General features: G+C 42.4%; 5 protein-coding genes across 6 annotated transcripts; all 5 read left to right on the top strand.

The window, feature by feature from the left end:
* Nucleotides 1–1255: 1255 nt before the first annotated feature.
* LOC104640356 (keratin, type I cytoskeletal 19) lies at nucleotides 1256–9469 on the top strand. 2 transcript variants are annotated; one of them, XM_010308687.2, is made up of 9 exons: nucleotides 3266–3961; nucleotides 4571–4653; nucleotides 5194–5350; nucleotides 5734–5895; nucleotides 6221–6346; nucleotides 6553–6779; nucleotides 7354–7679; nucleotides 8188–8289; nucleotides 9153–9469. In XM_010308687.2, exons 1-9 carry the CDS (start codon nucleotides 3266–3268, stop codon nucleotides 9176–9178), a joined length of 1905 nt encoding a protein of 634 aa, XP_010306989.2. In that variant the 3' UTR covers nucleotides 9179–9469. The 2 variants fall into 2 exon arrangements, with proteins under 2 accessions (XP_075630996.1, XP_010306989.2); XM_075774881.1 differs by lacking the exons at nucleotides 7354–7679; nucleotides 8188–8289; nucleotides 9153–9469 and adding an exon at nucleotides 1256–1272 and having other exon boundaries at nucleotides 3409–3961; nucleotides 6553–6938.
* An 8392-nt stretch (nucleotides 9470–17861) lies between these two features.
* Nucleotides 17862–23464, top strand: LOC104640346 (uncharacterized). Its single transcript, XM_010308679.2, has 8 exons — nucleotides 17862–18666; nucleotides 19435–19517; nucleotides 19980–20136; nucleotides 20786–20947; nucleotides 21311–21436; nucleotides 21667–21893; nucleotides 22670–23001; nucleotides 23442–23464. Exons 1-8 carry the CDS (start codon nucleotides 17926–17928, stop codon nucleotides 23462–23464), a joined length of 1851 nt encoding a protein of 616 aa, XP_010306981.2. The 5' UTR covers nucleotides 17862–17925.
* A 3772-nt stretch (nucleotides 23465–27236) lies between these two features.
* Nucleotides 27237–31530, top strand: LOC142605052 (keratin, type I cytoskeletal 19-like). Its single transcript, XM_075775136.1, has 8 exons — nucleotides 27237–27707; nucleotides 28474–28556; nucleotides 29306–29462; nucleotides 29658–29819; nucleotides 30183–30308; nucleotides 30404–30630; nucleotides 30782–30873; nucleotides 31303–31530. The coding sequence occupies exons 1-8, from the start codon at nucleotides 27237–27239 to the stop codon at nucleotides 31320–31322; spliced, it is 1338 nt and encodes a 445-aa protein (XP_075631251.1). The 3' UTR covers nucleotides 31323–31530.
* A 5310-nt stretch (nucleotides 31531–36840) lies between these two features.
* On the top strand, nucleotides 36841–40577 carry LOC104630842 (keratin, type I cytoskeletal 19). Its single transcript, XM_075774873.1, has 8 exons — nucleotides 36841–37311; nucleotides 37872–37954; nucleotides 38107–38263; nucleotides 38459–38620; nucleotides 38984–39109; nucleotides 39205–39431; nucleotides 39973–40064; nucleotides 40388–40577. Exons 1-8 carry the CDS (start codon nucleotides 36841–36843, stop codon nucleotides 40405–40407), a joined length of 1338 nt encoding a protein of 445 aa, XP_075630988.1. The 3' UTR covers nucleotides 40408–40577.
* A 9059-nt stretch (nucleotides 40578–49636) lies between these two features.
* LOC104634476 (keratin, type I cytoskeletal 19) lies at nucleotides 49637–55119 on the top strand. Its single transcript, XM_010301004.2, has 8 exons — nucleotides 49637–50226; nucleotides 51881–51963; nucleotides 52301–52457; nucleotides 52712–52873; nucleotides 53012–53137; nucleotides 53264–53484; nucleotides 54261–54289; nucleotides 54821–55119. Exons 1-8 carry the CDS (start codon nucleotides 49777–49779, stop codon nucleotides 54850–54852), a joined length of 1260 nt encoding a protein of 419 aa, XP_010299306.2. The 5' UTR covers nucleotides 49637–49776; the 3' UTR covers nucleotides 54853–55119.
* Nucleotides 55120–60221: the final 5102 nt, after the last annotated feature.

Here is a 60221-nt window from a genome sequence, read left to right on the forward strand (position 1 = left end):
CCGCCCCCAAGGCACCTTCCTCCTCCTTCTCCACCCCCTCCGATGTTGGCTGTGACCTGAAGCATGTCAGTTTGTGTGCAAGGGCAGGTTTTCCTGGGTGCCATTAAACTCTCAGCTTTGGGGATACACTGTGACTGTACGTTCTCTCCATTTTGCACTCCACTAGTGCAAAAAAACCCAACCATCTGATTCAAAACAAGTCTTGTATTTTCAATCTCACCTTGCAGTTCAATTCACCCTTCTTTTTTTTATGCCAGTGTGAGAGGCACAGATGATCACAGCTTCTCTGGAGAAGCCTCTCAGAGGTCTCTCAAGCAGAAATGAACCCAAAGAGCTTTTTAACATCATAACCAACACACCTGAGCCTCTGCCTCAGCACCTGTGAGCAGCCAGGGCTGAGGGTGCGCAGCACGGAGTCTGTAAGAGACTGTCACTGGTTACAAATGAGGTGTCCTGCCTTGTCCGGCTGCTCCCCGCTCCCTAAGCGCAGCCACAGGTGCCTCCCGGCCCTGCTCGTTGCAGGAACTGAAGTTTTCTCAGCTTTATTCATCTGCCTGTGGCTGATAACTGTCCTCAGTCTGGTTCCAGTAAGCCCACCGAGATGGGCAAGTAGAGGAAAGTGAATTCAGCTGCTCAGCTGGTTATCAGGGTGGCATCATGGAGTGATCCCAGGCAGTTCTGAGCCTGGGCAATGCCCGTGCGGTTCCTTGTGCTCTACTCCCTGCACCGCAGGGTGTGACAGCAAAGGGCACACCAACTTAGGGAGGATGTGCCTTGATATGTTTGTGGAGCAGCACCTTGATGCTCCAATAAGCAGCACCAGCCCGTGATTTCATAACGTTTCACTGTCCCATTTTGCAGGTACTACTGGGGTTCCTTACTGTTCCTGTGGATTTTATTGAAATCTCTCTTTTGTTACGGTTTTCCCAGGCCTCCAGGTTTTCTTCTGCAGCACTATATCTAGATTTTGCTGGAAACATTATCCAGGATCACCTAGTTAGTTCAGTATGCTGGCAAATGCCTGGACAATCCTATGAGACATAACTGCAGAGAAAACTACTATCTCATAAAACAGCTTCCACCTTACAGCAAGCTTTGAAATAAAACATTCCTTCCAGGAAACATTTGTTCCGTAATTCTATCTCTGATTCTGGGCAGTCATTTCCAGATACACTGAATCTATCAGGCTTCTTCAGTTGTAAGGAGCTAATCTTCACTCTTGAGGTATGTTGCCTGCATGAATTCTAGGGAAAAAATGGCATTCAATTTTCTGTTCATGTATTAAACATGAAGCTGTGAAGTATGTTGCACACAAACATCCTCACTGATATTCGAACTATCCAAACATGCTCTTTTTGTGAACAGGAGCTTAGTCTACCTAGAAGGAATGACTCACACAAAAGATGTAACAAACATCTTTCTAGAAAAAAACAAACCAGAACCTTACCCTTCTGCAGAATTACACAGAACGACATAGAAACGTATCCATGTCCTTGTAACATGGGTGTCAGCAATTGGAAGCCAACAGTCAAAGAGAACATAACCCAATAGTTTCGCGAGCCAAAGTAGCTGTTAATATAGAAGAGAATTTTGTGCACTTCAAGAGAAAAGGATTTCTCACTGGAACAAGCTAAAATTATGACTTAGACCCTGTAACTTCTGTAGTGCACATTTAAATTTCTACAAGCCCGAGAAGGCCTCGCTTCCTCGGACATTTCAGAAATGAAGTCTAGGAGAAGATGAAACTTTAGGTGTGTCCTACCATGTGGGCGAGGGTGTGCTGGGAGGGGTGTTTATAAAAAGATGTTTCCACAAACACTAGCTATAAGCCATAACAAACAAACCTCTGAATTAGCAACAACCAACATCACAAAGGCGGAGCGAGAAAAGAATAATATACCAAATCAATACAGGAAGTTGGATACCACACAAGTATTTCAACCTGCAAAGAACAGGAGCTAACAGACTGCTCTTTGCTAAAGATCACCTGCCTGGGCAGGAGGGGTCAGGAAAGGAAGACTCAGGGTGCTGTAAGAGCTCAGGAGGAGGATGCTCAGCTGAACTGTCCACTGCCATGGATTTGAACAAGAGACAATCTTGAAAGAAGATGCAAATATTTCCTACTTTTGGTTGTGCTCTGTCCATGAATGGAAAACAAAACTGAAGGGAAAATGCTGTTTTGATGTACAGCTTATTGATTTAATCCCAAAGCCAGGAACTTAACCTTTTTCCTCTGAGAATGTTTGTAATTGCACTGTGGAAGTAAAACATCCTGACTGAAATTTTGAAATCCCTTCAGGAGTGAGAACATTGCCTCTCCTACCCACAGACTTGCCGAGAGGGACTAGCCCAGAGCCAGGATACCTTCTCAGGTCCCTCGACCACCCTGTAAGTGCTGTTGGGCCGAGCACATGAAGAGTTATTCCCTGCAAGAACCTGACACGCTTCCTTCCCTTACAGTCTTACACAGAGCTGTTTTCCAGTCGTTGTCATACATTTTTTCATAATTAAATTGTTATTTATGGAACATAATTGTAGCTGTACGTTTGGAGTCAATTGCTGACATGTCTGATATTTGCCAATGTTCACTAAGTTTTTATGAGAAATTATGAAGATGTCAGAGGGTGGTTCAGTGTACCTCCAAAATACATCCTGCCATGTGTTTTCAAAAGGCATAAAACAATAAAGGACTAAAAATAAGGAGCATATAGCATAACCATAAACCAGAATCTATTAAAATATCACTTAAGTATTAAAAAATCATCTGGGATTCCTTGACAAATATCTGAAAGGGGAAAGAGCATGAGGAATGACTGCACTAAAAGAGAGACAGTAACATTCATTATTGTCCCATATTGTGACAGTTTATTGTTGTGCTGAAAGAGATGTGAACAGGATGAGGTGAGTGGGATGAGTTTAATTCAGATGACAGTAAGTCAGTGGACTAGATCACAGAAAAGATCTACCTAATTTAGAGCCACCCAACAGAAATTACATGTTTTGTATTAATAAACAAACGGTTATGGAACACTTTGAGTATGGGGTAAGCTTCCTGACACTGTCAAACATTTCCCTTTGGCAAATTACCCTTGGCGTAAAAACTACGGCTTGCAAATGCACGTGGAAAGAAGGTACTCCCTTTGATGGTGACACCCACTATCTCAGGTATAAATGCAGTCCAGGCAGGGTGGAAGCTGGAGCTATGATTCCAGAACAACTGTAAGACCAGCGTTGATTTTAACCTGAACCATTCCCTGCTGCCACTATGAGCTGTGGCTCCAAGCAGACCTCTAAAAGCTGCCTGCGAGGGAGTAGTGGTGGCAGTGCTAGCAGCGGTGGTGGAGGGGGCAGTAAGTATTCCTCTGTCTCCTCAAGAAGAATCACTTCCAGGACAAGTGGTGGTAGCAGGACTTCTGGCAGCAGTTGTGGTGGAGGAAGTTCCAGGAGCAGCTACAGTGGGGGAGCCAGTGGTGGCAGTTATGGGAAGATCAGGCGCAGTAGTTACGGAGGAGGAATGAGCTGCGGTAGTTGCGGAGGAGGAATGAGTGGTGGTGGTTATGGAGGAGGAATGAGCAGTGGTGGTTATGGAGGGGGAATGAGCGGTGGTGGTTATGGAGGGGGAATGGGCTGCGGCAGCATGGGAGTAGGCTTTGGATCAGGTGGAAGTGGGTTTGGTGGTGGCTATGGAGGAAGCTTTGGTCGCGGTGGTGGTTTCAGCAGTGGCAGCTTTGGCAGTGGTGGCTTTCATGGAGGGAATGTGGGAATTCTTTCCAACGACGAGAAGCTGACCATGCAGAGCCTTAATGAACGCCTGGCTTCTTACCTGCATACGGTCAGAAATTTGGAAATGGAAAATGCTCAGCTTGAACAATTAATCAGGGAGTGGTACCAGAAGCAAGGTCCTACTGGTACAAAGGACTACAGCCACTACTATGGAACAATTGAAGATCTTCAAAATCAGGTAGGATGTCCTTTGTCAGAGAAGCACAGACAGACTTTTTGTGATTGAGTAAATTATTTCAGGCACGGATACTTCTAAACTCACTAAATGCCTCTCTGAAAGTGCCTCTTGCATTTGAAATTCTGCTTTCTGTGCACACATCCAAATACCTCCAACTAGAGGTGGAGAAAAAACGCACACCTCCTATAGCACATCCCACAGACCGTTTGTTGGCAGTGCCTGCAGACTCTCAGAGTGCCTGTAGTGGATTTTAGAGCATCGGAAAAATGGTAACGATTCCCCTCTGGGATGTGCAGTGTCTGAGATTGGAGTACAGCCCTTGCCCCGCAGCATGGAAGGTGAGAGAGCGCCACGGTGGTGACACCAAACCTCTTGGCAGGACTCTTGTACTCACAAAACAGTTTTTGCCATTCTGATGCTATTTGCAGACAGGCATCTCTCTGTTTTGCACTGTAGGTGACCTTTCCAGGCCTCTGTATGTAGGAAATGGTGTTCCCCTCAGACACCTGGGAATTATAACCAGAAGATCACGTTCATATTTCTGTCTCTTGTGCAAACCTGACAGATTCACAGAGAAAATTTTCCTCAGCATATTGTCTTCTCTTCCAGCTTGTGACTGCGACTGTGGAAACCAACAGGGTACTTTTGGACCTGGATAACACAAGGATGACTGCAGAAGACTTCAGGATAAAGTAAATGTATATTCCTCTTTTCCAGGCACTGATTTCCTTTCTCCTGCTTTCCTCAACTTAGTGTCATAAATTAATTCCATAAGCAAATATCAACCCACAGAGACTAGAGTTCCTCCTGGTTACATGGCAGCACAACTGAAATAATTTGTAAGACTTCAAAATTCCTCATTGTTTCTGTAATGATCTTCAGTGGGAATACTGCCTATGGCTATGGAGTCAAACCTTAGAAAAGCTTTATTTTTAAGGAAAGAAAAATTATGATTATCTCTCACTGAAAAGTCAGATGAAACAGATAGATGAAACCTGCACAAAGTCTACAGTAAGAAAAGACCACAGAATACATTTTAATATTAAAGTTTAAGTACTGGCTGCTGATTTCATAATTCTGCTGGTTGAGAGATGCTCTGTGCTATGAAGTATAGACACAAAAGCAGACACTGAGATACTGAAATACATGAACTTTATCATAAATGAAGTCAGCAGGAGAAGGACTGAGAACCCAAGACCAGGGCTGACCTTTCTGCACTGTCCTTGGCGCAGGTATGAGACGGAATACGGTCTCCGGCAGAATGTGGAGGCTGACATTAATAGCTTGCGACCCTTGTTGGATAATCTGACTCTGAGCAGGTCTGATCTGGAAATGCAATTTGAGTCTCTAAAGGAGGAGATGATTGACCTCAAGAAGAACCATGAGGAGGTAAGAGCCAGCTTCTCAAAATGCAAACTGCGGTGGAAAACAAAAACACTTCCAGTATCGGAAATCTGGGGAGGTTTCGCAGGTAACATCCTCTGCTCTAAATAGTCTTCCCTGCTCTCCAATGTGTGGCAGCTCAGCACAGGGCCACCTGAGACAGGCCGACGGCCCGGTGTCCCTGAGCGCAGTCCCCCTCAACAAGCCATGGCTGGGAAGTCAAGGCCAAATCATTGCAACAAGAAAAAAACCCAACATACATATATATGTTGTTGAAAGGATCCAGTATGATTTATGACTTCAGAGCAAGTTAGCTGACTTCAAAAGTCTTTCGCAAAGTAATTTCACCATTTTTGTTTATTTGCCTTGGGCCTGGGTTTTCTCTGCAGGAAATGAAATTGCTGCAAACACAGTCCAATGGTGATGTGAATGTGGAGGTGAATGCTGCTCCAGGAGAGGATCTGCTGAAAAAACTGAATGATATGAGACAAGAATATGAAAATATTATTCAGAAAAACCGTGAAGAGGTTGAAAGGTGGTATGAAAGCAAGGTAAATGGTTACAATTTGAATGTTCACATTACAAAAAGAAAACCAATACCAACTTTTGGTAAGAACTTCCTGTAGATGAATGACACTTTACATGACAACATCCATTGGTCTTAGGATATAATAGTAGAATGCCTTTGATTAAAATAAAGGAAATCACAAGTGCACTTGAACTGCACTAGCAGAGCCATAGCAGCAAGTTTAACCAGCCCCCATTTTACAAGGGGCCCGGCTTCAACTTGTATTGCCGAATGCTTCCATGATAAACTGCCATGTGACATTGTAAGTAAAACTAAAAACCCTCCAATTCTGTATATTACTTCTTCAGATGGAGGAAGTGAGTCAACAAGTCCACTCAAGTGGCCAGGAAGTGGAATCAAGCAACCAACAGATCTCTGTGCTGAGACGTGACTATCAGAGCCTGGAAATTGAGCTGCAGTCGCAAATCAGCATGGTAGGTAACGATTGCTTCTGATCCTCTGATTTGCAAAGAACACATGAGTTGCTGGAGTGACAGGAGATCAGCTATAGCTAGCACGCCATTTAATGAAGATGCTTGGTACATCTGACACCATGTAAGATTTTTCTCATTTTGGGCACAAGAATGATCTAATCTTGTCATGTTCCCCTAAATACTATATTTTTTTCTTTCATTCTCAGTTACAGTCTTTGCAATCCAACTTGGAAGACACAGAGCGTCGCTACAACATGCAGCTGCAGCAGATCCAGGGTATGATCAGCCCCTTGGAGGAGGAGCTGGCCAGCATCCGCTGTGAGATGGAGAGTCAGAACGAAGAGTACAAGATGCTCCTGGGCATCAAGACCCGCCTGGAGCAGGAGATTGCTCAGTACCGGGCGCTGCTGGAGGAGGGACAGCATGATATTAGGTATGTGCATTCAGATTAATTAACATGTCATCTATGCAAACAGGTGAAGATGAAGTAGCAAAATTTGTATTAGGAACTACTGCAATTGATTCATCATCAACATATTCACGACAATCACAAGAATTCATACGGAATGTAAATCTTAGCTGGCAGTGTACAAAGCTGTATTATTCTATACTTACTACGAACTGGACAAAAACATTTAAAAAAGTATTTAGAACTATAATATGCCATTTCTTCTCCTAAGTACAACCAGGAGGTATAGTTATATATGAAAATGAAAGGTAAGCAAGAAAATAAGTGTCTTTTATAAATACTCAAGGTACGTATTTTGAAAGACATCTAAAGCCATTCATTATCTTTCTTTTTCTTCTTCTGTGCAGATCAGTTAATTTGTCCTTAATTAGGGTAGTTTAAAATCAGTTCTCCAGAACACATTTCACACAATAGTATTCTCAGTCATACGAAGAGCTCAGACGGAGTCAGGAAAGGGGCCGTGACACAGCCGATAGGATGCCAGACACTGGTCCTGTTGCTGTAAGTCTTATGCACGCATGTCCTTTCCTCCTTACAGCACCTCACAGGGAGGAGCTGGTGGTGGATCTTCAGGAGGAGGAGGTCATGGAGGAACTAGCTGGTCTTCTGGAAGAGGAAGCAGCAGAGGAGGAAGTAGCTGGTCCTCAGGTGGAGGAAGCAGTGGAGGAAGAACTGGAGGATCCTACGGAAGAACTTCCTCTTCTGGAGGTGGAGGAGGAGGGAGCGGAGGAAGAATGGGAGGTGGATCCTGTGGTAAAACTTCAGGTGGAGGTGGTGGCTGTGGTGGAGGAGGAGGGGGCAAATCCTGCCTCTCCCACTCTTCATCTTCCCACTCCCAGTCTGGCAGCTCTTGTGAAAGCCAAGGTAAAAATTGGAATAAAAGAATATATCCTTCCAGTAACTTACTTCTCTGAATAGCAGCAAAGGATGTGACAACTTCCTTCCTGATTTGGAAATCTGGAGAGATTTTTGCTATTTTTTCCCAGTCATGTTTTAAGTCCATGCTGACGTTTGTTCTTGCATAGACACATATCAACATGGTATTATTTCACAAGTGACTCGAATGAAGGGGCTGTTATGAAGAGTTGTATCAGAGGATGTGTAGAAAGAGGAAATGAAGGGGGAAAAGGAAAAATAATCCCCAATCCAAAGGATACAGGGAACCAGAGAAGTCAACAGTTTCGGAATGAAGCGAAATGTTAGAAATGTAGCTGGGATTAAGGGGGAAAATTGGTTAAAGCATGGTAAAGTAGTTGGAGCACTCATGACATTTAAAATATAAAGGGTAATAGCTGCAAAATCCTGAAGTAGCAAAAGATGAGGAGTGACCAGAAGGTCTTTTCCATGTCTGATTTCACGGCTGTGGTTCCAGGAGGTGCTGAAAACCTGAAGCTCTGCCTGGACGGGAATAAAACATTGGAGAGAGGAGCAACAATGGAGGAAGTGTCCGAAGCCATAAAAACAATGAGATTGGGTAAGGCTCCAGGTCCTGACAGCATCTCAGACAAATGCCTGAAAATGTTGAAAATGAACAGGAAGTTATATTTTTAGAAAGATTCTCTTCCACTTCTGATTTGAGGCTTTCATTTATTCCTTCTTATCAAGGAAGTAACAGGGATATTAATCTTACTTATAAATGCAGTGTATCTCACAAACATGCTGTTTTCCATCACAGACTAACAGTTGGGCATGAAAGTATTGGCTATAGACCAAAAGGCCTGAAGCCATTAATATCAATAGTAAGAATCCTGTACACAGACTGTCTTGATGTGGAAAACAAAGGCAGTGAATTCAGAAGGCTTCTGTGTAACGAGTAAGATTTTTTGGTAAGATTTGGTGTAGATGAGATCTAGTTTTTTTTAAAATAATAGGGTTTGCAAACTCCTCCGTAAAAATGCACTCCTTTGATCAAACATCCTATCTGACTTGCAACAGGTCTACGTATACTGTTCAGTAGGCAAGATTAAAATATATTATGTGCCATCCTACTTTAACTTTAAAAATTTACTGTAAATACCCACACACACATAAATACTCTAAGTTCACGTGTATTTGTTTTATACTGCTACAGTCACTCTAAATTTAAAGAGTGATTTATACTTACTCAGTTGAGTATAGAAGCAGGTCTGTGTATTTAATACGATAAAGCTGCAAGTGCACATGCTTGCACAAATATTAAGTCTGACACTGTTCAAACCTTTCCGGAATGCTGGGAAAAAAATCTAGTCCACTGAGAACCGCACAGTCTATAATTAATGCAGTAACAAAAAGATTTAAAATGCTGAATGAAACAACACTTCTTCAAAGAAATTCTTCCTTCCCTTCATCTTTCCACAGGGAGTTCTAGAAAGCCTGAGGACTGATTGGCAAAACCAGCATCTTCCACTGCAGGACCTCACCAGTGGGCCTTTGGACCAAGCAAGAATATACCGAGCATGTCTGATCACGCCTCTGCAAAGAGCAAGAGGCAAACACTTGTTCAAGTTACTCAACACTGTTCACTCCAGGGGCTCATCAGACTCTTTGGATGGCCTGCCTGCTGCTTCCCTCTGAATTTCTGTGCCTAATCACTGTTACCTGAGTTAATCTCTACTGTGATTGGTATTCCTGTGAAAAAAAAAACAAACAAAAAAATAAACACTAATAAATCTTTGCTTCTCTCTGATGCAACCAGAAAGCCATGTCTATGAGAGATTTCCTTTAGCAGACATTTTTGTTATAATCAGTTACAAATATCAAGCCCTACCTGTGGAATACACAACAACATGTCAGATTATGTGCAAGACCCAAAAGTTTGCAGTGACATATTCACCATTTAAGACTAACTGGGCAATACTGTAAATACACTGCCAGGTACAATGCTCTGGTAGTGCCAGCAATGGGAAAACTAACAGCCAAAAACCCTACTCATTTCTGCTATTAACTTCTATCGGGAAAGAGAGGGTGGGTTTAAGGAACTGACTATTCCCTAGAAAGCCTCTTAAAAAAGATCTTCCTAAGGAGTCACTAAAATGCATTATGAAACTTTTTTATCATTGAATTTAAAGATGGACATTTTCAGTTCCCAGTGCCAAAACACCCCTCAGTGCAGAACGCAATTCATGTACAATTAATTATCCAAAAAAGAACACAGTTTGAGTGCTACCTGCTTGGTAGAGAAAAGTTCTGTAAGAGCATATCCCTACTTAGTGACAGTAGTTATCTGTACTGTAAAATAAACTCATAACGCTGGAGTAGGAACCAAACTACACGCATATGGCCTTGCAGAAGAAGGAATTCACAGGGTAGTTTTAGTGATCAGAGCCACATCTTGCTGTCTGGTAGCTGTACAACACCTGGCCTCTGCTATGCATTGTCACTTCAGGGCATTTCTCATGTCTAAGTATGGACATTTTACAAAGAAGATTGGCAAATTATTCATATTTAGAATGTGATTTTACAAAACCCAGTGGTAGGTTGAGAGAAAAAAAAAAGAAGATATACAAAAGAAAAGATTCCCAAACCAATTTTAACAGTTGCCTACAGATCACACAGTAGAGGGACTGCTCACAGCGATAAGGGTGTAAATGCCCTAAAGCATAGAGATTGAACTTTTTTCTTTTTTAATTATAGCCACATTTCCCTCCTTTATGCCCTGGGACGGGTGCTAATGGTACAGAGGGTCCTCTCTGCCCGTCCCCCCATGCTGTATCCCTTGCAGCGCTTTGCAGTCCTGCTCAGGCTAATTAAAGGGTCAGGTCTATGCAAGGTCAGAATCGCTGAAATTAACTCCATGGGGAATTTTACTTGAAAATAATTCAGAGGGCTTCTCATGGACACCTGTTCATTAATTGTTTTTTTATCCCTTGCATTTCTCAACTCATCTCCTTAGACATAAACAAAGGGAACCAGGTAGGAGCATCACTGCTGGAAGCTTTTCTCTCTCAGTTTTACCGTCATGAGTTTTGTTTTTTTCACTCCGGGGAAGGCATCACCCACTGGAGAAGGTTGAGAAACACAGACTGAGTGGGAGACCGTGGGAACGGGAATCCTGAACGCCCGAGTTCCAGGCAGATCTGTGCCAGTGATTCACTGCATTGCCTTATGTCAGGCTCTTGGCCAATGTGATTAGTACTGAAAAGAAAAAAATTTAAGACGAAAATGTTTTTCTGAGCAGTGGCTTCGTAGGGTCTGAGGAACGGGCTAATCTTTGTGAAGGACTACTTCACATGTAAACATGCACTGATATTCCTGACCTGCCATGCAAAGAGTCAGTGCTGATTATGGACCATTAAGGACACCCCCATCTCCCTCCTATTGCAAAATCACCTACTTCATTTTTAATCCCTTTGCAGCATCAAGTCATACTTGTCTCTGTATTGCTAGCTGTCCCCTAAACGTTCCTCTGACTGCTCTGCTAGTTTTACACCTCTTGCAGGCTGTGACTGTTCTTTCTTAGACCTGTCTATTCAGGTTACTAAACTAACAGCCCAAATTGAAGAATAGTCAAATACATCCCGCTTCTCATACCTCCTCCAAGAGCCTGCCAAGTTAATCTCAACAACGTTTCTGCTGAGTGCATGCTTCCTGGCTTCTATAGGGTGATTGATGTACAGGCCATCGCCTCTCCTCAGCCTTATAGCAACACCAGGAAAGCTCTTGAGGAGGTCAGATACATTTTGCTTGGAGGAGCTTGCTGGTCTGCACCATTGCAGCAGCTCTGAGGACTACTGATACCTCTCACTCCTTGATTCTGTACTTTCCAAAACTATAACTTACCTTTAGGATTTTTACTGTCAGTTATCTAAGTATCTAGCACATATGCACTTAACCTTGCAGAAGAAATCCCACTGAAACAAGTCCTGTGAGAGCAAAGCAGAATGGAACTTGGGAAGGAGAATCCACACGGCAGTGAGGGGGTTCAGTACTGTCCCGGAAGACCAGCGCCACGGTACCAACACGCCAATATTAGGATGCAATGTGTTGCAATATGCTATGTGATTCTGCTGCTGATTTAAATGCTTATATTGCTATGTTATAATCACGCACAGAAATAAGTAAAAATTTCTGAGTAATTAGGGTAAATAATATAATATTACTGTTACTACTTTTGCTACTCAGCATTGGTCTTACTGTCTTCTTCCTTACCTAAAATCTGTACCTTAACAAAGTGTTCTTATAATGTTCTTTGCATGTAATGAGCCTGCATCCGTAACGCAAATCAGCTTAATAATAAAGTTTATTTGCTACACATTACAGTATGTGACAAAAAAAATACAAACCACCAATAAACTTAAAAAAATACCGACTTAATCATGGCATCAGTGCTTATTGCATACAAAAAGAAGACTGATTTTAAATAGTTTCTTACCATACCCTGGAAGAAAGTGCCAGCTTAAGTATTCTTGCCTTTTTCCATTTTGTATATACAAAATCTGCATCTAGTTATCACTAGCACTTGCTTACTAGAGAGAGAACAGGCTTGTGATAATAACAATGATGCAAAAACACTTCAGTGAAGGAATAGAGCTAGAATACCAAAACTATTGCAAAGCAGGAGTAAGAAATACAAATGTAGTAGTGTCAGGTGTCAAAGCACACTGAAAATGGGACTCCAGCGATATTGAGAGTAGTGAGGAGAACCTTGCGCCTTTTATTTGCATGCATTTTGTTAGGCATTAATCAGCATAATAAGCTTTAATTTTATGAGCACGAAGTGTTGCAATTCGGATACTTATCTGGTGTTCCTATTAGTGCTCTGAGAAGAAAATTGCGGTATGTGTTGGAACAAGACCATCAGAACAGCCTTAGGCAAAAATAAATGTGCACACACACTCCTATATGTTTGGCTTTAGTACTCCCGGAGCACTTCATTTGTCCATTTGAAGGCATAGATGTAATTTCAAAATTGCCTATGCATATATTCTGCTGATCTCTCTTTTGTTTAGCATTAATTGTCAGCCCAATTAATTGTCAAATGCTACATGGGCTACATTCTGTTCAGCATTAGTACAGCAAAGTATGCCATTTCTCTGCACTGTTGGGGGGAAGAAAGAAACTAGCAGATCTTTCTAGAGCCCATGCATCTCAACATGAATGCCCTAGTGGGTTTTCTTCACTTTTATGAGGGGGTAACACAGGTTGCTTAGGTAGTCATTTGGTTAAAGTGTTGGGGATTTTTTTTTTTTTTTTTGTGATAGTAATTCTTTATACAGACAATCAAGCAGGGGCCTGATCCAGCAGCAAGCCCAGCAGCATGCCTCCCCAAGGCCAGCATGACCTTCCTCCCTGTAAAACACTCAAGGAAGAGCGGGTGCTTTCTGTCACACAGCACGGCAGCTGTAGTAACAGAAGTACAGTATGCGGAGTAGTGCCTTTGCAGGCTGGGAGTCAAATCGCTGTGTTCCATCTTGCAGAATGCTGCAGTAATCAGAGCCATTAAGGTGACAGTAGAGCTGCAGGTGCCCACAGCCTGGAGAGGAGCTGAGGCCACTTAAACCAAACGGACTGAGGCACACAGCTCCAGAAAGCCAGACCTTGTTGGCAGATGTTCTTACCATGCCCTCCAGCTCCTCTAGGCAACATGAAAAACACTGTTCCATTTTGGTACCAAAAAATATTATTCCAATCAAATTGACTTCACTCTGTAGGAGACTGGGATAATCACAGGGACAGCGCTTCAATTCCGGCTCAGGAAGTGAGAGAAAAGGTAACTGGCAGCTCAGAGGCAGTAACTAGAGGTAGTAAACTCTAGCCAGTTAGCTGGAGGGCACCATGGCCTCGACCCATGGCTCTCACATCCAAGTGACAGAAACGGTGTGTACATCTTCATCTGAGCAACAGGCATTCTTCCCATCAGTCTACTGGCCTGGAAGATCCAAGTTATCCTGCACAATAGTGTTTGCTAGGAGAGTGCTAGAGGTTTTAAACTTCACGGGCAAGCTCACTGCTGCCTTAATAGTCCTCATTTCCTTTGCTGGGTCTAATCTACATTTCTTTGGAAATTATTGTGATTTCACTGGAATATTATTAGATGAAGTAGGAATGAAGAGTAAGCACAGACTCCTAGGTGAAAACAGATCCTCTTTTCTTACAAAAATTTCTATTAAGAGTGTTGGGAAGAGATTATTAAACAGATCAGGAGAAGAAACTGTAGCACTTGCCTGAGGTATGGCATCAGAATGACATTGAATTAGGGGAAATGTTTTAATTTTTCAGTGCACAGAGACAAAAGTGAGAACACATTTTCTCTAGGCCTGTTTTGAATGCAGCAGCTCCAGTTTGTTGTAAAAGTCTCCCAGTTTTGCTAAAATATACATCAGTGTGGGCTGCTCACAGAGTTTTGTCTTCATTCTGATGCTAGGCAGTCACTTCTCTGATATATATCACAGAGGCCTGATTAAAAGGAAAACAATAACAGAGAGAGTGAAAGAATGTCGGCTGTACTTGAAACGTGGCATGTGCTGAGGTAACAAGAAGCAGTAAGCAGTGTCAAAACATTCGGCTCCTCTGCCGCCTGGGTAATGCCAGTAGCTGTGGCAATGAATGTCCTTACTCTGGTCTGATTTGGAAATGGCAATGTCATATAGCATACAGGATGCTGTACCAGCACAGTAACATTAATGATTAAACCGTGCATCATATATAGGAAAAAGATGAGAAAAGGTCTTAAAATTGCTGGTTCCTTTCAGGTAATTCCGTAAATTATAAACTTTACATCATCCATAAAACACATTAGCGGAAAGCATCAGAGAACAAAACTTTTTGAAGGTTCTTTAAATGAGCTCGAAAAGGAAAAATTCATCCTGTCAGAATGGATCTTCTCTGGTTTGTAAATATTTTCACAGTTAAATATTTAATAATCAATAAATTAAAATTTGTCAGGACGGAATTCAATGTATGCAACTTTACAAGAGGATGGAGAACTCGTAGTTCACCTGTATTTTTCAGGTACATTGGTATTATAGTCCAAAGACACATACTACATTTTTGAGAACATAGTGACTGTGAAAGAAACAATCATTAGAGAAAATTTTTAGCTGTTAAGAATACAGCATATCCTAACATCCAGGAGGATTTATATAAAAAGCACTAATATTAAATAATAGCAACGGTAAAGACAAAAAAGCAACATCCTATGAGCATACGACTTAAAGGCTACCAAAGGTCTAAAGGCAAAATCTTCGGTTTGTGTTCCTCCTTTATATATAAGTAGTGGTAATAATAGAGAACTAAAATGAAACTTTAAGGCTATCTAAAGTTCTCCACGCTCAATGGCTTGACTCCTTCTTTTCTTTCATTGATTTTATTTTTTAAAGTATTTTCCAAGCATACAATAAGATATGCCCTTATTGGAACCTTCCAGTATGGACAAGTTCCTGCTGTGAACAAGTACATATAGCAAATGATAACCTATAAATAAAACAGGAAACAATGTAGGTTCTCAGAAAGTACGTAAACAGATTAAGAGATTCTTCTAGCAAATGTTTTTACTCTTGTTTTAAAAATTCCAGAGAATTTTTTGCTCCTTATCACTAACAAACACATAGATCATTCTAGCTTGTCTAAGAAAAGCATCTATAAGGAGTATCACTGGAGTCGCTGATGGAAATCTGAATGTGATAATCAATTTTACTTACCATAGCAGAATTTGTGAAAAAGGGCCCCCACTGACCAAAACGACATTACCCAGACACAAAGACAAAACAACACTAAAAAGAAAACACATTTTGCATACAGTAAACTGCACCTTTCAGCACAAAAACAGAATGTGTGGAAGCCCAGAAACCGTGTTTACGCTGCACAGGTGACACTACCGTCCTCCAGCTGTGAATCAAAGAGAAATTATCACATCATCAAGCTACTTGACATCTTTCATCATCTTTAAGCCATTGAGTATATCAAATAGCAAGATAAAATCAGAGAGCTTTTGAAAGAGATTGCATAAGCAGCAATAAAGCAATGCTGGCAAAACCACAGGGCAAAGGACAGGATGATGGATTCAGCCAGAAAAATGGTAAATAATCCTTAATTTAACATAAAAAAGACCAGAAGTTAAGAGGCAGAAATATAGTTTGTAGAAGACTCATGCACATGGAGACTGATAGCAGAGTGTAAAAGACAGCAGCAAGATACAAAGAACTTCGATGTCAAGGTGACCCTTGGAAAGCAAGGGCTGTGCTGTGCTGCCCTCCACAAGGGTGTTTTGGAAGATGCTGAGAAAAAGCAGCAGACAGCAATGCCAGTTCCTCGCACGTGCCCATCTCTGTTCCCTCCACCGGAGGTTTAGGGGCACGTTGCTACGTTTCATAAACCCCTCACAGCCATTAGGGGATCAGTAACCAAACAGAGAGGAAGAAAGGCAAGGGAGACATTTCAGTAACACAGAACAAAACTGTCACTGGAAAACATATGCTTTCTTCCAGGCAAACCATAACAGCTTGGGGTCCATCTACAGCAGGATCCCAAGTGCTGCTGGTTTTGCTGTGGTTTGCAATGTGGTTTGGCTGTTTGCATGAATGAAGTCTCCCCTGCATTCAAACAGAAGATGTACATTTCTCATAACAGCATGCAGTGTAAGAACAGAGCTCAGTGGATGCTGAGGAACCAAGATTCTGCAGTCGAATCAGGATAGTTAGTTTTCACCCCAGACAAAGATGAAACATTACAGCACGAGCGCGGTTTTGTAGATGATGATAGTCATCTGGAATCAAAGAGTCCATCAGCACTGTTTGCCCAAACTCAGACCACTTTTATATATTTTTCAGAAACACACAATTCTGTCTTCAGATACCTGCTTTAGCATCAGATCTAACAAGTGATGACAAAAACCATTTACATGTCCATCCTGGGTGAACTCCTGGGGATCAGTGCAAGACTGAATATGGTGTAATTTCTGTTGTGGTCTCAACAGTCTGATTCCAACCAATTTATGTAAAAAGCTTTCTGGCTTTTCTCTCAGGATGCTATTTTAGAGTCACGAGGACTGCATTAAGTCTCAAGTCAGCATTAAGAGCAATATATTTAATAACTCTGTTACCTGTAATATATGACACCATAACAATAGAGAGAATGAGCAGTTTTATATTAAACCTTAAAAGATCTTCCCACACAGTAGTTTATAGGTCATTGTCTGCATTGAATACAGCTTCTAATTGTGCTACAGTTGACTTTATAATACAATTAAAGCATCCTTAATCCTCTTACTATTTTAGATCAACAGCTCTTTGGATGAAAAAAAAAATCCAATAGTATTTTCCCTTTGATTTCTAGGGCTTAGCAATCTAGTGTGTATTATCACCAATAGCTGTATTATCACTTTTTTCATAAAGGAAGGATTTTTATTTTTAAATAAGAATCCCACTGCATTGCTTGAGATAGACTTCTTGTATAATTAAATATGTTCTCTAAGTGATGGCAGGGACACACAAGTTGGACAATCTAAATAGACAAGTTATACAGTCCTATTAATAAAACTCTTGCACTATCATGTATAGTGAGAAAAAGAATATAAGCAGTATAGAAGATATTAAATGCACAAAATATGAAAAAGCAAAAGAGAACAATAGTCCTTGACAGTAGCAGCTACAAAAATCTTAGCAAAGAAAGTAGATTAATAATTGAACAAATAAATGCACAGTCTAACATGAAAGATTTAGGCTTCACGTTCTTTCTTTTAGGGAAGAGCTGGGAACAAAAATTCTTTCTTTATAGTTCCACTGGGTACACATTATCTCAACTTGAGCTTCAAAAGGATCCTGTGTGAAGTGGCTTTTCCACTGTAAACAGATCCAGGCTGCATGAGGCAAAAGACTATCTATTCCAGAAAAAAGCTAAATGAAAAGAATGCTACCCAAAAGAAATGAAATGTTCAGTCTTAAACAAACACCATAAACCCAGCAATGGGCTTGATTGCCTGAGATATCAGCACAAAAATATTGTTCAGCAAATTATTCTTGGCACAAACAACAAGGTTGGCAAATGCCCTGGGAGAAGGATACACCCTGATGGTGACACCCACTGTCAAAAGTATAAATAGAGAGAGCTGGGGGATGAAAATTTGCAGTCCTGAATCCTATCAGGCTGTGCACCTAGATTTGGGGTTGTGGTTAGACTCTCACCTGCTGTCACCATGAGCTGTGGCACTAAATCTTCGACTAGTACCATCAGAATTAGCAGCGGAGGTGGTGGTAGTGGTGGTGGAGGATGCAGTGGTGGAGGTGGTGGAGGGGGTAGCAGCTGTGGAGTACGTAAGTCTGGTGGATACTCCTCAGTGTCCAGTAGGAGGTACACCTCTTCCGGAGGAAGCGGAGGGTTTTCTGGGAGAAGCTTTGGTGGAGGAGTTTCCAGGAACAGCTATGGAGGGGGCTTCAGCAGTGGCAGTTGTGGAAGGATTAGCCGCAGCAGCTATGGTGGGAGAATGAGTGGTGGTAGCTATGGAGGAGGAATGGGCTGTGGAAGTATGGGAGGAGGATTTGGATCAGGTGGCGGTGGTTTTGGAGGAATGGGAGGTGGTTATGGAGGTTGTGGAGGTAGTTTTGGTGGTGGTGGATATAGTGGAGGTGGATTTAGTGGCTTCGGGGGCAGTAGTGGCTTTGGTGGTGGCAGCTTTGGTGGTGGTGGTGGCTATGGTGGAGGCAGTTTTGGTGGAGCGGGGTTTGGTGAAGATTCCGGCTTGCTTTCCACAAATGAAAAGCTGACCATGCAGAACCTGAACGACCGCCTGGCTTCTTACTTGGATAAAGTACGACGCTTGGAGGACGAAAATACTCAACTTGAACAACTGATCAGGGAGTGGTATAAAAATCAAGGTCCCACTGGCACCAGGGACTACAGCCAATATTACAGAACAATTGAAGAACTGCAGAACCAGGTATGATGTAATTTGATTAACTTTGAACAGATTCTCATTAGAACAGCACTTGCCTCCTGCAGCACAATATCCCGATTTGGGGCGATATGTTCCCTCCTTTGTTTTAGCCAGGAGGCAGGCAGGTGAGGTGACAAAGCCTGACTACCAGTTTTTCTCTGCTGTGGGTGATACGCGTGTTCTGGCACACTTGTGCTTGGCGCAGGTAGCGTTGTCTGGTGCAATGGCAGATCAGTGCACCCATGATGGGGCCTATCCAGCACTCCCTTCAACACTGTGCCCTTGCTTGTTAGTTCTTCACTCTCTTGAACAGGAGGTATAATCATTGCTTGCTTACATTGTGCTACTAGTGCCCATATTAATTGCATCTTTTTGTGAATATACAGGATGAGCCAACATGTGCATTGTCTAATTCTAGCCCTCGGCCATTTAATATTCCCATATCTCCTACATGAATATGGTTGTTGCTAAATGCAATGGGAATTATGTTTTCCCACTGTTTTTAGAATATGAGGAGTTTATTTAGTTACTCTTTCCAACAAGGTATTAAGTTTTTGATGCATATTTGTGAATGAAAATTGACAGCAAAGGCACTTTCTTTTAACTGGAAGCAACAAACTCTTCTCTGTCCATATAGCTCCTGCAGCAGTAGTCAGGCTTGCCATTACCATAAAGATATTCTGAGATGTGTTTCTGCACAGGTATTCCTTCCCTCTGTGTGTCAGACTGAAAAGACAACTAACCCAATAACACCTGCCCTCTCCCTTTCAGATCGTTGGTGCAAATGTGGACCTTAACAAGATCCTTCTTGACATTGACAACACCAGAATGACTGTGGATGACTTCAGACTGAAGTGAGTCCTTCCCTTCTTGTTGCATTCCATCTTGCCTCCCTGTACCCTCATGAGTTCATATTGTCAATTAATCTTTGTAGATGCTGTAGCCTCTTGGCTCCAGTGACAGAATATACAGCTGTTGGGAAAAGCACCCTAAGAATGACTTTTTGTTAGTTTTTCATTATTGTTTTTCTCCAGACAAGTTACTGAAGAGTGCCATTTAAAGGACTACAGTCTAAGTTTCTCCATCCTTGCACGTAGATTTATAAGTATAATCCTCATCATATAAATTTCAGAGAGAGAAATTCTACTGAAATCAAACAAACCTATTGGAGATGGAAAGAGAATTAGGTCCTTTCTTTTAAGAATTGAGCACTGGGATTAAAGACCAAAGACATACTGATGGGAACTGTTCATAATCAAGATAACAAAGAAAGAGGTCTGGCAGCACTTTTACTGTCTATCTTGTCTGTCCTTTAGGTATGAAACTGAATATACTCTCCACCAGAGTGTGGCAAGTGACATTAATGGATTACGTCCACTTTTGGATCAACTGACTCTAGCCAGATCTGACTTGGAGACACAGTTTGAATCCCTAAAAGAGGAATTGATCTATCTTAAGAAGAACCATGAAGAGGTAAGTTTCTCCACACTTTAAAATAATAACTAATGAAAACTCAACACTCAGAGAATTTCCTGTGGATTTCTTCCACTAGCAGTAACAGGATTTTGGCCGCTGGCTTTGATCACCCAATGTGACACAATCTGGCTTTGATTTTCAGGAGTATGCAGCATCCATAGTTGCCCACAGCTGATAAGACACCTAGGTCAGCATGTGGCATGTGGCAAAATGAGATCAGGGAAATGAACAGTGTTCAGTACAAAGTACAATTTCATTGCTGAACTCAGAGAAGGAAAACCATATAGAATATACAGAGGAGTCAAAAGAAAATATTTGTACTATCTGCAATTATATTTCCTATTGAGAAGAACAATGCAAAAAAGGATTTTCACAAAAAGCACACTGCATAGAATTCCTTATGACCCTGAGGAGAAAATGTCAGGGTTGCTGTGCATGTGGTGCTGGGCTATAGTTCACTGTAAAGTTTGGCTTGGGAATGGCAGAATTGTTCCCTTTCACAACAAGGACAGATGAGGGGCCCTTTGCAGGAGCGACACGGCTGTGTGCGGATTTGTGTCCCTTTCTTTGCTTCTATTTGAAACTGATATTTCTCCTTACCTTCACCCTTTGAGAACCTGGTGGGGTTTTTTGTGCTTTTTTTTAGGAAATGAAAGGACTGCAAACACAATCTGGTGGTGATGTCAATGTGGAGGTCAATGCTACTCCTGGCATTAATTTGATGGAAAAATTAAATGAAATGCGATCTGAATACGAACGGCTTATTGAGAACAACCGGAGAGAGGTGGAAAGCTGGTATGAAACCAAGGTAAAGCACAGTAGTTTTTCAGTTACTAAATTTCTCACAAAGAACTGGACCTATTTACATCCAGCAGAGGAAAGGCAACTTATCATGATTATTTAAGGGACATTAACTTTAAATGACTAAGCAGTTTACTGTAAGAGGTCAGTTCCTGAGTATTAAGATTATGTAGTAAAGCATGTAGAATCTCTGTTCCAGTAGCAAGGTGATTTACACAGAGTGAGTTAGCCGAGTGGTGTGTGGGAAATGTACAGTCAGTCTGCATTACATCTTTATTCTTATTAATTGCTTTCTCAATGCTTTTATGATAACCCCACAATGTTTTCTTATTATCAAAAAATGCCTCAATTTTCTATGTGAATTTTTCAGATGGAAGAAGTTAATCAACAAGTCCATTCGAGTGGCCAGGAGATACAATCAAGCAACCAACAGATCTCTGAGCTGAGACGTGAATATCAGAGCCTGGAAATTGAGCTGCAGTCACAAATCAGCATGGTAAGTAAAGATATTTGCTTCTATTGCACCTCTGATGCAGGCTGTACATGTCACTAGAATGAGAGAATAGTTACACGGAGAAAGTACTCCATCTGTAGAGAATGGGATACTGGATTATTACCTTCAAAGATATGGTTTTTTCTGGTTTGTGAAGATCTCAAATTTTTCCACAAAAATGAGTTAAACTTGCCACATTCCCATAAACACTGTATTTTGTTTTCCATTTACAGGTAGACTCTTTGCAATCCAACTTGGAAGACACAGAGCGTCGCTACAACATGCAGCTGCAGCAGATCCAGGGTATGATCAGCCCCTTGGAGGAGGAGCTGGCCAGCATCCGCTGTGAGATGGAGAGTCAGAACGAAGAGTACAAGATGCTCCTGGGCATCAAGACCCGCCTGGAGCAGGAGATTGCTCAGTACCGGGCGCTGCTGGAGGAGGGACAGCAAGACCTTGTGTATGTAAACTGACAAAAGAACAGAGCATTGTGTGAAACCTGGGGTTGCTAGATTAGTCACAAAGACAGGAAATTAAGAGTCTAGATTTGCAGAACAGACTTTGTACTGAAATGAGGCTAATTCAGCTATCTTCAGCAATCACCTCCCAGGTCTGAAGTACTATACCTTTCTTGGCAAACCAGTTCGGAATATAAATCATGTGAGGAAAAATTAATGCAGAAATTCTGAACTACTGATTTGGGGCTGGGCAGGGAGACCCACGTACAGAGCCTTACCTTTACCCTCAATCCAGAAAAGGCCAGGAACTGAACAGACAGAAGTCACCTTGGAAAAGATTGTAAGCAGAAAAATGGCCATAGTTTTCCAAACCTTCATAAAAGCCTCAGTGTGCAATTCTCTGAAAGTTCAAGCTACTTCAGTTTCCCTTATGCTTGTAAGTGGCATCTGAAAGAACAGCTAAATCTTCGTTTTCTGCCATTTCACTGTGGAGTGCAGTGACAGCATACGCTGATAAAGCAGCAATGCTAAGTCTTGCAAGAAATACCTGAGCAGAATGGGGGAAAAGCAAGAACTCTTGCATTCAAGCTGAAATTGAAAGCGAAGTTGATTTTTGGGACTGTACCAGTTGTCTTGCTGATCTGTGCTAGATTCTAAAAAGGAGAAGTACAGACAAGAGAAGTGCAGACTTCTGTGCAGCATCTGTAGATAGATTTCTTTCTGAGATCAAAAATGCATTTGATTAACATTTTTTCTCTTTCTTTCTCTCTCTTTGCAGAATGCCAGCAGGAGGAATGGGAGGAGGAATGGGAGGAGGCATAGGTGGTGGTAGAATAGGAGGTGGTGGCTACTCTGGAGGAAGAGGAGGAGGAGGAGGTGGTAGCATGAGTGGTGGATATGGAGGTGGTGGCATTTGCTCAGGCGGCGGAATGGGAGGAGGAATGGGAGGAGGAAGTGGTGGAGGAGGAATGGGAGGAGGAAGCGGCGGTGGATGCAGTACTATTGCTGGAGGAGGAGGAGGAGGAAGGATCTCAGGAGGCGTCAGCAGTTCCCACTCCTACTCTTCATCTTCCCAGTCTCAGTCCTGCAGGAGCGGTGGTGAAAGCCAAGGTGAGAATTATTGTATGGGCACACTGTTCTCTCAGTCCCATCCTTACTCATTTATACACTGTATCTCATGCTCTTCCCAAGGTAAACAGTACTGAGGACAAACTAAAATTTCTGGAAAGTGTTAGATTTACTTTTATTAAAAATTCTTTCCTATTTGTGTGCAGAGGATCGACTCCACTTAAGAAACACACATTGGATTTCTATTCAATTTTGTGGGTGACATTGGCTAATCATGTAGTGAAAACCTCAGCTGTTTTTCTCCATCTCTCATTCTTTGCAGAACCTCATAAATACTGCCACTTTTGTACCATGCTTAAGTTCTCCTTTATGCTTTTGGTCATCTATCACATAATCAAGCTGCTTTTCTGTCTATTAAATACTGGTGCCTGACATTCAGTGCCAGTACTAAAGAAATTAACTCTTGCTTTATTTCTATACAGGGTATGGAAGAACTTTTGACTAAGAATATACATAGAGGATCCTGCAGTGCAAGACCTTCCAAACTGAAACTGGCCCAAATCCTCTACATTGCCCATACTCCTGAGGAAAGCCTGATGCTCTTCCCACTTCCTCACGGTTGCTGATGCCATCTACCCAGAAAGGCCTGTCGGAGCTACTCGGATGGGCCACCCGCCCACCTGCCATGCATGCTGCGTGCTTCTGCCTGGAACGCTTTGTGGCTTCAATCGTTGGCACTTTGTTCTTGCTTTACAGATTCAACCTGTTTGTTACTGAGGTTGTTCTGTATCAGAAAAATGTCGCTAATAAAACTTAATTTCTGTCTGATGCAACCAGAATCCTGTGTGGGGGTTTTCTTCCATTCTGTAGGTGTAAACACTTAAAAAGAAAACACAAAGCCATGTCAACACATGCCTCCAGGTGGAAAAGTTGGTGATATATTACAATAGTTGATAATGAAATTTAGAGTTAAAGCACAATTTCTGAGCATTCAGGGCAGATTGTAATCTTCTTGGAGCATCCCGTGCTGTGCCTTTGTATTTTAATAACATGCCAGATACTCCTGTGGAGCTGAGCTCCGAAGACTCAATAGCAGTTGAATATCAGCCCAGAACAGATTGCAGAATCTCAGTGCTCTATGAGTGCTAATAAAGTTGGCATCAAAGGAGTGCCCACCCAGGCCTGACACAAAGAAACATGAATGCTTACAGAACCATGACTGTAAAATGAGCTTTTCAGTTTGTGATTCACAAAACCTTAACTGGCACTCATCAGTTTGAACAGGAAATGCACAAACTAGTGATCTGGTTTTGAACAGACAAGAAAAGGAAGTTAAGAGGAAATATAATTTACAGGATCTTTACAAAGGTCTCCTCCATAAAATGTTAATTCTAAAAGCAGTATTTGCCTTCTACCTGTGACAAATGAAGTACATGTGAAAGTACCTGGAATGTTTACTTTTGGCTATAGGGAGACCTGTACTGTGAACACAATTAGCATAAACTCTTTCAGCCACATCCAACTGTTACTTAAAAACATTCCAACTGATTGCTTGGCTGCTGTAACAGCTCGGAGCACCCCAACAAACAAACAATCAGAAAGCACTCTCTTGTTATTAGCTATCTTTTGGGAGTTACGTTTGCTTCCATCCAGCTTTTTTATTTACTATCTTATAGTCATTCTTTCAAAGAAATTATAGTATAGCTTTCTCCAGTGCTGGGACAACTTTGTTCATGAAAACAAACAGTAGCTTCTTTCATTGCAGCCCACCTCCATGGATAAAACTCATTTCCAGAGACTTAGTTGAAAAAAACCCACTTTGCCTTCAGGAGACCAACACATTCAGAGATCAAAGGAAATGAAAGGTATTGTCCTAGGCCTTTCAAAGCAGTCTCTTGTGCACATTTGAGGAATCTCAGGAATTTTTGCATGCTATTTTGGAGAGAGGGCTGCCAAAGTAGGCTGATCGTAAACCACAGCTTTATTCTTTTTAATGAGAAGTTAGTATCTGAATTCCACAACTTGTCTGAAAATCTTAGTCCCTTGCACAGCTATGGACAGAAGTCAGCTCTAGGCTTCAGCATGTAGAAGGATCTGTGTGAGCCCATCAAGACAGGATGTCTATAGTGAAGCTTTAACAAAAGGCACAGAATGGGCCAAGCTCCAGAGTATCCTGGGCAAATGAGGGGCCAAAATTCCCCCGAGGCTGCAGAAGTGAAGGTATATGGCACTTGCACATGGACTGGGTGCTGGTGCAGGGCTGTGTGCTCGGGGAGTGGCCTCTAGTGGCGAGTGAGGCCTCAGAAACGTGGGGCTGTGGAAGAGGAGATAGCACCATTATTAAAGGTAAAACAGGTCAACACAAAAGAGGGTGGATCGAGAGAACAGATGCAAAATTAATTTCCAGAAATAGAGCCACATTGCCATGCAAACCTTCTCAACCTGTGGAGACCATCCAGGGAAACAGAACCACTTGACCTACACCAGATGGGAGTCTGTATTTGTTTGTACTGTGCTTGCATGAACTATTTGCAGAGTTGTTAAACACACTTTGTGCTACACAAATACTTCCAGCGATACACAACAGAAAGAATGAGATTCTAGTAATGCTGACTTTTGGTTTTTTGGTTTAGGTACTTGGACTACACACATCATCTAGAAAGAGATGTCATGTTCATAGTAAATGGTATATGGATTATTTCAAAGTAATCAACTGTGCTTACGCCAGGGCCCTCTAGAGGGTACTACACTGTTCTCTCTTGCACCTTGAATGTTACTACTACCTCCACAGATGTTATGTACCATATGATGAAGTTCAGAAGGAGTTAAAACAAGCAGACGGGAGACAGCACCTAGTGGGAAACCCAGTTTGAGGGAATGAAGGATTTTCAGGAGACTGTGACTGGTGTGGCTGAGGAAATAAAAAGAGAGTATGAAGGCAATGAGGAATCTCACTGTATCTTGAACAAAGACTGAGGAAAACCCTGTGGATCTAGACAGTGGGAATGTTTGGATGAACGGAATACAGCTGGGGCCTTCCATGGAGAACTATGAAATCGGGGATATGTCCTCCTGAAGTTTACGGCCACAGAAACCCAAGAACTTGTTTCTGTTCGAGGCTTTTAACAGTTTCATAGAAGCTTGATTAGCAAAGGTGGAAAAAGCAGCTCACTGAACATCCCATATTGCATAGGCAGTGGAAAAAAATACACAATTATTTCTTACTCTGTGTTTTGTGTTGCAAGATATTCTCTCACTGTTGGCAAACATGATTCATGGTAACGAGTTCAGATAATGACTATATTTTTTCAGATCTAATCTTTAACATTCTCTCTTTTCATCAAACTTATTTTTACTTCATTATATAATTCAAGGACAAATTCTGAGAAGTCTTTTTAATATGATTGTGAAAATATGAAATATCAAACATGTCTCCTCTCCATTTCCTCTGAGTCCATTTAAAACAGCTAAAATAAAACTAATAGCTGTTTGATAGGGAAAGATTTAATATTTTTCACAACATACTACTTTTCTGGCTGTCACCCAGTTTTCTTCAACAAGAAAAATTACTACAATCACCATCCTGCACTTTCAGAAAAAGTTAAATACCAACAGGACCTTCCTCAATATAAGCAGTGACAACAGTAAAAAATTCAGTGTAAAGTTCTCTTCCATAACAGACACGAGAATGCAGTTTTAAAAATTAATAACTTATTTAAGTGAATTAAAGTAGATTTCTAAATAGCTAACATAAATTTCAAGTAAATTAATGAATAGAGAGTCCCTTGGAGGCTGCTGGTCTTACAAATCATTGTCTGTGATCACAGGAGGAAGACAAAAGCTGAAATACTGAATTTCACCACACAGAAGACAGAAGGAGACAGACAACCAAGGCGGAGCCTTCATTAACTCCTATTACTAGCGATATATTGCCAGATTAATACAAGCTTTGCGATATTATATTATCCAACAAAGTATCCAACAAAGAGCCACCCACATAAAATTATAGTGCATGCTTTGTGTGAATCAACACAGACATACTTGAACAGAATGGTAATGCGTTTTAGTTACCTCAGACAAAATTTCCTTAGCACATCACTTTCGGCATGAGCACTAGGGCTGGCAAACTTCATGGGAAGCTGGACTGCCTCACGGGTGACACCCACCCAACAAGGTATAAGTAGGGATCCGCGAGGGCAGGAGGCTGCAGTTTGATTCTCTGTGTCAAGCTGTGCAGCGGGCTTTGCATTTGGGGCTGATACCTGATTACTTCCACCATGAGCTGCAGCATCAAGAGAACGTCTAGTACCTCGTACAGGAGCGGTGGAGGTGGAGGTGCCTGTGGTGGCGGCAGTGGCAGGAGTTCCTCCGTCTCCTGCAGGCGATACGCCTCCTCCGTGATAGGCGGTGGGAGCTACGGTGGGGGAGCGTGCAGCATCGGCTACGGAGGGGGCATGGGCGCGGGCAGCCTTGCTGGTGGCTTTGGTGGTGGCTTTGCGGGAGGCTTTGGTGGTGGTTTTGCGGGAGGCTTTGGTGCCGGGGGGGACATCCTTCTGAGCGGCAATGAGAAGGTCACCATGCAGAACCTCAACGACCGCCTGGCCTCTTACCTGGACAAAGTGCGAAGGCTGGAGGAAGAAAATGCTCAGCTTGAGCACAACATCCGGGAGTGGTACAGGAAACAAGCTCCCAGTGTTTCCAGGGACTACACCTCTTACTACCAGACCATCGAACAACTCCAGAATCAGGTAGGACAGCCCTGACTAACGTGGCTCTGTCTCCCGTGTGCTATTCCCGCCTGCAAGGACTTCCTCCTTCCCCTGGCCCTGGCTCTAAAGGGGTGGGGGGCGGCTCTGTGGCCTCGCTGGTGGGACCGCAGGCAGAGACCTGCTGAGCTGTGCCTCCCATTTCTTGGGTAAGCCAAGTCCCACCCCAGAAGCCAAAGGGATGTGCTCTGGGGGCACAGCATGAGGCATTGAGCAGTGCTCCACCAGGCCCAAGCATGCTGGTGTGTGGAACTGAAATCCCACTGTGTACAGGTGGATCCAAACCAGGCACGTGTGGTTTCCAGTCCTTCCCCTGCTCCTACCCAGTTGAGTTGGACAGAGTGCAAGGCCAAAGCTCCCGGGCGCGGGATCTGGACTCCCTTTGTCTCTGTACACTCCTACATAGACCATATGGAAGGACCAAGGCCTGCCCTCACAATCAGCTTACATCATTACCAGAAAAATTAGAGTAAATAGACCATGAAGCAGCACATTGCAGGAAAAGGGCTGAATACATTCCTTGGGACACATGGAGAACTCTCCCTAACTTGAGAAAGAGAAGCAAAGAGTAGGGGATTTGGGAGGATGGTCTATGATAGCCTGAGTTTCCTTGAAAAGTAAGTTTGGAGCATTACTCTCTCATATGGCCCCTGCATTACTGCAGGAAACCAAAGTTTTGGGTCCTCTTTGCTCTTGTCGTGGATGTCTAGAACACAGAAAGACTCCTCTCCAACTTCCCCTTTTGCAGATCATTTCTGCCACTGTGGATAACAACAGACTGCTTCTGGATATTGATAACAGCAAGATGACTGCTGATGACTTCCGAATGAAGTGAGTACCTTTCTGTGAACCTTACAGGTCTTTTAAACCCTCCTCCTCATCTCAGGAGACAAGGCAGCACTGCCCTGAGTGGTTTTACTGAGTTTTCATGTCTTACTGGGTACTAACCTTGGAGAGATGCGTGCTGTTGTGGTTTATCCCTAGCCGGTTACTGAGCACCATGCAGCTGCTCCCTCACCACTCCCCCAGTGGGATAGGGAGGAGAATGGAAAAAAACTCGTGGGCGAGATAAAGACAGTTTAATAGGATAATAAAGGAAGATGATGATGATGATGATAATAACAATAATAATACAAAAATATGAAACAAGAAATTTACAAATGCAAGTGCTCACCATTTGTGGAACCCTCTCTCGAGGCCCAGTCTATTTCTGAGCAGCGATCCCACCTCCCAGCGAGCTTCCTCAGTTCTATCTGGAGCATGACATTATACGGCAGGGAATATCCCTTTGGCCAGTCTGGGAGAGCTGCCCTGGCTGTGCTCTCTCAGCTTCTTGTGCACCTGGCAGGGCGTGGGAAGCTGAAAAGTCTTTGATTTAGTGTAGACACTACAACCACCCAGCAACAACTAAAACCATCAGTGTGTTGTTATCAACATTATTCTCACACTAAATCCAAAACATAGCACTGTAGCAGCTACTAGAAAGAGAATTAACTTTATCCGAGCTGAAACCAGGACAGTGCTATTGAGAGTCATCAATTCATTTCCCCATTTCTCTGTCTTTCTTGTGTGTGGTTCAGGTATGAGAATGAACTGGTCATCCGTCAGACTGTGGAGGCTGATATTAATGGCTTGAGAAATCTCCTGGATGACCTCACTCTGGTTAGATCTTCACTGGAATCCGAGCTAGAGTCCCTGAAGGATGAGCTGATTGCTCTCAAGAGAAACCATGAGGAGGTACGATCCAACGATAAAGAGCATGGCCAAGACATGGTCCTTTGACTTGTCCAGGTTCCCAATGTTACATACCAAGTAAATTCAGCCTTACGTCATGTGACTGCCATTTCTTTGTGCCTTGAGACTGCTTTGCCCACTGTCCCCAAGGGAAGACATGACCTGTGCTCTTTGTTTCTCTCTTTGGACTCTCTGCAGGAAATGAGACAGCTGCAGTCCCAAACGGGTGGCGACGTGAGCGTGGAGGTCAATGCTGCCCCTGGTGAAGACTTGTCAAAGATCCTGAACGACCTGAGAAACGAATACGAGCAGATCATCGAGAAGAACCGCAGAGAGGTGGAGCAGTGGTATGAAGTCAAGGTGCGTAGCAATGCGCAAAGTGGAGCCTCCTTCTGTGGGAAAATCCAGAGACCCTGGTATGGGGTGTATCATGCCTTTGGCTAAAAGGAGGGGGCTGCGCCCCTGCACCTCACTTGCCCAGCTGGGGAACGGGAAGGAAAGAGCTGCGGGGCACAGGCTGCGGTGGCAGAGGGGGAGCAGCCCAGGCCTGATGTGCAAAGGCGGGTGGAACGTCAGGATCTACGCAGCAATGACTAGGCTGTCCTCAATGAGGACAGGATGAGAGGGAGAGGCTCCCCGGCTTTGTTAGTTCTCAGTCAGCAAATGTGCTCCCTGAGGGGGTTTTCTCACTCAGAAAGTGTGTTTGGGCTTTGACTCCTGCAGATTGAAGAAGTCAACCGGCAGGTCACCTCTAGCAGCCAGGATATCCAGACAAGCAGCCACCAGCTCACCGAATTGAGACGTGAAATGCAGAACCTGGAGATCGAACTGCAGGCACAGCTCAGCACGGTACGTGGGGCAGGATCGCTGAGGGCCCGTCCCTCCTCGGAATGGGCAGGCAGGGGGAGAGCTCTGGTCCTAAACCCCTGCATTTCCACTTCCAGAAAAACTCTCTGGAAAACTCCTTGGCAGAAACTGAATCGCGCTACGGCTGCCTGCTGCACCAAATCCAAGGGCAGATTAACTCTGTAGAGGAGGAGCTGGCCAGCATTCGCTGTGAGATGGAGAGTCAGAACCAGGAGTACAAGATGCTCCTGGGCATCAAGACCCGCCTGGAGCAGGAGATTGCTCAGTACCGGGCACTGCTGCAGGAGGGACAGCAAGACATTGTGTACGTATTTCATATTAGAGCAAGGGAATAAAAAGAAATCCTTCTGTACTTAATTGCTAATAGAGACTTCTTGTCCATGGAACTACATCAATCCCTTTTTTGACTGAATATCCAGTGGTTTTGGGGTGAATTAATTACTCTCCTTTTACAGCGCCTCCCAAGGAGCTTTCCAAGGAGGTGGAAAATCCTCCCATTCATATTCTTCCACTTCCTACTCTCATTCCCAGTGTGGTGACATGACAGGTGAGACAACGCTTTTTTTATTGATGTATTTATTAGTGGGTTACATCTACTGCAATGACTACAACATATTTTGTCAGAAAAAAAATTTTGTATTTTGGGCTGCACAAGATTCCCAGGTCCAGTAGCCCAGGAATGAGAGAACCTCATTGTCTCTCTCACGGAGGAATCTGGGGTTAGAATATAGGAAGTCTTGCCCTTCCCTCTACCTAAATATAAACCACAGATTATAAACTTTACAGGATGGGATATGCTCTTTTGCTGAGTGGAATAAAAAAAATACAGTTCTGAGAAAGTGCCTAGGGTATTACTGGGCTTGGAACCTCTGAGCTTCTCCCTCTTGCTAACACTGTGTGTTAGGTGAAAGAGTTCAGTTCAGCAGGAAAGATCAGATTTTCCTTTAAGGCAATGATTTGCACTGTCTTTACACAGGACAGGCAAGAGTGTGCTAGAGCAATAGCAGCGATGCTGGCATCCTCCAACTAAGACGTATTGACCATGGACAACGAACAGTTGAACCAAGCACTTCTACAGCCCCGCTGATGCAACTGGAACAAGTTGGAAGGAGTGCCTGGTCATCTGCCTCGTCAGCCCTTCATCCATTCTGCAATGCTTGTCTTACTCAACTTGTCTTTGTCAACTGATTCTTTGTTTAAGGGCTTAAATTCTGCTGATAACACTGCCTCTAATAAAACTTTACTTCTGCAATGCAAATAAGAACAGTGTGTCTGAGAAATTTAATTTAACAAACTTTGAGCAAGTATTTATCAAGCTAAGCAATCAAATACAGGTTGTCCTATTGCTCTTTGTAACGTCTCAGAACAACCTATTTGCACTAAGAAAATGGACACTGTGCTGAGATAATATCGCAGAGTAAAAGGAAATGTCACTAATTCTGAACATGGCTGTACAAAGGCTGTGTGTTGTGTGACATATTCCAAGCTCTGCCTATGGGAACTGTCAGTCAGGTGAGACTGTCAGAACACTCTGCTGGAAAGCAAGAGGTGTAAGGTTGAAAACAGAAATCCGTTCTTGACACATTTTTTCTCCTTCCTGTGACATTACAAACCATTTACCCTTTTGTTTTCTGATGGCTATTAACAAATTGTTTTCTGGCCCCTTGCCTTGCTGCTTTTTACTAAAAGCACTCTGAATGATGTGAGTGAAAGGAGAAAGAAAATACCAATGATGGGTAACTCTCTGAAGATCATTTAATCAGCTGTTAATGTACTAAACTGTGCTCAATGCCACTACCATGACTCATCTGAGTCCATTAATCTTTGGCTTTACTTGGCTCATCATAGCTAGAGTTCCTCTGGGAAGGTGTGACTCAGTGTAGATAGTTCCAGTACATACAAGTTTCCTGACATCAAGTATTTCTACACCTTTGACTATGCAAAGAATTACGTACTGCTAACTTCTGTTACGAAATACAGCCAACAAGGCAATGTGCCTGTTTCCTTCAGTGTCGTGCACCAAAAACATTCCTATGTTTTATGACAGAATTTTCAATTTAAATACCAATATAATACCAAGAACCCAATTTTTGTCAGTACACTCGATTGGCTGATACTATGCTTTAAGAGGAATGAGAGACACATTTCACCAACTGAAAGTATTTTCTATATTTTTCTGCTTGAGAAGATAAAATACGCAATGGAATTGGAGATGAGAGGGCAATACTAAATTAGAACAGATATTTTATACATATTTTCCTTTCTGAAGATGACAGAAAAGCCCCTTTTCGATCTATAACTGTGTGGATCAGACATACAAAATCAGCCAGGTTTCATTCAATTATAAGTGCCTGTTGTTCCCTTTTCCACCTATCAAATGTGGCTTCTAGTATTGGCTGTTTCATCTAAGACTGAGGGTATTGGTCTGTTAGAGTAATGAAATGAAAGGTTTTCTCATCAAAAACAATTTACAGCAGTATTATTTAGGTTAGATCTTCTTTCAGTAATCATGTGGCTTGGCTCTGCCATCACAATATCATAACTGCAGTCTGCAATAAGTATCCACAAAAGAGATACTTTCTATTCATGTTGAAAAACTGGCTTTTCAAACTGACTTTTTTCAGTCCAGCATCAGGATTTGTATGAACAAAAGCCCTTCTCCAAAGGGAAAAAATCTCATTTCAGGTTTTAACAGTATAGAAAGTAATATAAAGCAAATGCAAACACAACTTTCATCTCCAAAGGCTGCCGGAATTCATTCACATCTCTTCATTCACATCTCAGCTGTACTTAACATAGCCAAAACAGCTTAAAAAGACATCTTTTTTGAGGCAGGATTATGGAAACTTGAACTGCAGTTAGTGTATATAAATAAGCGCTGAAAGGTTATTTTGCTTACTTCTGATCTTCCAGAAGCACAGAGAAGTACCAGAATGATCAAAAATACAGTCTTCCACATCCAGGGATCTCAAGGAAACACCAGAGCTGCAGTATGTCTTTCCCCATTTCTGAACCAAGTGTAAGAGTGTAAGGTCTTTGCGAAACAGGCAGCACTATGAAGATTCTTAAGCTAAATCCGCAAAACCCAAGCTACGCAAAATCTTCAGACTGAAAGGAGCGGACACACTGCACAACTGCCAGTGGCTGCAGCAGGATTAGATCGCTGGTGGAGCCCTCCTGCTGCTGCCAGTACAATGCCTTTCATGTAACCCACCGGTTCATGAAGCACTAACCTCCATCTAAGAACGGGGCAGGGGCTTTACTGGGGAAAATGCATGGAACACGCCATAGGCATGCCAAAAGCACAGCATGCCGCACTGCCTCCATCTGAGGCTGGCAGATGCTCCAGAAACCTTGTAATGTGTTTGATCAGGTATCTTGATATCACTGTTTGCTCCTGGCACTCACTTCATGTCATCCATGGTTCTTAGAAAAAGCAGTACAGTTGCTTATTGTTCTGAAAAGATCTACAGGAAAGAAAAAAAAAGGGCTTTGGCAGGAGGAATTTAGAATTCAATCAGTTAACATCATTGATAACAATAGCATATTCTAGCAGGTAGAGAGAAAGAGACCAGGAAAGGATTGCTATACTGGAAAAGCTTAATTTCTCTTGGGAATTACTTTTAAACTTTCCCTTTTTCAGAGGTAGGAAGAACTACTGAACTAACAACTTAGATAGACTGTATAATTAAAATAGCTCACATTTAATAGGATTTTCTGTAGGTCTACAGATGTGCAAGGTATAAAGGTCCATCCCAGGGAGTCACGTAAGAGAAAAGTAAGAACAGAATCTGGGACTATGGAAATGGTTCAAACTGAAGAAATGCACAGGTGAGTGATGCTGAAGGGTGATGGGCAACGGATGAGGAATGCACAGATGGAGTTCCCGATGAAACTCCTGGGAGCAGCACTCTTCTCACCAAGACCACAGTTGACTCATTTGTTGTAGCACAGCTAATTACCAGTAATTGTTTCTGAGGTTCTCCTCTCCCTCTTGTGTGACTAAGGACACATATCCAGTAATGGCATAGCTGCTGCAAAAACCACTGACTACTTTTGGTTCTTTTGCCAATTCAGAGTATCTGTTTGTGGCTCTGCATCCAATTTCACCAGTGAGTAAACAGTACTTGGAAAGGCTTCATAACACTGCTACTTCAACCAAAGTATTTGGATATGCAGAGGTTCTTAAGGTGCATTATGAGCAAAAAAGTCTTCCAGAGGAGGATGTGATCTCAAAGCTCTAGCAGTCTCTTCAAAGGCTGAGGAGCCTCTATATCCTCTACAACAGAAAACGTCTGCCCTGTTTCTGTCATCGCAAGGGTTATGAATGTTAATGGCACCTTAAGAGACCTGGGTCTTGGCTTGTGAATAAATTGGTGTGTCCAAATTGGCTCACAACAGCCATCTCAGGCCGAACAGCTGTGTCCACAGGATGGCAGATCCAAAATGCGCAGGAGACATGGAAATACCCACGAGTTGCAGAATAGAAAGTCTAAAGTTTAAGCCTTTGTGATACACTTGCAGCACTAAGTATAGTTAGATCAGCTAGTCAAAAAAAAAAGAAGATGGACAGAGAGACAGAAAAGAGGTGTCTGTTGAGGGAATGGAATTACAGCATTGGGAAACACTGGAATTGTTGGGTCAGAAGTTATGATGCAACAAAGCCGAGAAGGAGATATAAAATCAACACCTCTGGCATTAACGCCAATCAGCAATAAACATCTCATAGGGAAGAATAAAGGTGCATTTCAACAATGTAATGAGGAAAATATGACTAAGTAATCACACCCTGTGAGAAAATAATTTTTATTTTTTAATAATGATGACTCAGTCTCAATAACATATGCAAAGCAACTGGTTCTGACGTGCAGATAATTAGAGAGCTACCAATAAAAGAACAATCATAATTATGAAGATCAAAGTACTACATTATCTCCAGCATATCTATGAAAATGTCTGTAGGGGTATCAAGAAAGAGGGTAAATGGCTTTCCATGATTCTGCAGTCAGCCATAACATGCTTGAGTAACTTTTATGGGTCTTATAATCACTGTGGCTAAGAGAGAAAATGTTGTTCCAGCCACAACTGCAGCTGTGTGTAAGATCATAAATGAAGAAACCAACAATGAAATTATCTAGTAATTTTAAACTCCCAAAAAGAGATGAATTCCTATCAAAGTATAACTCTCACATAAAGAGGCCCCTTGTCTTTCAGGCTTAGAATTGATGTTTTCCAAAAGTTATTTAAAGGCAATTTTTTTTTTTTCCCCAAAGAAGAGTTCATCACATCCTGTTCCCTTACAGAAACACTGCAATTGTGCAGCAGTGTTGGAGAGACAAAAGATAGAAGGTAAGGGGGATCTAAAGGGCCATCAGAGCTGAGTCTCTACTATACAAGGATAAAATCCCTACCATCAATTGATCAAGGTCAATCTCAAAACTGTTTCTCTTTTCCACCCAAAGTTCACACAATGGAAGCCCCTTCCAGACCCTCATGGATAAAAAGCTCCTCTTAGTTGCCAGACCAAATACACTCAAAACCAGATCATGTCCTTTCCTACATGGACAACAGGAATGTCCTTTATTTTAAATAGCCCTGGTATGTCCTTCCTTGAGAGCAAGCTGATAATCATCCTAGCCTCCGTTTTGTTAAGTTGAAAAGCTAAATCCTTGTGCTCTCCTCTCCCACGACAGACTCAGTGATGCCCTATAGATTCTACACATCTATTTCAGTTTATAATAATCGTCAAGGGACAGTAAATTTGCACAAAATTTTAAAAAATCACAACTTTAAAATTACATCATTGCATGTTCACCGCTCTGTGCAAGGCATATGATTATTTCCTGAAAGTGATACTAGCAGAGTTTGGTGAAAACAGAAATACCATTGCTTCTTCAAAGGTTGTTCTACTGAGATTTACCACTAAGCATTCTGAAAGACAGTATACACGACAAGCTTTCTTTGTAGGGAAGGACCTAAATTCTTAGAGATTCCAAAAGTGTCAGTTACTGGTAGTTCCGCAGGCAAAATGAAACAAGACTCATGCACAGGGTGCCTAAGTTCATATTTCTACAGCTCTGAAATTAAAAAGGAGTAACTAGGTGGTGCTTTCACCACCGGTTCTTAGGACGAAAAATGACTACAAAGAACAAAGAGGAACTATTAAAATGATTCTCACTCACTGAATAGCCAGCAACATATTATCTGAAATAAAATCTAACGCACAGCCACCCACCTGAAATTATAGAGCACAATTTGTGTGAATCAGCATGCAAACACAATACCTATGGGGAGGGCTGTCCCAAGCCCCAAAAGAAATTCCCCTTAGCACATCACTTTCGGCATGAGCACTAGGGCTGGCAAACTTCATGGGAAGCTGGACTGCCTCACGGGTGACACCCACCCAACAAGGTATAAGTAGGGATCCGCGAGGGCAGGAGGCTGCAGTTTGATTCTCTGTGTCAAGCTGTGCAGCGGGCTTTGCATTTGGGGCTGATATCTGATTACTTCCACCATGAGCTGCAGCATCAAGAGAACGTCTAGTACCTCGTACAGGAGCGGTGGAGGTGGAGGTGCCTGTGGTGGCGGCAGTGGCAGGAGTTCCTCCGTCTCCTGCAGGCGATACGCCTCCTCCGTGATAGGCGGTGGGAGCTACGGTGGGGGAGCGTGCAGCATCGGCTACGGAGGGGGCATGGGCGCGGGCAGCCTTGCTGGTGGCTTTAGTGGTGGCTTTGCGGGAGGCTTTGGTGGTGGTTTTGCGGGAGGCTTTGGTGCCGGGGGGGACATCCTTCTGAGCGGCAATGAGAAGGTCACCATGCAGAACCTCAACGACCGCCTGGCCTCTTACCTGGACAAAGTGCGAAGGCTGGAGGAAGAAAATGCTCAGCTTGAGCACAACATCCGGGAGTGGTACAGGAAACAAGCTCCCAGTGTTTCCAGGGACTACACCTCTTACTACCAGACCATCGAACAACTCCAGAATCAGGTAGGACAGCCCTGACTAACGTGGCTCTGTCTCCCGTGTGCTATTCCCGCCTGCAAGGACTTCCTCCTTCCCCTGGCCCTGGCTCTAAAGGGGTGGGGGGCGGCTCTGTGGCCTCACTGGTGGGACCGCAGGCAGAGACCTGCTGAGCTGTGCCTCCCATTTCTTGGGAGTGAGTGCTCCACCATTGAGCAGTGCTCCACCAGGCCCAAGGCTTTCCCTCACAATCAGCTTTTTTTATAAGGAGACAAATTACAGCACCAGCGACATAGACTACACTCCCTTATTCACTGAGTGCAGAGACACATAGGTGTTGCTGATCTCACGGCATAAATGTTCTATTCTTCCTTCCATCAAAATATTCCTTTATCAGAATTCTTGGGGAAGCCAAAATCTTGCCATTCTAGTGGCATGACATTTCAACAACCTTCTATGGCCCCTGCAGAACTGCCGGAAACAATTCTATAGACCTGCAGCAAAGCCCCACCAAAGATCTGGTTTTCTTTCTTCTTGTCCTGAATCTAGAACACAGAAAGACTCCTCTCCAATTTCCCCTTTTGCAGATCATTTCTGCCACTGTGGACAACAACAAACTGGTTCTGGACATCGATAACAGCAAGATGACTGCTGATGACTTCCGAATGAAGTGAGTACCTCTTTGTGAAGCTTGCATCTTTCACATCATGAATTTTAGGAGATTCATGAATGGAGGTGATGATACTCTGTCCCAAGTTGATTGACCAAGCCTAGGCATTGTAATGAAATGAATGTGTAATGCTTCTCTTTTCCGTGGTACAGGTATGAGAATGAACTGGTCATCCGTCAGACTGTGGAGGCTGATATTAATGGCTTGAGAAATCTCCTGGATGATCTCACTCAGACTCGGTCTTCACTGGAATCCGAGCTAGAATCCCTGAAGGATGAGCTGATTGCTCTCAAGAGAAACCATGAGGAGGTACGATCCAACGATAAAGAGCATGGCCAAGACATGGTCCTTTGACTTGTCCAGGTTCCCAATGTTACATACCAAGTAAATTCAGCCTTATGTCATGTGACTGCCATTTCTTTGTGCCTTGAGACTGCTTTGCCCACTGTCCCCAAGGGAAGACATGACCTGTGCTCTTTGTTTCTCTCTTTGGACTCTCTGCAGGAAATGAGACAGCTGCAGTCCCAAACGGGTGGCGACGTGAGCGTGGAGGTCAATGCTGCCCCTGGTGAAGACTTGTCAAAGATCCTGAACGACCTGAGAAACGAATACGAGCAGATCATCGAGAAGAACCGCAGAGAGGTGGAGCAGTGGTATGAAGTCAAGGTGCGTAGCAATGCGCAAAGTGGAGCCTCCTTCTGTGGGAAAATCCAGAGACCCTGGTATGGGGTGTATCATGCCTTTGGCTAAAAGGAGGGGGCTGCGCCCCTGCATCTCACTTGCCCAGCTGGGGAACGGGAAGGAAAGAGCTGCGGGGCACAGGCTGCGGTGGCAGAGGGGGAGCAGCCCAGGCCTGATGTGCAAAGGCGGGTGGAACGTCGGGATCTACACAGCAATGACTAGGCTGTCCTCAATGAGGACAGGATGAGAGGGAGAGGCTCCCCGGCTTTGTTAGTTCTCAGTCAGCAAATGTGCTCCCTGAGGGGGTTTTCTCACTCAGAAAGTGTGTTTGGGCTTTGACTCCTGCAGATTGAAGAAGTCAACCGGCAGGTCACCTCTAGCAGCCAGGATATCCAGACAAGCAGCCACCAGCTCACCGAATTGAGACGTGAAATGCAGAACCTGGAGATCGAACTGCAGGCACAGCTCAGCACGGTACGTGGGGCAGGATCGCTGAGGGCCCGTCCCTCCTCGGAATGGGCAGGCAGGGGGAGAGCTCTGGTCCTAAACCCCTGCATTTCCACTTCCAGAAAAACTCTCTGGAAAACTCCTTGGCAGAAACTGAATCGCGCTACGGCTGCCTGCTGCACCAAATCCAAGGGCAGATTAACTCTGTAGAGGAGGAGCTGGCCAGCATTCGCTGTGAGATGGAGAGTCAGAACCAGGAGTACAAGATGCTCCTGGGCATCAAGACCCGCCTGGAGCAGGAGATTGCTCAGTACCGGGCACTGCTGCAGGAGGGACAGCAAGACATTGTGTACGTATTTTGTTTGCAAATAAGGGCGTAAATTCTATCACAATCTTTTCTCTGTTGGGACTCACAGAAGACAGAGTAGAGTGTTTTACCAGTCTGTAGTTGAAACCTAAATACAATAGATTTTTTTCACAGCATCTGTATTGAAATGTATATATTATAAACTTAGTAAACACATCAAACCAGAGGGAAACAGGGAGCATATAATTACTGACGTATTTTCAGTCAATCAGTTCCTCTTGGCCTGTTTTGCAGAGTGACTTCATGCAAAACCAAGCTGTAATATACTGCCTTCTGTCAGCAGATGAGCAAGCACAGCTGGGCTGAGAGTAGAAGAATTCTACTTTTACAGTCTTTTGTTGTTTCTGCTTCTACAACTTTCTAGGAAAATATAGCTGAAGGGAATGAAATTAAAAAACAAAGTATAGAAATATTTGCAAGGTCCAGGAAAAGCCGAGCTGTTACATGCACATGTTATGTCACAGTATGTCTCTTTATGAATGTATTTATCATTGCCTTCATTGAAACTCCTTTCCTTACACAGATCGTCTCAAGGAGCTCTCCAAGGAGGAGGAATGTCCTCCCACTCTTATTCTTCCACTTCTTACTCTCATGGACAGTCTTGTGACAAGACAGGTAAGAAACATCTTCCAAAGAGGATCCTAATTTATCCTGTCCCCATGGCTGCCATATTTGGTGTTTCTTCTCTTTTCCTGTTAATACTATCCATTGTGTTATGGCTTCCACGTTGGCAATTGCAAAAGGGATTAAACCATTCACAATCAAATCTCCTAATTTCAAGGTGTCTTAGGTTCAGTTACAGAAACAGGCTAGGCTCCATTCCCATGCTTTTGCTAACACAGATGGACATTTTAATGAGAGATACATCTGAAATGTCAGTGCTGCAAGAGACTCTCAATTTCCCCATCAGAGTAATGGCTTCTTCTCTCTTTCCACAGGGCAGTCAAGAGTGTGTTAAGATTCCACCGATGTGTTCGTCTCCCCTGATCTACTTACTGCCATCTGAGCAGCCTGGCCTACAACACGATAATACACTCAGCACATGCACTGAGTACCTACCTAAAGCACAGGTTGCTCTGCAAATGGTATTCATGAAGCCAAGATGAATAATTTCTAGGATTCTTCTAAAATTACTACTTCTTCCTTTTTATTTTGTTCTTCACATGCAATCACTGTATCTGCATACATTTACCTGCAGTGCAATTAGTGACCTATCTTTTGCTGATAACAATGCCTCTAATAAAACTTTACTTTTCTGCAATGCAAACTGTGTGTCCAACAATCTATTTGGTATATTAATATCGTATTTAAATTTAGGTGGAACAAAAGAGCTATACCTTCACAGAGAAATTAAAAATAGATATATAATATGGCCCCAAAGAAAACTGTGGATCCTAACTTAATCAGATGATGCCTGGATAAAATATTGGGGATTAAGGAATACATTCACATTAAACTCAAGAGTGACACCTATAGGGAAGAAAAAAGGATGGGTGAAACCCTTTTTCATAGTGTACATTGCAAGGGATATGCAAGTAGTCGATTTGTCAGTTCAGTAGCTGAACTGAAACAATCAGGGTTAATTAAACCCCAAATTTCAGGAAAATTTGGGCAAATCAAAACCATTTTTCTTTGGGTCACTGAATGAGAACTCAATCATATTCAGGCAGCCCCCTCTTCCCAACTTTTAGATGAGGGCTCCAATTAATCTTGCTCATTAAAAGCAAAGGATTAGACCAGGAAATGAGTGATGAGTATGCAAAGAAGTTCTCCTTATAACACAAAGTTCAGTTGTTAGGACTATTCCTCCTGGTGTGTTGGAAGATCTGGGCTCAGGTCTTTTATCTGACGGTTCAAAATAAAGGAAGTGTGTTCTCTTACTTCGTAAGACAGTATTCCTAGCTCCATGGCTATACAGTGTTCTGTGGGAGGATGGCAAGGTGGAGGCAAGGTTCAATCTTCCTTACCAAAACAGCTCCACTTCATGTAACACACCAGCACACTTTGGGCTTGACAGAGGAAGAAAAATTAGTGTAATATCTTACTCATAGAAAACTTGCAAATCTGTATTTCAGTCTTGATTTGCAGTGAGCTGAGAAAGTAGCTGAACAGGGTCTACCACATATCTGGTGAGTGATTCGACTGCCACCCTGTAACAAATAAGGGTGGGTCTCACAAGCCTTCATTGTTCTCTGAACAGCACACAAACCACTAACATTTTTTATTCTGTCAAATGGCTTTGCACTTGCACTTTGGTTTGCAAACAGGTACAGGTCAGGCAACATATAATCTTTTTGCATAACAATGTATTATTTGAAAAGGCATCAAACTGTCTACATGTTACAATCCAAAGCTGAATTCTCAGCACAGCAGAAAAAAAGAGATGAGTCTTGGAGAAGCTATTTCCCTAGAAAACATAGGGAACAGAATGTTTTTGATCCCAGAAAGGAGCCAATTGTGTTCTAGGCTGTCTGTCAGGAATGTTCTCAAGTCTCCTGCTTCCTTTCTGCTGTCTCTCTTAAGTGGGAAGGGGAAAACCCTCCATGCTGGGTGTGCTGCCCTCAGTCTCTGCAGAACTTTTTACCAGTCATGGACTGAGGGTGTGCCCACTGCTGAGCTGAGCTGAGCCAAGCCAAGCACACTTGCCTCTGGCTTTCCTTTGACTTTGCTGGAGGAAGTTACTAGGCAGGACTTAACAGAGCATAGTTTGCCCATGGTAATACTAAAGCCCATCAAAACAAGATGGTGTGAGCTGAAATCAGTCTACATTTGCAGTGTCGATACAAGGGAATATTGTAGTCTGCTCGTCTGTGGTTCAGTACAGTCCTGTTCCTCTGGCTAACCACACAGCAGAAACATGTCCTACAGGTTGGTACAAGGGAGAGGCGTGTCAGTCCGTACAGCGAGTCGGTTCGCACAGCATCCTCTAGTGGTAAATTCAGAAAATATACAATAGGATTTGTGACCGAAACTGTTCAATGCAGCCTCAAAATTCAGTTCAAGCCTCTGACCTGGGAAACGGTTAGGCCAAGGAAAGAACAGCTTAAATAATACTACATAGATATGTTTTTCACAGGGGTAACATTGTGACACTGGATGAGGTAATAAACCAAATGAATAGAGAGTAAAAAGGTTGGAAGTTAATTCATTATGAAGGACAGGGAAGAAGAAGAAAGGAACTATCTGTTTCATGTAATTCTGCCTGAAGGTTTAGAGGTAATTCCATATGAAACCAGCAAATTCAGATTAAGTCAAAACCTCCTAGATTGTTCTTGCATGTCTTTAATTAGCATTGAAGTAATTTTGTCTATGTTTTTAACTCATTTAGTAGCAACAGTGGTTGCCACAGACAGACAGGGAGCCTGGTATTACCAAGTGATGAGGAGAAGAATTTTATTAAGAAAGAATTAAGGTTCAATTAAATAGTGCTGTGTTTAAAAAACAGGCCTGTAGGGGGAACTGTGGAGATACTGACATTTTGTACTGTTACTATTTCCAAAGGCAATCAAAGGTATTATGCATTATAATCTTTGGGTGTGTCTGAGTTTCTTAATTCTGGAAATTAACCATCTCCACCTGCATAATGTAACATTTTCAGGAGGTTAGATGAAGGTGAGAGGGGGAATAGCTGGATAGAGAAGAATCACAAACCAAGAACCAGAAGTCAGTGGACTGAATTCCCTGAGGGGCCTCATGCTGGGTCAGGTCTACCAGGTTCCTGCACGATCTAGACCCGCAGCAAATGTTTCTGTTTGCAGAGTCAGGTGCCAGGTATGGACAGGTACGCAGCCCGTTGCTTCCAGTCTTGCGGCTTTGTGCACACTCTTTCCAAAGTCTCTGGGCTACAAGGAAATGGTGTCACGGAGGCAGCGCCGGCTGCCTGCAGCCTGGCCAGGCCCCTTCACTTCAGACAGCCCTTTGCAAGGTAGACTTCCCTCTGGGCCCCCACTGCTGTCTCAAGTGACGAAACAGGAAAATCTGTGATTTGCTGTGCCTCTGATAAAAAAATCACTTTTGTGATATTTCTCATATTTACCAGCCTACCATAATCATGAAAAATAACAGCAGTCCAGTTAAGCAAGTACAAAAATTCTTGTGGGAAAATCCTTTAATTCCGTATTCCAAGTAACACATTTCCATTGTTTCATGTAATACATGCCATTTTGGAGTGGCAATCCCAACAAACGCCTGAATTTCTTTACGTATTTTCACACTATGACAGACACTAGGCAAATGCTCTCTCGTGGTTGATATGGTGAATGTGCAATTTCAGGTGCACTGGAGTTGATTTTCATAACTTATTTAGTACTGCCTAAAGAGAGGTTTATGCACACTGCAATTACTCCTAATAACCTGCTATTTATGAGCCCACGCTCAGAGATGCATTGCAAAGACTGGCTGCAGGGAACACCTTTCCACTGGCACGCACTCCTGTGCTTCAACAACCCTGGCAGCAGGAGTGCGACTGCACATCAAAGGCATTTACAGCCTTACTAATCAACATTTTCTTACAACATTTCTAATCCTAGTTCAGTTCTTTCCCACAACCTGATGTCAGACTGTCCAAAATTATAGCAGTACCAAAAAGTTCATCGTGATTACACAAATGTAAAGATTTTAAACAAATGCTGGCAACTCCTTTCTGGTGAAAAGCTGGTAGAAATCATGTCACCAGACTCTTACAGGTTTTATTAGTTATTAAAGCTGAATCCACTAGAAAAGAGTGAAAAGGCATTCAGTGAGTATTTCAGTCAGCTCGATTTGGTGGTGGTGGGCTGCCCAAGATATCTGGACAGTTGGGGCAGACCTTAGTGTTTAATGAAAGGAAGATGTAAAGCTGAAAACAAGTGTCAGAGGCTGGTGGAAAACCATGGCACTCAGTCACAGTTAAGAGCCAGGACTGTCCAGAAGGTAACCTACCTGTTACACACAAATACTGTGAAATTTGCCTATAAAATACTTCTTTTTGAAAAGGATGCAAACTGTTAGAGTAATTAGACACACCCTTTTCCTTCCCCAAAGGTAGGCAGTTGTTTTGGGCAGCCAAAACCAGGGCTGCAGAACGTGTTCCGTGAGCTGATAGTTGCTATGAGAACAAGCTGTTTTAAAAACACCTCCCTGGCAGTAACTCTTCAAACCAGTGGCTGCAGGACTTGCCTGCGGAGAGCAAGAGAGACTTTGATTTTCTCACTGAGCCTAACAGAGATCTGGGGACTCTGAGAATTTATCGCAAGCAAAAACCAGTGTGAAATCTCCTGTAGGACCAGGAAAGCCCAAATCCAGCTGACAGGATCCATCAGCAGGGTACAAAGAGAGCTCCTTGTTTTCTAATTTGATGAAGAACATGTGTTTAAGCTTGCACAGTCAAAGGTCTACCCTTACTGGAAGCAGTGGCTTGTCACTATGATCAGAATATATTCTTATAAAATTAGCATGAGTAATAATAATATATAAGTATATAAATGCGAATCTATAAATGTATGCATAAAAATATAAATACATAAGCACATAAACAAACAGTACAAATACAAATAGGCTCTCCAAATGTTTTTCAGCCATGAACAGAATAAAATAGCTCATCTCTCTCTGCTATAAAACCCATCTTCTTTGTTTCTACCAAGTCTGGGATTTTTTTTTTTGAGTAGGAATTTTCCATGTGGCCTATGGGAAAATGCCCTCTGAGTAGCTCTAGGCATGACTCATTGCAGAACTGCAGTGTTCACGGCAAGCGTTCAACATGTTCTTGGTTCCTCTGAAGCCTGGGAGAGGTTTAGTCTATTTGGTTTTGGCAGTGGCCTCCAAGTTGCTTATTGCTGCTGCCTGCAGAGACCTGACTTTTGGAACGCATCCTCTCGTCAGTTAGACGTTTGACTCTTAATAATAGTTTCCAGCCCCATCATACTTGCTGAGATTTACCAACCAGATAACAGGTTAAAGGAAGTGTAAAAATATATCCAGTGACTTGTCTTTCACTCATCAGGGCTTGGCATCCAAACTGATTGTTTCTGCCCAATCCTCATGCTATAAGAAAATCTATTTTATTTTCCTATCATCTCAGATACTTTACTCCTGATGTGCATTACCACTATAGTTCTGGATTGATAGAGAAGTCAACTCCAGATTTTTAAAGCTATTTATGTTTCTAGGGAAAGAGAGACAATACTGAGGTATTTCCAAAAGTACACACCACATCCAGTTTGAAGTATTTTCCAAGTATTTACACTGCTCCTAGTTATTTAAGTGTTTGAGTTGTTCATGATCTTTTATGTATTTTCCTCTTGCTAATCTATTCAAATATTACATAAATGACAAACATTGAGAAGTTAAATTATGTGTCCCAATATCACTAAAGTCTGCAGCTGAACAGGAATCCAGATCTTTCCAGTTCAGCTCAAATCACTGAATTATCATGAAAGAACTAAACCACTGGATAAAAATGAGTTGTCCTGTGTCTTACTCTCCTAATTTCTGTTAAAACTGAACGCTTACATGAACTTATTTCTCATCTCTTTCAATGCAGAAATTGGGGCACTGTTGTGCATTTCTCTTCGCCAAATCACATTCCCTCTGCTCTGCAGAACTAGTAATTTTGAGCAAGTTACCAGTGTTGCTCTCGGCTCTTACCTACCCTCTTTTTCAACTGCTAACAGCTGTGTGTGCCTGTGCTAGGACCTGCCTTTTCAGCACGTAAACATTCTTGTCTTTGAATCTGTTGGCACATTCAGTGAATGTGTGGCAATGAAAGGTTTGTGAAGGTTTAAAAAAAAAAAAAAGATTAATGATGGGCTACAAAAGCAAGAAAGCTAAGAATTGTATCTTAGGCCAATGTTCCACACAGTCTGCAGATCAGTTCTTGTTATTGTTGGTTCTCCCCACGAGGAAGTTTAAAGAAAAAATAGAAAAATTTGTGTTTGAATTAAAGAGATTCAAATGTTTCATGCCTATGATCTTCAGTAGCGGAGAAAAACATACAAAGTTGTGATTTTAAGAGGGCATATGCCATGATCAGTAGGGTGGGGCGGCCAAAGTTTTGATGAGCAAGAGAAGAGAGGAAGACAAAAAATGTGCATACAAAAGAGCCAAGAAGCATGTTTTCCATGATGGAAGCAGAGGTAGAAAGGTAGAATTATCAGAAGGGACAAACACTTAAGGATTTAAAAGGTAAATTCAGAATAATAACCTGACTTTGCTCATTCGTCCATAGAAGCATCCATGGAATTGCAGACACCAATAATGTAGGTTAAAATGTTCAGAGAGTTCATTTAATTGTAATTGCCTTAGCGATCCCTGGAAGCAAATTTAGCAGGGTGTGAGAAGAGTGAAGTATATGCCAGCATCATTCAAGGGCAATAAAAATGGTTTACAGGACAATTAATAAAAATACCTTGAAACAGTATGAACAATTTTATAAAGTAGTAGTGACTAGGAAAGCAGAGTTGATAAAGGTAAAGCAGAACCAGGTTTCAGCCCGAAGCTTGGACGTGGACTGTTTCCACCAGTCTGCTGGATGACATCACTTCAATAAATCTGTCTCCCTTACCCTCAGATAAGTTGCAGATAAAGGAAATTCCCTTTGTTGACCATTCCTTACATTTACTTTAGGGAAAAGTTGACCCTACAATAAATGAAGTTGATTGTAGCGGGAGATAAAAAGACCTACGCAGAATGATAAAAGCACCTTCTTTCCTGAGCAAATACTTTGCCATACTAAAGGCTTTTCCAAGCACTTAAGTACATGTTATCACCTTAAGGGAGTCCCAACAAAAACAAACACATGCAGCCACTGAGGTAAAAGAGAGACTAAAGTTAAAAGAAAATCAAAGCTTTTCTGGAAACTTAGAATGCAGTTTTAGTAAAAATGCTGCACGAGGGACTGATTTGCTACTAGAAGCATATGATATGTTTGGTGGTATAAATAAGATTAAATAGTTTCTCCATTTGAAAGTGTGTCCCAAGCTTTTCCTCCCCTGACACTTTTAGATGTACTTCCATACTGCCAAGAAGAACAGCGATTTGGGAAATTTCTTTCCCGTACAGTGAAGCAAACCTAACCTGCTTGCAGTACATTATCAATATTCTAACAGTATAATGTATAATGATTGCTGCTTTTACTCAAGGTGTTTCAGAAGTAATGTAGAGGCCTTCCAGATCCCAATTTTCACTAATTGGACCATAAAATATTATAGAGCATCATAAATGTGCATTTTATTTTTTTAAACCCCCAAATACACTGCTTTGAGGACCTGACAGGGAACTCCAGGGAATGATGAAGGAGTACCTAGAGGGAAGGATGTTCCTCCTTGCAGTAACAGACAAATCAGAATACACCAGTATTTGTTCTCCTTTAAGCTTCTTGCATTTTTGTTCAGTGAAGAAAAGCACATAGAATTCTGTTCTTTATGCTCTGACTATGGACTTTAATATTTAATGCTAAAATAACTATTCTTCTGTAGCTTGCTTTTTCTCTGCAGGCAGACTGTAACTGTCTGATACTCTTGTTTCACCTACCCACAGGACTTGGAACAGTTACCTGCTGGGCAGGTTTTTCCTACCCAGGGCTGAACAGGACATTCAGATCTACAGAAGGGACGACCAGCGTGTCTTCGGCAGACAGAAGTGTCCTCCGTGTCTCTTAGGAGAGGCTGTACACTCTACTGTGTGAGTTGGAGAGTGGTGTGAACACAGCCGTCTCTACAGAAGGAACTCAGCTGAGATGCCCTGAGGCTGCAGCATCCCAGTCAGGTAGCGCACGGTACATACATTGTACATATCAAGTGATATATTCTGTACTGGAGTCGTTGCAGAATTCCTTTCTGACGCAGCCTCATGATGAGATACAGACCAATGGGGCTGTTGATACAGGTGCCTTGGCCAGCTTCCAGCTTGTATATTTGTTCTTTTACCCTCCCTGTATTTGCCCTGCAGTTTGACATTTCTCTCTGTATAGAGTGAGCACAGCACTAATGTGTGGTCTAAAATACCTGGTGCATTCTTATGGGTATAGAAAGAGTAGACAGGCCCTCACATAGAATATGCATTTCATTTGGCTTACCTTTAATTATTTATTTTGGTATTAAATGGATTTCTCACTGAAACATCACAGCATGCATCTTGTGTGCCAAAGGTTCTGTTTAGTGGGAGCACTTGTAGGAGGCAGAATTTCTGCCCAGGCCTGGTTGCTCCCGGAGAGCTGCAAATGCTGGCAGGGCAGCTTACTCCCTTTCTTCAAACAGTTCTGGGGAGTCCCAGAGGCTTGGAGTGAGTGTGGGGTGGCAAGTGAAAGAAAGGGAATGAAGAAAATATGTGAGTATCCACTCGTGTGTTAGGGATGCTCACGGAGGAGCTTGCCGTGAAAGCAACATTGCTTTTGAAAATGCATCTTGGGTAACAGAGGACTTAAACATTTTAGAAATAACATTTTCATGAATCTCAAAGACCAGAAGACTATGTGATTACATTTCTTGTGTTTATTATTTCCCTCTTTCAGTAGCAAAGAAAGGATTGAATGTATAATCAGGCACTTGTTTCTGTTGTTGCTCACTCCCCAGGTAGGCAGGGAAGTGTAATGCTTATCTCTGCTACAAATACAGCTACAGTTCCTTGAAAAGGATTCTTGTTTCTTTAGAAAACCAGACTCTTTCAGACCAGGCATGTTCTCTGTCCTAGCCTCTCTTCTACTGTCAGCCCAAACGGAACTGGGACCAAAGAAAGAAAATGATACTTCTGAAAGAAGACTTTTTCACAAGGGAAACAAGGAAAACAGAGGGGTGGGAACTTGTTTTGCCAAGGTCCACACATATTGTTCACCATTTGAGGTCCTTTCAAGCTCTGTTATCAGCCTACCAATTACTAACTTAATCACTCTGTATTAAAATTCTTTCCTAAGATTACATGAAGTCAGTCATCCTGGGACTTCGCTATGGGCGCAGCACAGGGCTGTGTGCTCCAGCCCTTTTGTTTCCACATAGGTAAACTATAACCAGATTTATGAATGCTCCCCTCAGCAGGGTGACGCCTCCTCCAAATCCCACCTTTTGCTTCAAGAGGCAGCGGTCAGGGGGAGGGAAGCAGCTCCCCTGCGTGAAGGTATTTGGGAAAGGAACACAGCCTACTTCATAGTGACTGACCAATAAGAGGAATTGCTGCGTTGGCAGAAGGCTTAAGGCTGATAAATTCCACGGGTCTCAGATAACACATTCTGGAGACAACTCCCATTGTCACAGGCATAAAAGAGGTGGGGTGGGGGAGCAGAGCACACACTCCTGCCTCAGGATCACAAACCTTGTTGTGAGCTGCAGCTTGGGTTAGGTCCTCGGTACTTCTTGCCATGGCCTGTTACAGCTTCAGGCAAACTTCCTCTTCTGTGGCAGGGGGACCCGGTGGCTCCTCGGCCCGTTTCGGTGGTGGTTGCTTTAGGGCTCCAAGCATCCACGGGGGATCTGGTGGCAGGGGTGTGTCAGTCTCTTCTGCTAGATTTGTCTCTTCTGGCCTGGGAAGCGGGCTGGGTGGTGGGTATGGCAGTAGTTTCAGCAGCAGCTTTAGTGGTGGCTATGGCGGTGGTTTGGGTATCGGTGATGGCCTCCTCTCGGGAAACGAAAAGGCAACTATGCAAAGCCTGAACGAACGCCTCGCGTCCTACCTGGACAAAGTGCGTGCACTCGAAGAGGCAAACTCTGATCTTGAAACTAAAATTCGAGACTGGTACCAAAAACAAGGCCCAGTCCCAGCTCGGGACTACAGTCCTTATTACAAGACTATTGAAGACCTTCGAGACAAGGTAGGTGTTAATATTTATTAAAAATCATCTCAGGTTTGCACTTAGGAAGGAAGCATAAAAAAACACAGAGAAAAACTTAACTAGGAAATGCCCAGAAGGCACTGCAGCTTATGAAAAGGAGAGGAAGATGAAATGAATGTGTAATGATTGGGCGGGGTGGATAAGGAAAATTATCAGTAGGGAATTATCTACCTTTTTAAATGTTATCTAAAAGAATGTACAAAACAGTCAGTCTGAGATACTTAATTGTCTGACAATGTTTGCTTTTAACAAAGCATATATATACATACACACACATATACATACACGCATGCTGGTCATACACACACATATATATGACCATATATATACTGATAAATATAAAGAGAGCCAAACAACGACAGCAACCTGCCTAACTCTGTAATCTGTAACCTGCCATGTAGCTTGAAAAACTTGAGGCACATACACACTGCTTTAACAGTAAAAATAAAAACTAGTTAAGTACAATTTTGTAAATGTGAAGACAGCAGCTCAAGATTTCATCACCACACATTTATTTTTCTTTCACATTTCATTTACTTAAGCTTGGAATTGAAATAAGAGTGCTGAAACATTTGGCTTATGGAGAAAGGAAGTAGCAGACATGAAGTAATCAATCCTATATATAAATGCAGGATTTGCCCCAATCGCCCATGGGTACCTGATAACAGATTATTTTCAGATGATACACACCCTGGAAGACATAGGTAGTAGCTGGATTAAACTATGTAAATAAATGAAAAGAAAACTTGAGGTTTAGTTTTCACAGTTCAGCTTGGAGTTCATGACTGCTCCCACGCAGTTTACTTTCTCCTTGCTGCAATCCATCCACATTCTCTACTGATATCAAAAACTGAGCTCCAGTAAAGGCAGGACTGGCAATTAGATTTTCTCCTTTTAGTATTCTTTTCCCTCCTGTCTTTTACTCCTCTTAGTTAGGGGAGAGAAAATGTTGTTCCAGCTGTGTTTGTGGATGACCTTTTGAGTTTTAAAAGTGGCAGGCAAAAAAGACATGCTTTCTAGGTAAAAATTAACAGGGATTACTTCTAAATAAACACAATTTCCTTTAGGGCTTTCATGACGCATTAGAAGAATCAATAAGCACTACCCTGGATGTTCTAGGAAATAAACGTGTTCAAAGACAATACAAATGGAATGTGAACCCATACTGCTTACGAAACACAAACATGTCATTTATTTTAAAATCGTGCAGCCCTTGTAATCACTTCCCACTGTTAAGTAAATGTGTCACGAGAACAAATTCTGCCAAGAGGGGTCTGCAGACTTTGCTTCCTTTGCATCTCTCCAGGAAATATGTTTCTTCCCTCAGTCCAAAACCATCACCTACCTCCCGGCTCACCAAAGTCCTCTCCCTCCAAGACGGCACGTAGTTTTGTCTGATTGTGGACTTCCAGCTAAAAGCCACTACACGTGCCAGACCTATCCATAACTGACAATCATGGCCAAAGTACTGTGATAAATCTGTGCTACATATTTGCTGTAGACATTGATACTTTCCTACTGAGATCAAATAAAATACACTGTTATTTGGTGTAGCCACAGAAGACATAGAATCTTAACTCTTTTATCTTTAGATTAGGAAAGAATATAACAGTTTGTATATCTTTGTCTGTAGATCCTTGATGCCACTATCGTCAACGCGAAGATTGTCTTGCAGATTGACAATGCCAGGCTGGCTGCTGACGACTTCAAAACCAAGTGAGTAATTTCTGAAAGGAAAAAGGTCTCTTGAGCAGGCAAAAATCCTTGTTGAGCCAAAGACTGTGAGAAAAGAAAGGAATACCTATAAAATCTCTGTACAAACACTAGCTTGATCCTGTCGTTGCAGTTCAGCCCTTCATGTATTTGCTGAAAGCACCACCTGCACCACAGAAAATTTTATATCATGCAAATTATGTGGAGAAAAGTTTAATGCTGGAAAACATTTGCTACATCATAAATCCTACAAAACCCAATACATTTATAGCAAATAATGTGTTTCATGGTGGGCTGGCTTAATCAGCTAACATAAATAGTTTTATTTTGCTTTTTTAAGGTTTGAAACAGAGCAAGCTCTTCGCATGAATGTGGAGGCTGACATCAACGGGCTGCGCAGGGTCCTGGATGAGCTCACCCTGGCTAGAACGGACCTGGAGCTGCAGATTGAAAACTTAAAGGAGGAGCTGGCTTACCTAAAGAAAAACCACGAGGAGGTAAAAAATCCCCAAGAAACAGGTTTGAAAGTGACATTAGAGAAACAGCATGTGGAAATGTGGAGTCACTCAGGATTGCCCTGGGCTCTCCAACAGTGACAAAACAATTTCTGGGTAGACTGGGAAATGGAAGATACTCCCTGCAAGTATTTAAGGGGAGTGAGTCAGTCCTTAGCCCTTGAAGAAAGAAAGTTCGTAATGTTTTCAGTTTATGATTTTACCCTCTTTTGTCTTCCTCTGCCATGTCCACATAGGAAATGAGTGCCCTGGGAGGGCAAGTAGCTGGCCAAGTCAGTGTTGAACTGGACTCTGCTCCAGGCATTGACCTGTCCAAGATCCTGGCTGATATGAGAGATCAGTATGAACACATGGCTGAGAAGAACAGGAAGGATGCTGAGGCCTGGTTCCACAACAAGGTAGAAAAAACTCTATGCTATACAAATACTAACCAAAAAAATCCATGAAAGAAACAAAATAATTATTAAAACACACAGAAAACTGCTATGAAAACCTTATGACCCCCTATTTCTCATGTAACGTTTTCTCTGTTTCAGACTGAAGAGCTGAACCGTGAAGTTGCTGTCAATACTGAACAACTGCAGAGCAGCAAGTCTGAAGTCACTGACCTGAGACGTTCCCTCCAAGGGCTGGAAATAGAACTTCAGTCCCAGCTCAACATGGTATGTTAAGTTGGCACTGCCTGAACTCCCCCTTGCCGGAATGGGTACATATTCCCCTCCCTAGAAGGAGTGCCGCATCTGGCAGCAACCTTTCTGTGGTTTCCCCTCCAACCTCTCTGCTTGCAGAAAGCCGCGCTGGAGAGCACCTTGGCAGACACGGAAGGGCGTTACAGTGCCCAGCTGGCACAGATCCAGGGCCTGGTTGGCAGCGTGGAGGCACAGCTGGCTGAGCTCCGAGCTGATATGGAGCGCCAGAACAGTGAATACAAGATCCTCATGGATATCAAGACTCGACTGGAGCAAGAGATCGCTACTTATCGACAACTCCTGGAAGGCCAGGAGTCCCGGTAAGTAACTCTGCTAGCCGCAGACAGCCTTTTTGCTTACCCTCCTAAAGTCTGACCATGCCATGGTGCTCGTTTGTCACAGCACCACAGTAAACACAACTTCAAATCCTCCTGGGGTTCTCAAATTTTTAACAAACTAATTTTTCTGGACTATGCTGGAGCTAGAAATGTTACAATTCCCATTTACATTAAGTGAGCACCCCAAAGAGTTTCTAAACAAAAAGGCAAACTGACAAGCAGTACAGGAGATTAAATTCAACTAACAGTTAAAGTGATAACTACTCATTAGCTGCTGACATTCAGGAAACACAATGCAGCTAGTAATGTTTTACAGAATAGAAGGATTGACCCCAAATTCCCATAAACTTCCTGGTACCAGTTAAACAGCTCTTGCCTCAAGGAATCAGTGTAGAAGAAGATATTCCGAAGAGAAGTGAAGGCAGACAAGCCCATTAAGTGGACCTCCCCAGGGGAGCACAGCTTTCTGTCATTTCACATATAGCCTCAGGGAGGAAAATGTCTTGTAGCCTGGAAAAAAATGAGATGGGAGTCGAAAGGTTTTGATTTCCCTTATTCCTTCTTTTCCATAACTGTCCCACTGCAGTTGTGTATTTCCTACCACAATTCCCTCTCCTGAGCTGCGAGGGAGAGCAAGGAGATGACCATCTCTTCTCTGACTATACACAAAATGTACCCGATTCATAGAGAACTTGCTTTTATATGCAGCATTTGATGTGTTACCTCTCCTTTCAAGTATTGTCTCTTTTGTTCTACAGGATGTTTGGCTCCCTTTCTGAAACAGCCGGTAAGAATCTTCTCTTTCAGGAAACCTTTAGGAGTCAAAGAAATTTTATTTTCTAAAAGGAAATATGCATTATGGTAGTTGTGTCCATTCTAGAGACTGGGCTGCTGCACTGATTTGTTTCACAGAAAAAAGTCTATTAAGTAACAAATGATGACTCTGACTAGAATTTAACAAAATTCAGTCATTAAAAGATGCTAGACATCAGAAAAAAAATCTCAGACTATGCTACAGTAAAGGGTAAGTAAAGCACAAAGTGCTTAATCATCCCCCCAGATGAAAGGATACAAGAAATTTAAGCTTGGCCAGCTCAGGGGAATTGTATGAACATGCAAGTAAAACTTGCCTTGAGCTTTTAAAGGTCAGCTGTATTGTAAAAGTGATGTATGATTCAAATCAATGCTATGAAGAAGAAAACTTCTGAGAGAAGGGAGTGAAAGACGAGACATAAACTAAGCTTAGTGCCCATTGCAGAGTGGTCTCATGTGTGTTATGCTTAAGTAATTCCTGTTCTTTCTCTCCGTATTATTGTAGACAAAAGAGACAAGCTGGCAGATGGAAAATAGTACTGAAAGTCCTCCAAATGTCATCGTCAAAATGAGAAAAAGCAGACAACACACAGGAATTGAAACAGAGAGGAATCACTCTAAGCTGCTGGAAATTACTATCTTAAAGCACAGAAAATTCTTGGCCACACAAATTTTAGGTAGATTCATCTATTTAGTGGTGATTAATTTGCGAGTTGGGTTAGCTTTTCAATTATTTCTAGTTCTGGCATGTACTGAATTGCTGTATCTAGTCCAATAAAGATGATCATCTTCTTGCAATCTTAACTTCTTTTGCGTTATTGTGATATCATTACTGAAGTTTGGCTTTAATCAGGCAGGAAACAGCTAGCCAGCCTCCCCAACAGTGTTGGTGGGTGGGCAGCTTGAGCTCCGTCTCTCATTTCTTCCAGCTCCTCTTGCTGGTAGGAGCTCTGAATAGGGAGGCAACAGCATCCTCAGCCCCTCAGAGCGGGGAATACAGAAGTGACACGTTTCTACCTACAATGGCTGTGCACTCTGAAGAGCAGTAGCAGTGAGATGTTAAGTGATTCTGGTAAGAAGCAAGAACTGGGAGACGTGATGTTAAGTGATTCTGGTAAGAAGCAAGAACTGGGAGATGTTTTGTTAGGGTAAAAGATAAAGCTTGAAGATAACTCCTACAGAAACAAATAGGAGTGAGAAACAGTTGTGAGATTTCTTCACTCACTTTCCCAGTTCATACAGAGGTAACAAATCTTTAGCCTCAATTTTAGCCACCTTCATTCTCATGCCACTGAAAGGATACTATCCTAGCTGAAATTCTAAATGTAATCACTTCCAGGTCAGGCCCCCAGAAATCAGTAATTCCATTTCCAACCATCCCTCTGCAAGCTTTCAGCCAAGGAAACTTTTCGGGGTTTGTGCTAAAAGAAAATCATGGCTATAGCCTAACTATCACATTCCCACCTCCCACTATTACAAAGGGCACATAGTTAGCTCGTCAACTGAAGTAGCAGACTAGAAGTACCCCAATACTGCACACCCCCAGAGTGATCATCTTGCAGCCTGCATTTCAGGGAGTCATCATCAAATCCTTCAGCACTTTCAGGACTTGGGAGGGAATAATTATTTCACTCTTGTTCATAGCAGATTAATGTAGTGTTTGCATAGTGAGGAGCATCCCAAAGCTACAGACCTCCTCTATCAAGGTTGGGCAATCCTCTTCACTCAAGAGGTGCTGGTGCTTGGTTTTGGTTCAGCAGTGACTCAGATGAACTGTCAAAATAATTTGTCAGGTACTGACACAGACAATCCCAGCTTAGCCTCTGGAAATCTAGCATGATAGCGTTAGGCAGTGGCTTCACTATGACAGGCAAAACCTGTGACAGGAAAGAAAAACAGTCATGAAAAGTAAGAATCAGCAAAGAGGTATGGAGAAGAGGACAAGATGGGAAGAACAGGGGGACTAAGGTGCTCTGGTGGAAGCAAGCGCAGCATTGAAAGGGAGTAGTGGCATGAAAAGCACTGGCTTACAGGAGATGCAAGTGGTTCTTCAGAAGCTCACCCATTTATGCAGTGCCTGCTTTCAGAAGATCACAGAGAAGAAAGCTGTTGCGCATTACATGCTCCAGTACAGGCTGTTCCTGAGTGCTGACACACTTGCTAATAAATACTTTGTACCAAATTTATTCCCTAAAACAGTCAAACCCGGACTCCCTCTCTGATAAAAGAACAAACAACTCCACGTCTGTTTTTTCATCTTAACAAATCCCATTCCCTGACAGCAAGTTCTTGTGACAAACCCAGTCAGAGTATGAGATTACTGGTGCAGATTTCTTGTGTTGTATAGCTGCAAATGTGAAAGCCTGACAAGAAATTCTCATGCTCCAAGAATGCAAACGATATTTATAAGGACACTTTGTAAATGTATATTGCAAAAAGTTTTATTTTCAAAGATTGAATTAAATGTCAGTCAGAAAAAAAGATGTTTAAAAGGTTAACAGTTTAAAAGTGTTTAAGAGGTAAAAAGTGCCAAGAATTGAATGAATTCATAAACCCTGGTAAAGAAACTGGGGGTTTCAGAGACTTGAAAGAATCTTGAAAAGGCTAGAATTCTTGTTTTTATAGCCTAATTTTAATTATAGTTTATAATTTTATTGATTTTGTCCCATATTTGTATGGTAATGAAGGATTTCTGGTGAAATGTTTAATACAAAATCACTCAGAGACTATCATTTTAGAGTTTGGTTCAGAAAAGCAGTGTTTTCTAAAGGTATGTAATGCCTGAGGGATGGTTTTATCAGCGAAGACTGAGATGATAAACAAGCTGCTTCTTGAATGGAGCTTTCTGTCCTCCTGAAAGGAGAGGCTATAGTGTGTCAACTCTATTAATCCTGTAACAGAAGTAATAAAAGAGTTTGCACAGCATAGACATGTCAGGGAACATCTTCCAGGAAAGCTCTGTGGAAGCATGACAAACCAAGGTGCTTATGCACCACATACAATGCTGAGTAAAGTCTGAAACTGTGTGTCAAGGCACTGGAGAAGAAATCTTAGAGTGAAGATAGTGAGAACAGAATAAAGGCATAAGCTTGAAATAGCATTGGTTTTTACTTCAGCAGGTGATGGGCTTCAATTTCCATGTGGAGACTATAAGGAAAAAAAGTTGTAGATTGAAGTTCATGTTCCAGCTGCAGAAAATGAAGAATGAACAGAGCAGCACAGATCTCTACCAGTACAGAGACAGCACTCATTTGAGACGTCCCTTTAACGTCCTGAGAGTTTATGAATCTGGAAGCATTCCAAAGCTCATGAATTTAGAGAAATGTAACTGATTTGTTTTTTAATGATAGATAGAACATAGCTAAAATGCAGACACAATAATTGAAAAGAAGAATATGACTGTATGTAGAATTATACCTAGTTCAAGAAGACAGATGATTTTCATGTACTTGTTCAAATCCACATATGAAATTAGATTCATGAAAACACTTTTGATTTCTAAACTTCTACTAATGTAAATATCAAATTGTATCTCATTTTTCACCAGAGCAAGCTTTGCCTTACATCGTCTACTATAAAATTATATAATGCATGTAGGTTTTGATATAGAAGTCTTCAACATGGAAGCAGTAATACGACAACAAAATCTATATAAATAAATACCATGAGTGAGCAAATTCTGAATACGCACAAGCATTTGCCAGCAGTCTGCCCTTGGCGTAGAGATACAGACATATTTACCACTTCTCTCACACCAGAAGAGCCATGTTCATGAGCAAGCTCTCAAAAGTGAAGTTTTTTTCTCTTTAGGAAAGTGCCGGTGAAGCACAGCAACTGAAGCAAGCTGCAAAAAAATGATCCATGACCAGCCACTTCTAAACTGCACAGGGCAGTGTACCTCCAAGAGTTCCCCGCCCCATTGCCACGGCAGTTCTTTGGCAGAAAAAAAATAATCTCATTTTTCTTCACTTTTCCCCATCATCCTCCCGGCAAAGAGCTGGATTTTGGGGGGAGGAGGAGGATCCAGCCCCCCCCCCCGCCCCAGACCTCTAAATGCTGCGTTGCCCCCCCCCAACTCTGGGGGGTCAGTGCCTCACGATTGCGCCATCGCCGGCTGAGCTTCACAGAGGCACCTTTCCTGACGACTTCTAGTAAAATATTAGGAACTATTTAGAAGTACTTGTTTAATATGAAAGAACAAATAGCGAAGATGATGAAGGCAGGGATAAGCCTCAGGTCTGCAAGTGCTGCACTCGGCATTTCTCAAGCTTTTGATGATGGGGGGACATGCCCTAAGGATCTGAGTTTGATGGTCTACAGAAAATTGAAAAAGCCACAGAATCCTCACCACTGTGGTTTTCTGAATTATGTTATAGGACATAATCTGCTGCTTGATTATTTCATTTTTCCCAGTGGTAAGTATTCAACAGGAAAGAAACAGCTTGATATCTGCTATCTGCTTTTTATAAGTGTTCATCTGATAACAACCTAGAATAACGCATGGGGCACTTTCAAAAGCAGCTAAAGGTATTTCACCAGCAAGCTTCCAAAGACATTATAAAGACTGAGTGAAAGAAGACTGATTGAAAAATCCCCAAAGTTTCCTGTTAAAGTTTATGGTGTTTTCTAGAAGTGATTTTGCTGGATTTTTTAAAACGGGATTTGATCTTGCTTATAGTGGGATCCCTCAGAGTTAAACAGACCCTAGCAGCATGCACACCTCAGGCTATTTACATTACAAGGGTCTTAAAGAAACTTTTTTATCTTTAGGAGATTTTGTCTAAACTTGTTTCCTGAGATACTAACTCTTGGAGATACACAGATTTGGCAAGCCACGCAGAACCATTAATCTGCCCAACAGCAAAACTGAACCGCTGTGGCAAAGGTCCAGGTACAGTTTGAAACATGTTTCCACAACTACAAAACACCCTTTCTTTTCTAATCAGCTGAAGAATGAGTGGACATTCTCAGATCCAGCCTGTTAAGCTGCGTATCACAGCTAGATTTTCGAAGTTTCTTTCCTCCCGAGTACACATCTTTTCCTGGCAAAAAGGCTGCGCATTTCCCTGATGCTGCATTAAAGTCTCAACTGTAAAAGTCAGAAAATCCCTCAGTTTATTCCAACAACTGGCATGAGCCTCAGTTTATATGAAATCACCCATCCTGAATTCGAAAGTCATTTTCTGTTGATAGGTACTGTCAAAACCTGTGCTAAAACCAACACTTCCTTACTATGTCGTTAGCAAACATACAATTTTTCTCCTTTATTTTAGTGGTTCCAAACTAGAGACCAGAGAAAGTTCCTCCCATCTTCACTTCATCCCTGCTTTTCTCCCTCCTCTCAAGCCCTGTTTCCTTAAACCATTATGCACCTCGGTACCAATTTATTGTCATACCATACCCCTATGTCTTCAGCTGCAACCTGTGGCTTCGATCTGAAGAATGGCACCTTATTGTGCAAGAATGGGGCTCTCTTTTCAAACTCCACACTATTGCCACACTCTCCACACACACATTACCCCAGTGGCACACCCCAGCAGGCTAAACAAGCAGTTAATACTTCCTTAAAAATCTCCCAAATCTGGTTTGCCATAATTACGCAGTATTGAACAGAGCTGTAGCACTGAATTACTGCCTTTCAAATTTCACTAGCCAATTATTAGATTTGAAAGAGACTGGTATTTCAGACTCCCACTTTAAATGAAGGATTAATATGACTCTTCCACGTGCTTCTTAAAACTTATTTTCAAGAATTCTTTTATTTCATAGTGCATGTTGGTATTAAACACAGTTATTGCTATCTGAACAGTTTAATCTTAAACCCAATTTGTTTGTTTTCCAAAAGTAGCAGGAACTCAGTCCTCCCACACTTCTTATAATTGAATGATTTCAATCTTGTATTACCT

The sequence above is a fragment of the Balearica regulorum genome, chromosome 24 (genome assembly GCF_011004875.1).
Source record: "Balearica regulorum gibbericeps isolate bBalReg1 chromosome 24, bBalReg1.pri, whole genome shotgun sequence".
Lineage (NCBI taxonomy): Eukaryota > Metazoa > Chordata > Aves > Gruiformes > Gruidae > Balearica > Balearica regulorum.

Coding starts and splice junctions, on each gene's coding strand:
- LOC104640356 (XM_010308687.2), top strand. CDS start 3,266: ATGAGCTGTGGCTCCAAGCAGACCTCTAAAAGCTGCCTGCGAGGGAGT. Junction 3,962..4,570: donor TTGAAGATCTTCAAAATCAG/GTAGGATGTCCT, acceptor CTTCTCTTCCAG/CTTGTGACTGCGACTGTGGA. Junction 4,654..5,193: donor GCAGAAGACTTCAGGATAAA/GTAAATGTATAT, acceptor TCCTTGGCGCAG/GTATGAGACGGAATACGGTC.
- LOC104634476 (XM_010301004.2), top strand. CDS start 49,777: ATGGCCTGTTACAGCTTCAGGCAAACTTCCTCTTCTGTGGCAGGGGGA. Junction 51,964..52,300: donor GCTGACGACTTCAAAACCAA/GTGAGTAATTTC, acceptor TGCTTTTTTAAG/GTTTGAAACAGAGCAAGCTC. Junction 53,485..54,260: donor CTGGAAGGCCAGGAGTCCCG/GTAAGTAACTCT, acceptor TTTGTTCTACAG/GATGTTTGGCTCCCTTTCTG.
- LOC104630842 (XM_075774873.1), top strand. CDS start 36,841: ATGAGCTGCAGCATCAAGAGAACGTCTAGTACCTCGTACAGGAGCGGT. Junction 37,312..37,871: donor TCGAACAACTCCAGAATCAG/GTAGGACAGCCC, acceptor CCCCTTTTGCAG/ATCATTTCTGCCACTGTGGA. Junction 39,110..39,204: donor TGCAGGCACAGCTCAGCACG/GTACGTGGGGCA, acceptor TTCCACTTCCAG/AAAAACTCTCTGGAAAACTC.
- LOC142605052 (XM_075775136.1), top strand. CDS start 27,237: ATGAGCTGCAGCATCAAGAGAACGTCTAGTACCTCGTACAGGAGCGGT. Junction 27,708..28,473: donor TCGAACAACTCCAGAATCAG/GTAGGACAGCCC, acceptor CCCCTTTTGCAG/ATCATTTCTGCCACTGTGGA. Junction 28,557..29,305: donor GCTGATGACTTCCGAATGAA/GTGAGTACCTTT, acceptor TGTGTGGTTCAG/GTATGAGAATGAACTGGTCA.
- LOC104640346 (XM_010308679.2), top strand. CDS start 17,926: ATGAGCTGTGGCACTAAATCTTCGACTAGTACCATCAGAATTAGCAGC. Junction 18,667..19,434: donor TTGAAGAACTGCAGAACCAG/GTATGATGTAAT, acceptor TCTCCCTTTCAG/ATCGTTGGTGCAAATGTGGA. Junction 23,002..23,441: donor GAGCGGTGGTGAAAGCCAAG/GTGAGAATTATT, acceptor ATTTCTATACAG/GGTATGGAAGAACTTTTGAC.